This window comes from Hyaloscypha bicolor (assembly GCF_002865645.1).
Source record: "Hyaloscypha bicolor E unplaced genomic scaffold K444scaffold_100, whole genome shotgun sequence".
Classification (NCBI taxonomy): Eukaryota; Fungi; Ascomycota; class Leotiomycetes; order Helotiales; family Hyaloscyphaceae; genus Hyaloscypha; species Hyaloscypha bicolor.
The window spans coordinates 1-53,204 of NW_020194602.1; the positions used below are offsets into that span (position 1 = coordinate 1).

At 24.5% G+C, this 53,204-nt stretch overlaps 10 protein-coding genes across 10 annotated transcripts; 4 read left to right on the plus strand and 6 right to left on the minus strand.

The window, feature by feature from the left end:
• Positions 1-10,261: 10,261 nt before the first annotated feature.
• K444DRAFT_20191 (uncharacterized protein) lies at positions 10,262-11,785 on the minus strand. The gene has a single exon (XM_024871003.1). The coding sequence runs from the start codon at positions 11,705-11,707 to the stop codon at positions 10,400-10,402; it is 1,308 nt and encodes a 435-aa protein (XP_024734973.1). The 5' UTR covers positions 11,708-11,785; the 3' UTR covers positions 10,262-10,399.
• A 127-nt stretch (positions 11,786-11,912) lies between these two features.
• On the minus strand, positions 11,913-12,741 carry K444DRAFT_20194 (uncharacterized protein). The gene is made up of 2 exons (XM_024871004.1): positions 12,151-12,741; positions 11,913-12,098 (listed from the first exon to the last, which is right to left on the minus strand). The coding sequence occupies exons 1-2, from the start codon at positions 12,669-12,671 to the stop codon at positions 12,032-12,034; spliced, it is 588 nt and encodes a 195-aa protein (XP_024734974.1). The 5' UTR covers positions 12,672-12,741; the 3' UTR covers positions 11,913-12,031.
• Positions 12,742-12,970: 229 nt separating this feature from the next.
• Positions 12,971-14,204, plus strand: K444DRAFT_664787 (uncharacterized protein). Its single transcript, XM_024887004.1, has 4 exons — positions 12,971-13,093; positions 13,150-13,218; positions 13,287-13,578; positions 13,626-14,204. Exons 1-4 carry the CDS (start codon positions 13,018-13,020, stop codon positions 14,053-14,055), a joined length of 867 nt encoding a protein of 288 aa, XP_024734975.1. The 5' UTR covers positions 12,971-13,017; the 3' UTR covers positions 14,056-14,204.
• Positions 14,205-14,529: 325 nt separating this feature from the next.
• On the minus strand, positions 14,530-15,010 carry K444DRAFT_592297 (uncharacterized protein). The gene is made up of 2 exons (XM_024878234.1): positions 14,993-15,010; positions 14,530-14,905 (listed from the first exon to the last, which is right to left on the minus strand). Exon 2 carries the CDS (start codon positions 14,838-14,840, stop codon positions 14,565-14,567), a length of 276 nt encoding a protein of 91 aa, XP_024734976.1. The 5' UTR covers positions 14,841-14,905; positions 14,993-15,010; the 3' UTR covers positions 14,530-14,564.
• A 284-nt stretch (positions 15,011-15,294) lies between these two features.
• K444DRAFT_690684 (alpha/beta-hydrolase) lies at positions 15,295-16,729 on the minus strand (the record flags this gene model as incomplete). The annotated part of the gene is made up of 5 exons (XM_024887777.1): positions 15,295-15,392; positions 15,466-15,769; positions 15,836-16,047; positions 16,248-16,469; positions 16,585-16,729. 5 exons carry the CDS (start codon positions 16,727-16,729, stop codon positions 15,295-15,297), a joined length of 981 nt encoding a protein of 326 aa, XP_024734977.1.
• Positions 16,730-17,390: 661 nt separating this feature from the next.
• Positions 17,391-18,687, minus strand: K444DRAFT_614578 (amidohydrolase 2). The gene has a single exon (XM_024880556.1). The coding sequence runs from the start codon at positions 18,521-18,523 to the stop codon at positions 17,552-17,554; it is 972 nt and encodes a 323-aa protein (XP_024734978.1). The 5' UTR covers positions 18,524-18,687; the 3' UTR covers positions 17,391-17,551.
• Positions 18,688-18,893: 206 nt separating this feature from the next.
• Positions 18,894-20,633, plus strand: K444DRAFT_564348 (Glucooligosaccharide oxidase). The gene is made up of 2 exons (XM_024877058.1): positions 18,894-19,165; positions 19,211-20,633. The coding sequence occupies exons 1-2, from the start codon at positions 18,907-18,909 to the stop codon at positions 20,455-20,457; spliced, it is 1,506 nt and encodes a 501-aa protein (XP_024734979.1). The 5' UTR covers positions 18,894-18,906; the 3' UTR covers positions 20,458-20,633.
• A 2,246-nt stretch (positions 20,634-22,879) lies between these two features.
• Positions 22,880-23,682, minus strand: K444DRAFT_20235 (uncharacterized protein). The gene has a single exon (XM_024871008.1). The coding sequence runs from the start codon at positions 23,589-23,591 to the stop codon at positions 23,049-23,051; it is 543 nt and encodes a 180-aa protein (XP_024734980.1). The 5' UTR covers positions 23,592-23,682; the 3' UTR covers positions 22,880-23,048.
• Positions 23,683-24,565: 883 nt separating this feature from the next.
• K444DRAFT_532747 (kinase-like protein) lies at positions 24,566-25,764 on the plus strand (the record flags this gene model as incomplete). Its single annotated transcript, XM_024875100.1, has 2 exons — positions 24,566-24,970; positions 25,018-25,764. The coding sequence occupies 2 exons, from the start codon at positions 24,566-24,568 to the stop codon at positions 25,762-25,764; spliced, it is 1,152 nt and encodes a 383-aa protein (XP_024734981.1).
• A 195-nt stretch (positions 25,765-25,959) lies between these two features.
• K444DRAFT_20275 (uncharacterized protein) lies at positions 25,960-26,940 on the plus strand. Its single transcript, XM_024871012.1, has one exon. It carries the CDS (start codon positions 26,206-26,208, stop codon positions 26,755-26,757), a length of 552 nt encoding a protein of 183 aa, XP_024734982.1. The 5' UTR covers positions 25,960-26,205; the 3' UTR covers positions 26,758-26,940.
• Positions 26,941-53,204: the final 26,264 nt, after the last annotated feature.

Sequence of the window (53,204 nt, forward strand, 5' to 3'; positions counted from 1 at the left end):
CTCTAACTATTATATATTCTTACTAGTTTATTATTTATTCTAGATATAATAATTTACTATTTTATTTATTAAGACTATAATTTAAAAGAAAATTATAATATTATAGAAGTATAATATATTATTTAGTAAAATAAAAGAAATTTTATTTATTATTAGACTTGATATATTACTTATTTATATATTCTTAGAAATTAAATAAATAATAAGCTAGCTCCGAAATATAGTTAATTAGTAGCCTATTAGGTCTAGTAATCTCGGCTTATAATTAAGCTTCTAATTCCGCTTTATTTTTACTATTACCCTTACCCTTATTCTTAGTCTTAGTATTCTTATTATTAATAATTTAGTTATTCTCGGTATTATTATTATTCTTATTAATACTATTATTATTATCTAAATAAGGCATATTAGGGGTCTTTTTAGAAATAAAGTCGGGATTATTACTATTATTATTATTACTACCCGGAAATAGTTAGTTTAGGAAATACCCGAGATTAGGCTAGTTATTATTTATAAAAAAGAAAATATTTGCCTATAATTCACTATATAGCTCCTGGCTATTAGGCTCTGTTTTACTATTATATTCTGGGAAACTATTATCGAAATTATTAATACTATAATTACTATTATCTGGAATTATACTATATAATAAGAGATTATAACTCGGTAAGAGATTCCTATTCTAGTCTTATAAATTTAGAGATTCTAGATTAGTACCCTAGTAAATAGTTAGTATTTAGAGAATAGATTATTAATTTCCTTAAGATTAATTAATAGGTTCTAATTCCTTATTACTTATATATTATAAATACCTAATCCTATAGGCCTTATTAAATTCATAGCTTATTTATATAATAGGCTTTATAAAATATATATATATCTGCTTTTTATTTCTTAGTTATAAGTATTTAGGAAATTTATATTTATAATAAATTTATGAGAATATAGTTATTAATTTAGTAATAATTAGCTAGAAAGCTACTATATTTTCGGAAGAGTTATAAAATAGAGTAATACTTATAATATTTGGATTTAAATAAGAAGTTTTTTAGGTCTTACTAGAGATCTCTTAGATCTTTTTATAATATTTATTATTAGGTAATTATTATTTAATATTTTATTCTCGAATTCTCGTAAATAAGTAAATAGTAATTTCTTATTTAATTAGTAATAACTCGGTATTTTATTCTTGAATTCTAGTAGATTTATAAATAGCAGGCTCTTATATTATATAAAACAGGCCTATATTCTATAATAAAAGTTCTATAAAATCGGGTATAGATCTTTAATATCTAGTTAATAATTCTTATATATTTCGAGGTTAAATTAATAGTATTTAGAAGCCGAATAGCTTTATATTTAAAGTACTTATAGTATTTAAATATTCTTAAATATAGTAAGAAGGTAATATATATAAAGAGTTAGGCTACTATATAATTAGAGTTAAAGAAGTTAGTATATCTAAGGAAAGAGATTATAAAAAAGAAGGAGGTTATTAAGGAAGAGGTTATTAAAAAGGAGGTTATTAAGAAGGAGGTTATTAAGAAAAAGATTACTAAATAGTATTTAAAGAAGCTAAGAAAAGACATATATTAGTTATTAAATTTATAATAAATAGAAAAAGCTTAAGAGAATATAAGTAAATAAATAATAACCTATTAAATTAGAATCTGGAACTTATTAATACTTTTCCTATTAGTATATTTATCTAGTTATATTACTTTTATACCTTATTTCTTTCTTTTCTTTTTCGCTTTTCTTTAGGTAAGATATTTTTAGAGAATTAGATTCAGAAATAAAAGATTAAAATCCGGTAATAATTTACTAAGGGTTCGGGAATAAAAGGCTATTAAAGAATTAGCTTATTTAGAAGTAATATCTAAAAAAATTATTATTAATTATACTAAGAATAAAAGGGGTTTAGATTCAGGAAGCGCCTCTAGCCTTAATCTCTAAGTAAGTTCTAAACTTTTAGTAATAAATTTATTATATATATTATAATATATTAAATTCTAAAATATATACTTTTTATTATAATATATATAATTAATTTAGTACTTAATTTATAGCCTTTTAGGGCCTTAAACTAATATAAAGAAAGTTATTAATAATATAATATTAGTTTTATTAAAATATATATATTATATATATTATACTTTTTTGGCTCTTAATATATATATTCTTATTATAAAATTATAATTAATCTGCTATATAACTAATATATAATATATAGCTATAATCTTTTAAAAACCTAGTAATATATAATTATTTTAGTATCTAACTTATAGCTATTTGTCTATTATTTATTAAGTTATTACTAATATTATATATATTATACTTTTTCGACTCTTAATATATATACTCTTATTATAAAATTGTAATTAATCTACTATATAACTAATATATAATATATAGCTATAATCTTTTAAAAACCTAGTAATATATAATTATTTCGGTACCTAACTTATAGTTATTTGCCCGTTATTTAATATTGAGTTATTAACTATATGATTTTAGTAAAAGAGCTTCTTACTAATATGTGTTTTTTAAAACCGCCTTACTTATATATCCGCTTTTCAGGCATTTGATAGTATTATAAGAAGTATAATTAAAACTTTATATTACTTATAAGATATACCAAATACTAGATTTATAATAGATATTTATTTAAAGGCTACTAAATATTTAAGAATATTTAGAGAAGTAAAATTAATCTAATATTTAGTTAGTAATTTCTAAAAAAAGTTAGTAATTAGTAGTAATTAGCTAGTAATTTAAGCTCTAATTATTAGCTTCTTTTAAATAAGCTTTTAACTTATTAATAAAAGTAAAAGTAAAATAATACTTTTTATAGATACTAAAGAAATAATATATAATAAATATAAGTATATAAAATAGGTAAAAATGCCCTATAAAATAAATATTTTATATTTTTTTAAGAGTTTTTATAATATTCTTACTATATACCCGAATTATCTTATTAATATTTAGATTCCGGGCTAATTCCTCTAAGAACTTACTAATTAAAGGCTTATAATTTACTATATTATATATTTTCTTAAAGCTATTATATACTTATAAGTATATCTAGCCTTAGTAATACTTATAATAATATTAGGAGATTACTAGTATTATATTAGTAATATCTTGGAATATAGTAATTATATAAAAGATAGGCTTTATAGACTTTCTATATTTGCCTAAGTTAGCCTATTTAGTAAAGGCCTTAAGATAGTAGGTATAAAGAAAATATATAGTTAGGATATATCTATTAGTATTAAGTAGCTATTTAAGTAATATAAATTAGGTTAAAATAGTTTCTTTTATTAAATTAGTATAGATTCGGAACTAATCCAGTTTTGAAAAGTCAAGAACTAGAAATAATATAAAAATAAAAATATCTTATATCTCTAATAAAATATTAGTTTTAAAGTTAAGTTTAGTATTCTTATTTAAAAAGTAAATACAAGTATTATAATATAGCTTATTATTATAAAAAAGAAGTTACTAAATAATATTATATTAAATTACTTATAATATATAACCTTAAACCATATAATAAAGAAGTATTATCTTAGCTTAAATATTATTATTATATATAGAACTAATATTTTTTTATTAATATATCTTAGCTTTGAATTTAGTATACTTCTAATTAAAAGAGATATACTAGTAATTTATTAGTAAAATATTATAGAATATAGCTAGTAAAAGAATTTTATTAAACTAATATTAGAGAATAGAAAATGAAATACTATTATTATATCTAGGAAATATAGTTTTCTTTATAGAGTCCTATATAAAAGAAAAGAAAATATAAATATAAATATTCTTATAATTAATTATATAACTAAAATAATAGTAAGATACCTTATAAAAGGCTACTTTCTAGACCTTAGGCTAGTTAGAATTTATTATAGAATTAGAAATATTTTATTAAAAACAAGAATATAAGTTAACTTAAATTTCTTATTAGGTAAAAGAAAAGCAATTAGTATATTTATAAAAGCTATTAATATTATATTATCTTAAATCTTTATAGTAGTTTATCTAAGAGTAAAATATATATAAATATAAATAATAGTCTGGAATATTAGCTACTAGTTTAGTATTATTTTTATTATAATTTACTTATAATATATTAAAGTTAAGCTTATAAAAGATACTATTATTTAAATTATTATTATTATTATTTATAACCTAACTATTAGGTAAATAGTTATTATTATTATTTATAGTAAGACTAGTAAATATAGCTTACTAGTTAATATTTCTAATTACTATATATTCTTACTAGTTTATTATTTACTCTAGATATAATAGTTTACTATTTTATTTACTAAAACTATAATTTGAAAGGAAATTATAGTATTATAGAAATATAATATATTATTTAGTAAAATAAAAAAGATCTTATTTATTATTAGACTTAGTATATTATTTATTTATATATTCTTAGAAATTAAATAAATAATAAGCTAGCTCCGAAACGCAGTTAATTAGTAGCCTATTAGGTCTAGTAATCTTAGCTTATAATTGAGTTTCTAATTCTGCCTTATTTTTATTATTACTTTTACTCTTATTTTTAGTTTTAGTATTTTTATTATTAATAATTTAATTATTTTCGGTATTATTATTATTCTTATTAATACTATTATTATTATCTAGATAAGATATATTAGGGGTCTTTTTGGGAATAAAGTCGGGATTATTACTATTATTATTATTATTACCCTAAAGTAGTTAGTCTAGGAAATACCTGAAACTAGGCTAGTTACTATTTATAAAAAAGGAAATATTTGCCTATTATTTACTATATAGTTTCTGGCTATTAGGCTCCGTTTTACTATTATATTCTAGAGAACTATTATTAAAATTATTAATACTATAATTACTATTATTTGGGATTATATTATATAATAAGAGATTATAACTTAGTAAGGAATTTCTATTCTAATCTTATAAATTTAGAGATTCTAGATTAGTATCCTAGTAAATAATTAGTATTTAGAGAATAAATTATTAATTCCCTTAAGATTAACTAATAGATTCTAATTTCTTATTACTTATATATTATAAATACCTAATCCTATAGGCCTTACTAAATTCATAACTTATTTATATAATAGACTTTATAAAACATATATATATCTGCCTTTTATTTCTTGATTATAAGTATCTAGGAGATTCGTATTTATAATAAATTTGCGGGAATATAGTTATTAATTCAATAGTAATTAACTAGAAAGCTACTATATTTTTAGAAGAGTTATAAGATAGAATAGTATTTATAATACTTGGGCTTAAGTAAGAAGTTTTTTAGGTCTTACTAGGGATCTCTTAGGTCTCTCTATAATATTTATTATTAGGTAATTATTATTTAATATTTTATTCTCGGATTCTTATAAATAAGCAAATAGTAATTTCTTATTTAGTTAGTAATAACTCAGTATTTTATTCTTGAATTCTAGCAGATTTGCAAATAGTAAGCTTTTATATTATATAAAACCAGCCTATATTCTATAATAAAAGTTCTATAGAATCGGGTATAAATCTTTAATATCTAGTTAATAATTCTTATATATTTCGAGGTTAAATTAATAGTATTTAGAAGCTAAGTAATTCTATACTTAAAGTACTTATAGTATTTAAATATTCTTGGATATAATAAAAAGGTAATATATATAAAGAGTTAGGCTATTATATAATTAGAGTTAAAGAGATTAGTATATCTAAGAAAAGAGGTTATAAAGAAGAAGGAGGTTATTAAGGAAAAGGTTATTAAGGAAAAGATTACTAAATAGTATTTAAAGAAGCTAGGAAAAGATATATATTAGTTATTAAATCTATAGTAAATAGAAGAAACTTAAGGGAATATAAATAAGCGAATAATAACCTATTAAATTAGAATTTGGAACTTATTAATACTTTTTCTACTAATATACTTATCTAGTTATATTACTTTTATATCTTATTTCTTTCTTTTTTTCTTTGTTTTTCTTTAGATAAGATATTCTTAGAGAATTAGATTTAGAAATAAAAGATTAAAATCCGGTAATAATTTACTAAGGGTTCGGAAGTAAAAGGCTATTAAAGAATTAGCTTATTTAGGAGTAATATCTAAAAAAAATTATTATTAATTATACTAAGAGTAAAAGGAGTTTAGATTTAGGAAATACCTCTAGTCTTAATCTCTAAGCGAGTTCTAAACTCTCGGTAATAAATTTATTATATATATTATAATATATATAATTAATTTAGTACTTAATTCATAGCCTTTTAGGGCCTTAAACTAATATAAAGAAAGTTATTAATAATATAATATTAGTTTTATTAAAATATATATATTATATATATTATACTTTTTTGGCTTTTAATATATATACTCTTATTATAAAATCGCAATTAATCTATTATATAACTAATATATAATATATAGCTATAACCTTTTAAAAACCTAGTAATATATAATTATTTTAGTATCTAACTTATAGCTATTTACTTATTATTTAATATTAAGTTATTAATTATATGATTTTAGTAAGGGAACTTCTTATTAATATATATTTTTTAAAACCGCTTTACTTATATACCTGCTTTTTAGGTATTTAATTCTCTTATATTTTTCTTAAGATTAAAATTCGCCTATTTCTTAATAGAAAACTTCTTTTTTATAATTAATATTATAAATTATTACTAGTTTAATATATATAAATATAGTATTTTAATATAAGTATATACTTTTATTAGATAGACTAAAAGTATTCTATTAGCTTATATTATTTTATCTAGCTTAGCCTAGAGATATAAAGAAATAAAAGTATCTAAAGTCTATTATTAGAAGAATAGTTATCTTAAAAATAGAATATATATAATATATAAAAATAATAGATTCCTAATTACTTTTAATAAGAATTAAATATTATTCTTATATATATTAGACTATTACTAATTTTTATAATACTAGATATAGATTATAACTAGCTTTTTCTATATTAATAAATAATATTATTAAGTATTATTATATTATATTATTAATAGTAATTTAAATACTTATAATAATAGGCTATTAGGAATATAAAATAATACTAATATTTATTCTAGGAATTCCTAAATATATGTTTTATAAATAGTTATAGCCTTTAGATATAAAACTATATTTTTATTCTTATTATTAGTTAAGAATATAGCCCGAAGCTTAGTATTATTCTAGATTTACTAAATAATAATAAGCTTAATACTTTCTAGAAATTTAGTATTATTAGAATAAGAGAGCTATAAGCTACTAAAATCTTCTAGATCTAGGTTATTTTTTAGCCTTTATAATTCTATTAGAATAAGGTTCTTAGCTTGAAATAGGAGCTTATTATAAAATAGAATATAGGCTTATTAATATTCGGAAATTACTAAATTAAAAATCTATAATATCTATAATTTTATTTTATAATATTTTACTATTTGCCTATCTAAGAACTATTAAGCTTAGTATTTTATAATAGTAGCTTTTCTAATTTTAAATAAATATAGTCTCTATTATAGAATATACCTAAATAGGATCTTAGCTAGCTATTAGAAGAACTTTTTATAGATCTTAATAAGAAAAACAGGAATTTAATCTTTATTTTTTTATTTAATATAATATAAAAACTTAAGATAAGGAACTTAAATAATATATTACTAATAGTATAATAAATTAGAGTTAAGTAAAGTCGCCGAATAATATACTTAAGAGCTAGCTTAGCCTTTTCTATATTTTTAATAGCTAAGGCTTTTATAATCTTATTTATAGCTTGGATTTATAAAGTAGTTAGCTAGATAATATTCCCGGATAATATTTACTCTAGCTTAGCCCAGATAAAATAGCCGCCTTTATAATATATTATATAATAATAATATACTAATAACTATTTTATAGTAATAAAATAAGTAACTAGAATTAATATATTCTTAAAATACCGGAACTTATTTACTTTACCTAAAGCCCTAATATAGAATTTGTTTAGGATATTAGCCTATTACTATATTATTTTCCGGTCTAGTAAGATATTACTATATAACTAGTATATATTTCTTAAAATAGCCTTGGTTATAACTAAAATTCGAATAAGATTAGAATTCTTAGTATTCTTATTATTTATATTAAGCTCTTTCTTTAGTAATAGCTTATATAAGCTTTAGATCTTCTTATTTTTTAGTATAGTTAGATAATATAGAAAACCTATTATATTATATAGCTATAATACTTTTTCTAATCTTAAGTTTCTAATATCCTAAACTATAATTACTTGTTTCTTAAGATTATATTTTATATTCTTATAATTCTTCTCTAATTACTTAAATAGTTTCTTTTCTGGCTTAGTTAATAATATAGAGCCTCTAGCTATTTCTTTGCCTTTTTCCTTATTTATTATTATAAAATAATTAATCTGGCTCTTTATAATAAAGTATATCTATAGCTTATACTCTTTCTATAACTAATTACTCTTATAAGACCTTGCTTTAGTCTTATAGTAAGTAGCCTAGTACTTCTTTATTTTAGGGAAATAGCAGATACTATAGCTATACTATAGCTATAGATAATAGATACTATTATAGCTAACTAGGTATTTAATTATCTAGTACTTATTTTTAGGCCAGGGCTTATACTTTCTAAGCTTAGCTATACTTCTTAGGTTATAGCTACTAAGGAGCTATATAATTACCTTGAGCTCGTCTTTTAAAAGTTAGTATAGCTATACTTATAGATACCGCTCTTAACTATATATCCCTGAAATAATATAGGACTTATAAATATAGTAAATAGTAATTCTATAAATCGGATTATACGAGAATATAATAAGTATATATTTTAAGATAAGGAAATACTTATTTAAAGAAGAATAAGGAGTAATAGGAAAGATACTTTTTTACTAAAATTCCTTTTACTAGAAAGTATATTAGTTAGTAGTATATATACTAATTAGTATATTAGTATTTTTACCTTTTACTAAAAAAGGGGCCTTATATAAGAGATAGGCCTAATATAAAAAAATAGACCTGTATATTATTTAGGTCTCTAAATTATACAAGTAGCCATATTTATAGTCTGTATAAGAATTAGTATATGGGTTATATACTAGTAAAAATTTATTTGAAATATTTATTAGAGTTTTATAAGAATATTATTTTCTTTATATTACTTATTATAAAATATATAAAACAAAAACTTATATAAAGTATACTAGAATATAAATAATATATAATATATAAAAGCTTAATTAATTAAATATTTTTAAAGAATTATTTTCTAAAACTATAAACAAACCAGCTTTTTTATATAATTTCTATAAGTTATATATAAAAGGCTATAGCTTTTATTATATAACCTAAATCTTAAAACTACTAAAATAATATAATTTTTAAAAAATATAGCCTGTTATATTATAATATTTTATTTAATTTATATTATATTATAAATATATAATTCTAGCTTTATTTAGCTAGTTTAATAAATCGAGAATATTTAATTAGATATATAACCCGTTATCTAATTCTTTATTATAATATATTATTTAAATTTTAGAAATCGACTTTTTAATATATTTTTATTATAATTTTACTAAAATTTATTTCTATTTTAATACTATATAACTTTATAATATTTTAACTAAATTTTAAAGAAATAGAATTTAAAGCCTTTATTATTTTTCTATTAATTTCCTTTACTAATTTTTTTAATAAAAGCCTAATATAAAAAAACAAACTTATATATTATTCGGATTTCTAAATTATACTAGTAGTTATATTTATAGCTTATATGAGAATTAGTATATAAGTTATATACTAATAAAAATTTTTTTTTAATATTTATTAAGAATTATATAGATTATTTTTTTAATAGAATTCTTATTAATTCTAGTAAATACTTTAATTAGAATAATTTTATATATTTAAATAAAGCTTATATTACTAGATTTATTTCTCTTATAATATTATATATTATTTTAAATATAAATAAAATAAATTCCTTAAAATTTAAGTTATTAAAAATTAAGATTATTACTATTAGGGGTTTTTTTTAAAAGACTTAATAAAGAAGTAATATATAATATACTAAGCTATTATATTAATATTTTAGTATTATAATAATAATAATATTACCTGATAAATATAGTATTTATAGGATATAATCTTGGTCTTTATTAGAGTTCTATAAAGAATTTGATTTAAATAAGCCTATTAAAATATTAAATAGAAGATTAGAGAGGAAATTTAACTTTCTCTAGATTATAAATTCATAGTTAAAATCTCTATAAGGCCTACTTATCTCAATTTTGAGAAGTCTATATCTATTTATTAAAGATTTCTGATTCAAATAACCTGTACTTGCTTTAACGGACTTAGTAATAATATAGTATACCTAAGCAGAAGTATTTATTCTGGTGCCTTGGCCAGGTTTCCACCCTCCAAAAAGCCCCTCAATAACTTTACTAGCAGGTTCTTGGTCCATACCACTTTCTTCTTCTGAATCCTCGAGCTCAAGATGCATGCTTGTATCCTCCTGCTTTTCCGACTGGCTATCAACAGCGTCCAACTTTCTCTGTTCCAGATTATCTTTGTTCTCTCCTTCCGCTCCTGCATCATCACGACCAGCCCCTTCCACACGGGAGCTTTCACCAGGCACAGCATTAGATGCCTCTCCAAGTTTTGTAGAGCGCAGAGGTCGATCCTCCCTCTTACTGCTCATCCTTCCTCCTACAACACCTCCATACGCAGCTGGATCCACAGTTCTGTATCCGCTCTCGTGTCTTTCTTCTCTCACCCTCTTACTTTTCAATCGTCTTGGTGGACTATGCTCCTCAATAACAACCACCTCATCGCTGCCCCAGGTCTCCCTCGGCGGCGGGGGCGGCGGGGGCGGCGGGGGTCTTGTCTCTCCCCTTTTATCGGCAATCACCATCTCCACAGCCCGCTCCCTCGCAATCCTAATCTGACTCCTCTCTCTCCTCTCCACAGGCCCGGCTCTCCACCTCCGAGTTCGTCCATTCCCATGGGTGCTTTTCCTCCCCTCTCTCACTCGCCTTCCCAAGGGCGGCGAAAGCTCTGCGGAACTATCTGAATCATCATAAAAATCGAGATCCTGTGGCTCCGTAGGAAGCGGTTGGCTGCCATCCAAAGGTGTGTTTAGCACAATGATCAATAAAGCTCTCTCGACCTCTTGAGAATCGTCTCCCGTCTCCTTATGATCCAATATGCCTAAACTGAGTACCTTCAAGGCAATCCGAAGCCACTTCATCGAACTCGAACCTCCAGAGTGGTCGAGCACTTGCAGGGAAGAAAGAGTACGAGAATATCCAGGTCGGCGCTTCCGAAGGGCAAGCTTCACAGCTGTATGTTCTTCGGGCATCAATGAGGTGAATACTTTCCAAAAGTCACGCTTCTTTTGTTTCGAATTCTTCTCGCTTGCCGTAGCCTGTGATAGCGGAATGCCACTCGTTGTACCGGAATCAGGGTCATGTATGTAAGTGTCAAAGAATGGGACAGCTTTTTTTGAGTCAGAGGCGAGAGATGAAGTGTTGTGTAAAATAGTCAAACATGGTTCTTGTTCTTCTGGCTGGTTTGTAGGCGTTGAAGTGCTGTCGTCTGTATCTGAGGACTTCGATTCGTTATTCTGTGGAAGCGTTGTAGTAGCCTGTTCAACCTCTTTAGAGACGAAAGCGGATATCATGTTATCTTTCGTGGCTGAAGGCTGCAGTTCTGGCTCGATACCTTTAGCTTTTGAATCGGATTTGTTATCGAGTGAACCTTGAATGCGATAAAATCAGTCACCATATTTTCTATCTTGTGAAGGATTTGGGTACAAGGATTGTTCTAGAGGAATAGTTACTTACCAGCATTTATGGGCTCCTTAGGTAAGGGATTTTTCGAAGGCTGCTTTCCTCGAAGAAGTTCTTCATAGATCTGATCCCACTTGCGATTGGCTTGTTTCAGTTGCACTTGGAGTTCGTGAATGTCGTTCTCGTCTATCACTTGTTCGGTATAGACCGTATTATTATCGGACCTGATGATTACGGATGTCAATCAGTATTGTGCTCTCGTTCGTAAGGTTGTGATCCATTCTGATTGATTCAACGAGCCATCATTTTCAAGAAGGAAGTCTGATGTACTCACAGTTCCGAATACTTCATTTCAAACGTGGTGACCGAAAATATAAGGTTCAGAGAAACCTTGAAGCTCAGCAGGCGAGACGTATAGACGGTAATTTCTTTATCCACTAAAGCCCATCGGATGCTTTGCATTTTAGACACAACAGCCTCTCGATCAAGTTGCGGGACCTGAATGCTCTGCTTCTTTGTTGCCCTGCTGACCTTCAGCTTTCCTCCCGTCTCAATAAAGGAAATAATATCCTGGAAGACAACAAAACATTCATTAGCTGCATCCTGTGTTGCTGACAGCACTGCATCGTCGAAGAGCCTCCGTCCTTTATCTGAATGTTTGGCTTCTTCATCCTTGAGAAGCAGCTTTTGTATTCTCGTGAGAGTGACATTCGTTAGGTTGATGTCCGTTTTGAGAGTGATGATGCACTGATGCGCTCCCGTGGCTTTTGAGATAAAGTCATCCAGAGTTTGGTAAACCTGTAGCCCAAAGCCCGCAATACCCAAAACAGCAGACGCTGCTCCTAAAGCTTCCATGGGGTTTGCATAATTGTTGGAGGCAAGCTGTTTAACTAATGTTGGCGTGATCACGAATGCTTTATGTCACGATTGAATGACGGCTGGAGCTGCAGGTGACAGCGCATCACTGATCAGCCTCAATATTACCAATTGGTACTAATATTTCCGAAGCCGATTCCAATTGGGGGAGCTCTGCTAGGATGTGACGGATAGGGAAAATATTGGCGGGTCGTATACTAGTACGGCCGATGTGTGGCTGCAGCTGAAGTTCAGCTCCGAGTCCCCACTTCTGGAAAGTCGCATCTATCAAGAATTTGTTGCAATCCTTGAAACTCCATTCTCAATCATCTATGAAGTAAACGAGATGGCACAAGTAAGAAGATATCGCTTGAACATCACATTTTCTGCGCCGGTCAAATGGATAGGCACGAGACTATGGGGTCAGTATGAGATTTTCATCGGAAGCTGAAATGTGAGACTGATCACTAAAATCTAGATTTACAAACGCCTCGTAACCGCTGCTACATCATGATTACGCTCCTTCTAGCAGCCATTATACAGCTGTGTAAGTGAATATCTTTGCGATTCAGCTGTTCGAGACACTCGTAGCGATATCTTACTGAAACAAAACAGCGGTAATCCTAGCGGGTTGTTCATCTCCCTCACTCAAAGATATATACCTTCTATCATTAATATACACCAAGACTTCTTCTCCTAATCCCGTGGTTGCTAATGCCAGCGAAACTACTTTGGTGGAAGTCCGCGCTAGCTACTTCAATCTCTGTATTAGAGAAGTATCGGATGAATGGCTATGTAGTAGTAGTGTTTCCGCTCTGGCCCGACAGCTGAGCAGTATTGATGACCCTGAGGATCTCTTCGGGCTTGGTGCGAAATTTATGAAGAGAGATATCTCCTGTGGGCCGATGTAAGCAAACTTGCTCTTCTGATATCTCGGTACTCATCGGAATACAGGATGGCTGTTATATTTCTCAACGCCATTGTGGCAGCCTTTCTTGGTCTTCTAGCTTGCCTTAGCAATTCAAAGACCGCCGATGATGAAGATGATAACTCCTCCATCTTAGCGCTTGGGCGAAACTCCCTTCTTTTAATCTTCGCCCTCGCAGCAGCGTCTTCCCTACTCCTCACTCTAGCTGCTATGGTGTGGCAGCAAGTAGCAACAGGATCAGTAGTGAGTGTGCTCCAGAATGCTCCCTATAAAAATGTGCTGTTCAGGACCGGGAAAGTTGTTATGATATTAGGATGGTGTGCTGTTGCTTGGATCGTAATCGTGGTATTAGGAATAATAGTGAGGAGTTTTGCTGTTCTGCCATTATCTAGACTCGTGGACAAAAGCTCAGAGTCTGGCTCAGAGTCTGGCTCAGGAAGCCTGATCGATGATTGATTGAGGCGCTTACCATTTATGAAAGCCAAGATGACAGGGAAGAGGGCGATTGGCCTAGCTTTGTTAGCATTATATGTTCCTTAGCTCGGCACGCAACTTGGGTAAATTTTTAAATGGGTCCTCCTGATTCTATATTTAAATGAATTCTTACATAGGGTACCGATTTACAGCTTTGTTCCCTTCCTCTGCCTTGCTCTACTTCCTTCCCACTTGCACTCGGGAAACGGCTTTCCCATCAGCTCAGCTTGAATCTGGAGCGCAATAAACCTTGAGTTCCAACGCGCTTGGGGCACATGATATTTGGGTCCAGCCATATCCTAGGCCCGTGTCCTGAGTGTGGTAGGTCTGCCTTATCCCGTTTCTTGTAGCTCGTCTGACGCATATTTGAAGGCTAGATAATCAAACGTAGGATGCAAGAGCAAGCTGCCGGGGTTTCTCGCGGATCAAATGTTTGGACGGTTAAGTGGAAGGATTGATAACGTTAATACTGCTCTTGCTACCTCTCCTTACTATGTTGGCTTGTCGCATTTGCCATGAGATATAACATGAAGATCCACAAGTCTCTCTCTTAAAACCCTCTCTACATCCGCTGCTGTCTCGTATTTCTCGTCCCAGTATGTGTGAATAACGTCGCCCAATAGTAACTGGTCCGTCTTGGGGAACTGTTCGTTATTATATCTTTCCAGAACCTCTTCTTCCGTCAAGTCTGGGAACGGGGCCTTCCACGCCATAATCTCGTAAATGCCGCAACCCAAAGCAAATATCTCCCTTTTCGTATCATCCATATCTTCCCACTCTCTCCCGCGAAGGGGTAGTTGATATCGCGTCTCTTCTCCAATAAGCGGTAACCCTAAGCACCACTTGGGTGTAAGTTTATTCTGTCTATGCACCTTAAAGATCTATATGGAGAAGTTTTAGATAGTGAGGAAACACTTACTGATTGTCTTTTACCGAACAGTGATGCCAACTGCAAAGGCACCGGCTTTAGCTTCAACGCCAGCTCTGGAAGCAAGCAATTCCCTAACTGGATCGATAACAAGTCCAGCAGCCGGAAGTGTGTTGTTGACAACTGAGGGATCTCTGGATCAAATTCGGCATTTGGAAATTACGTGGCATTACTGCACGTGGCTTAGCCGGTAGCCGGTGCTTCTCGTCAGACAGCCTTTAGATCAATGCAAGCTCTTTACCACTACTGCAAGTCTCATCTTATGGTGACAATTACTAGATTTTGTTTGCAATTTATGCTTGCAATTCCCTACATTGCTTCAGGAAATCCCCCGCCTGCTGGGCCGCAACAGCAGCTTCTTTTTCAAACCCGACGATCTTCCCGACCAAAACTTTATGAAAACGGTTAGCAATAATTCTGTAATCAAGGAACTTGCAAGAAAGAGGAAAGTAAAGTTCACATACTAATATCATGAACTGCCTGCGCCGCAATCTGCAACTCAGTCCTGTTTCCTTTGACAGCAGTAAATTCCTCGTAAACTTTTGCATCGTCATGACACAGGGCTTCACATTCCCCCGTGTGGAAGAACAAGGGAGTTGGTGTTGCAAATGCGGTACCGATGAAGCAGATGTTGGGATCGTTGAGCTTGATGCCTGTTGATGGAGATGGGGAGAGAGCGCGAGCACCCCAAGTGCCAAATTCACCAACGAGGTAGTCGGTTGGCGCGTTGGGCGACTTGTCCAGATGCCCTGCATCGAGAGATCCCGCCTAGAGGCCTGATTAGCAAGATTGGTTATTTGTAAATTTTGAAGGAAAGAAGACGGAGGGACAGACTGGATCAACCCAAGGCGACCATAGAAATGCGCAACCCGGGGAAGGTACCGCTGCATTTGGATTGTCTGCAATGTATCGCAGCAACGCAAGACAAAGATTGCCTCCTGCACTGTCTCCTGAGATAGTGATCTTCCTGGCGGGAACTTGCATCTCATCGGTCAAGTGTAAAAGCGAAGTAATGGCATCCTGTAACTGGGCTGGAAATCGACCGCCTGGATTTGAAGCAAGGCGGTACTATAGGCAGAAAACATACGCCGCTGAGGTCTGCTGCAGAAGAGTCTTTGCCGCGAAACCACAGTCGTCTTGACGTCCATCTCCAATTACATAAGCCCCTGGGAAATGCAGTTAGCTAATTGCTTGATGACTTGTCTGACATATAGCCATCTAGCTCTTCTGCAGCGAAGAAACTCACCACCATGAAAGTGGAGAATAACATCTGTTACCGTGCCTGGCGATAGCCGTTTGGGATACCAAGTCCCGCCAATGGTTACAGGGTTGATCTCTTTGTCCTTGGAAGCAATGCCAATGTAATGACTGTTTTTCGCAGGCTGCATCTTTACAAAGCGATCCCCTTCTTTACCAGGCTTCAGGCTTCCTGGGGTCTTCATCTCGACGTCTGACATATTCTTGAGAACTGCTTACAGGATGCGAACCCCGAGAGCTTGTCCTGTAGCAGAGTAAGCACTTCCCGTCGAAGGATACTTGATAAACCTAAAGTCGCGATCCCTTGCAGATAGACAAATATATACGGAGACTCCATTTCGAGCTTTGACGGGTGAAAGACGGCAGGAAATAGACCAGCCAAAGTGGGAGGCGTAAGGCATTGAACAAAATAGCTGTAAGTGTCCAAAACCCTTTGCCTGGGTGGATCTTGATCCAGGAGGCGGCAGCCATCGTGTTACAATCTTACTTTTTCGGAAATGGAAGGCGAAAAGTGGCCAGCGCGATTGTTTCCGACCCTCTCCTACAATACGAGGACAGGAACAGAGATCAGTACAAACAAAAACTATGTATCAATAGAAAATAGAGACATGAAAGTGAGGTTGACCGGCGACGTATGAAAAGGTTGATGCTTGCGATCGTCCCGAGCTACCATGCTTCGTACTTAACTTGTGGCTGGGGCTCCCCAGGTGGGGAGACCACAACCAGTCAAAGTTCTTGCGAGGTTTGAAATGCTGGTGCAAATGTACAAATAGAGTTAGTGGACCGAATTGGAAGATTGGACGAAACTCAGCACGGTGCACTCGCAAACGCTACCCCCCACCATTGCACTAAAATAGAGATCGGTTGAATACTGCCTCGGTAGCTAGGAGCAGGAACAAAAACGCTGCGAGACGCCCTTGGGACCCAGGCAGACAAATGAAGCAGATGCCGGGCCAGCAGGCTTCAATGCCTTTGGCTAAATCGAGTCGAAAAGACGTTTAGGGAAGATATCTTCATCCGAGAGCAGATCCAGGCAATCCCGCCAGCCGAGGAATAACTTGCCAACGCTTCAGGGCATAAATGAAAATGGGTTTCAAGAAAACAGATCAGAGATTCAGAGAAACGATATTAAGGGGCCTTCGAGACTTAGCTATGAGAGAGTGCAGACAACATTTTCAGAATGCGACTACAAGAGACGCCCCGGAAATTACGAAAGGCCAAAAAGAAAAATTGAAATTTCATAACTAAAACACCTCATATACCGATCATTCCTCCTCTGACCCTCATTCCCACTCAAAACGCCGTCTCCGTCACCTTAAGCTTTAACAACGACTCTGCATTCTTGAATGCAATCCGCTCAAGGTCATCCTTCCCTACCAACCCACTCCTCTCTAACTCTTCCATCCAGCTCAACCCCTTCTCGTTCGTTGCAAACGGATAGTCCACACTGTAGAGTATTCGCTCGATATTTGTATTCCTCAAAATGCAAGCCATCGGATCAATTGACCACACTCCACTCGTCGTGATCCAAATATTCTCATCCCAGATTTGCTTGAACTGCCGCTCAAACTTTCCCCATCTCACGGATAAATCGCACACTCGCTGGAGCATGAACGGAAGCATTTCTCCAAAATGTCCCACGACGATTTTGACCCTCGGAAATTTATCAAAGACACCTGCTGCAAATAGGCGCAGGACATGCAGCGCCGTCTCCGAATGCCAGCCAAACCCGGACGCGCCGAGACTGGCAGCCGCGCCATCACTGAAGTTCCCCGAATATTGAGGTGCCATATCTTCCGAGGGCCAGGTTGGATGCAAATAGATGGGAACATCGAGATCCTGTGCGGCCTGAAAAACAGGATGATATTCCTTGCCATCGTAATATCTCCCATCGACATGGTTGTCAATCAAGGCTCCGACGAACCCTAACTCGCGAACGCATCGAATCAACTCATTCGCGGCAGCACCAGGCTCCTTCATGGGAAGGACAGCAAAGCCCGCGAATCGAGACTTGTTCTGGGTGACAGCCGTGGCCAATTGATCGTTCGCGGCTCGACATTGCGACGTGGACAACGTTCCGGGTACGTGTGAGATGACTTGGATTGAGATCCGCCCAGCGTCCATGTCTTGGAGCCGCAGGTCGCCGAGCCGGAGCCTGCTGGCCAGGCCGGGAAGATGCTTCAGCTGCTCTGAGAACTTGGCCTCGAAGCTGCTGTCTGTGGAGAAGAGGAAATGCTCCTCGAGGGAGATCAGTGGTGGAACCATGGCGCCAGATGGTGCTCTTCTCTGCCGTGTGTTAGGGCTTGGTCCTGCAGCGTGTCGCCGTGTTGGATGAGATCCGAGGGAGTGGCTGGCTACTCAGTCTGGCTACTCAGTGCTGCCCACTGTAATATCGCTTGCGGCCGTGGTGTTCCCCGCCAATTCGCCGCTCTTGAAACTGAGGCTTGGGAAGCTTCGGGCGTTTTTGTTGGCATTGCATAATTCTAAGCGCTAAACACGTGGCAAGCTCACCGCAAGTTTCACAGAGATCAAAGCAATACCAGATTTGTATTTTCCGCAGGCACGGTTCACGCTGTTCCCACTTATAGTCTGACGCCCGCCATGTCGTCTTCGTCGTCCGTTAGTTTGGGCCCGGTGGGAATGTCAGGATGGGATCTTCACAGAGCTCCCCCCTGGTTAACGGCATCAAGGCAGCCCTGGGCTGGGACGAGAAATTATTCGCCTTCCCCAGCAAATTCGCCTACCAGCTCGAAGATGTCCGGCCATACAACCTCACCATTCCAGTGAAGCCAGCTGCAGTCACTTATCCAAAAACTGCGGCTCAAGTTGCAGCAATTGTGAAGGTTGCTGTAGACGCTGGTTTGAAGGTGCAGCCGCGGTCTGGGGGCCATAGCTACGCGAACTACTGTAAGCACCTTCCCCAGATCTCCAAGATATATACTAATCATCCAGGCATTGGCGGGGTTGATGGGGCTGTGGTTATCGACCTGAGGCACTTCCAGCATTTTCAAATGGATCGGACCACTTGGAGAGCCAAAGTTGGAGGTGGGACCCTCCTCGGAGATCTCACGAAGCGGATGCATGACGCCGGAAACCGAGCAATGGCTCATGGGACATGCCCCCAAGTAGGAATTGGAGGACACGCCACCATTGGTGGTCTAGGACCAAGCTCTCGACTTTGGGGTACCGCTCTGGATCATGTCGAGGAGGTCGAGGTCGTTCTCGCCGACTCAAGAATCGTCCGAGCATCAGAGACGGAAAACCCTGATATCTTCTGGGCGGTCAAAGGTGCCGGTGCAAGCTTTGGCATCGTCACCGAGTTTGTCGTCCGAACTGAGCCTGAACCGGGAGAGTGTGTCAATTACTCATATTCATTCACCGTCGGCTCATATACGACCCTAGCCGCGACTTTCAAAACTTGGCAGAAATTCGTCTCGGACCCAGATCTGACGCGGAAGTTTGCAAGTGAGGTCATAATTTCGGAACTTGGAATGATCATTTCGGGGACGTTCTTTGGGAGCCAGGCCGAATTCAACAAGCTGGAAATGAACAAGAAATTTCCAGGATACAAAGACCACCACACCCTTGTATTCAAAGACTGGCTTGGACTTGCTGCACACTGGGGAGAAACAGTAGCACTTCGGCTTGCCGGTGGGCTTGCTGCACCTCTGGTTTCCAAATCATTGACCTTCAACGGCGCCGACCTGATACCAGACAAGGCCGTCGACAGACTGTTCGCTTACCTCGATCGAGTAGACAAAGGAACCTTGGTCTGGTTCATCATCTTCGACCTGGCCGGTGGAGCCGTGAATGACGTTGCGCAAGATGCAACATCTTATGCTCATCGGGATGCCTTGTTTTACTTGCAGTCGTATGCCGTTGGCATTGGTAAAGTCAAGTCCAAGACTAAGAACTTTCTTACCGGCGTCAACACCACAATCCGCAACGGGATGCCCGGTGGACAGGACTTCGGTGCGTACCCGGGATATGTGGATCCAACACTAGTAAATGGACCTCTGTCATACTGGAGGACGAACCTCCCAAGACTGCAGCAAATCAAAAGTCTGGTCGACCCCAGAGATGTCTTTCACAACCCGCAAAGTGTGCCGCTGGCTGGAACGCCAGCTCCCACGTCTGCGCCTAAGATGGCGATAGCCCGGGTGAGAGTGAGAAAAGTGCTTGCGAAGTTGTGTTTTTAACGAAGAATTTGCTGTACTTCATAGATTGGGTCTTGCCACACGGAACGATATAACGATTTAACGATGGTTTGAGAGATGAGGAAATAATATGATTGATGACAAGTTGAACGGATATGGACTAGATTGGTGGCAATGTAGACCACGCTTAATGACTTCAGGACGAAATGAAAACTTATCATGTCTACCGCTCTTCTTGAAAACTCGTGGACTCATATCTACAATGCATTCAGGGAGCCCATCGTTAAACTTCCGAGCTCTCTGCATTTCGCTTTTCATTTCTCTGGACAGAATGTGAGAAAGTCAGGAAATTAGGAAGTGTTCGGCGGCCGACGTTGTGATTGTTTATGACTTGGCTTGCTGTATGGGATATACTCAGTTTTATTCCCACACGCTGGTGATGTACTAATGATCTCAAGATTATTGCGTAGTTGGGCATGTTCCTGCCAACAATTATATCTTCTCAAGCGGAGGCTACTCTGCCAGCGCAAATCTTAATCTTCAATACTTCCCGTTCGGGTGTCGAACGGGCGTGAACAGAACAGGCTACCCAATTAAGCCCTTTGGTCCCGACAAATAGGGACCACCTCCGGATCGCTCGAGGGGGACCGGTTCTGGACATGAGATGATCTCTATCCACACGAGCCGGCCGACAGTCTAGAAATTGGGTAGTTGACCTAAGCTCGAATTTTCCTACAGCCACATTTGATACCTTTGATGTTACCACGAATTTCACCCATCGAACGGAGTGGTTGCCATCAAATGTGAACTTCCGCCACGTGAACGTATTTAAGCTTGTCTCAGAGGAATTCACCCAGAAATATAACATAGTTCATATCAGGTTCTTCTCTCCAGTTGTGAGCAAAACCGGCCCAGGTCCGGTACTTAAGACAGTGTTGCAAATGCTCAAAGAGTAATCCGGAAGAAACACACAGAACTACCCATTAACTATATCGCCAGAGCTAAGCGGTATTCTTTAGTGGGACGAGCGTGACCTTAGCTTTAACGTTGCTAAAGATGGAGTAGTTAGGATAGAGGCAATGCACACACTTAAGCATACAATGCATGCAATGTTTAAATTCCAAGAAGGTAGGGATGATATCGGGCATGAGATACTTTTCACTTGAACCGCTATAACAATGGCTAACGTTTGACAGCTAGGTTGGACAAGGACTTGAAGGCCTATGGGCTCGTGGACGTTAAAATGGAGCTGTACCTAATTCTCAAAGTAATGCATGGTTATCAAATGGGTTTAGGGTTTCAGTCAATAGAAGAGGCAACCCTTTGCTTGGGATGGACAGAATGTTGGGCAAGGGTGCTGGTGACGGTGTGAGGGCAAAGCGGCAGCAGCATACGAAGTGCATAGACTACGTGAAAGCTCCGTGAAAGATGATATGATTGTTTGTGTTGGAAGAAAGGTGGTGTAAGAGTTGGAGGAATGGAGGCTTCGTCTCCATGGCGGAAATACAGGTGGGTAGTATAGTAATCATTCATTTTCAATTCAGTACAATACAGAAAATTCGTAAACTACGATTCAAGCCATGCGACTGCGGTATGTGTCTTTCTCATCTGTGCAAGGAGTGCGGGGAGGGGAGGGGAGGGGAGGCGCTCGCTTCAAAAGTTCAGCCATTATTTGGCAGGATTGTGTCGCTTTTGTAGCGGGAATGGAGCACGGAAATGGGTATGAATATTTTTATACCGAGGAATGCGGTTTATGCAATCTTCGGAGCTTCTCTGCCAGACCTCAAGGCCAAAGGTGTTCTCCTAACCCCCTCCTTGGTTCGGCGGCAGCGAGTGACAAATACCATACACTGAGTTTGGCAATCTATGGTTCGTTAGCTTCAAGCCCGATAGAAATAATTTGGATGAGTGACTGACCTGATGAACTTCTTGTAATAAAAATATATATCCCCAAGGTTCGTTTGGGATCCAGCTCTCCTCCACCATCAATGCAACGTGCTCCTGGAGAGCATGCGAGATAGATGGACCTGCGTAAACGACGACCCGCCCAATGCCTTTCTTGGCGCACTTAATCTAGCCACTGTAGTAATAGGAGTTGGAGAGAGTGGTATCAAAGGCGTACGTCATTTCAGGTGCCGGAGTAGAAAAGGAGCAAAGCCGGTACCATTATGAAGACCAATGCGAACGGGGTGAGGATCCATACGTTGTCACGGCCCAGTATGCATGTGTCTTGGTCGATCCGTCTCCGAGTATTTATTCGCACCTTCGCATTGTCCCAAGCGCACAGGAGAATGAATGGATTGAGGGGTGTCGTAGTCTACCAAGGTCGAAGTCGTGCTTGGCATGTGTGGTCGAGAAAGCTGTAGAGGCAGGATTTCAATTGAATTGGCTGGGCATAAGTGAGGAAGAAGACGCACTCAATCCAAGATCCATCACTCCTAAAAGTATCGTGTTGTGGAGCTTCAAATGAGGGCTTGCGTTCTTTTCTCCCTTCTTCCTTTCAATGCTGCCGTTGTTTCTGCGAACATCTTGGCGGTGACCTCTCATCCACGACCTCTACTCGACTCGGTGGCGGATGCATGCTAGGTCTAAGTATACTGGTATTGTTGTGAAATTCCCCTTTCGTGGTGGTGCTATCGGACATCGCAATGTGTTCGCGAAGCCTGTACAGAATGCACACAACTCTTGTGCCACAGGCAATTCCCTCTACATCGCGATCGAGTGATCATCGAGTGCTTCGAAGCAGCACGCTTTGTGATTCGGTTCGGTTTCGAGATTGAGATGGATGATTTCGAACTTTTGCGGCTTTGTGTGCGACTGTGGATGGGGAAGTTCCCACGATCCTTTGTTTGGCGTGCGAAGGCGAAGGGTGGCGGTGACAACGACTCTGGAGTGTCGTATCGTTTGTCGATGGAGAACATGTACGGAGTGGCAGCGGGAGATGGTGTGCCAGAGGGGGTAGGTGTACAGGGAGTCATCCTCATGCCTGCCTTCCAGTTTGCCTCTTCGTACAGTTCGTCTTGGGATTTCCATCGCGGAGGAGAGAGCCTGTCCAGCCGACTGAACAACCGGTCGGCGTGGAACTGCATTGCAAGTGAGGCAAAATGAGGATTATCTTCGGCGATGAAAGAAGTAGTTCGTATGCGATTTCGATTATGATGTGTTGGAGGGTCCATCTCGCACGCTCGCAGCTGGTACCGTGAAGGTGAAGGGTGAAAGTGGTGAAGGAAGTGTGGCGATGGGCTCCGGTGAAAGAGAACAAGATCGTGGCAATGTATTTCGGATGGTTGGCTGGGCACGGCCCTCGGGAGAGTACGGTGGGCGACTGATGCATCAACGCAGTTCTGATATCCCCACACCTGCTTACATCCAGAGTGCCACGGATCTTGGTGTTCAGGCTGTGCAAACCCCCATGCAGGAGTTCTTCAGTGGAAGGCAGTCGTATCACGGGGGCAGCCAGAAGGACACCCTCTGCTTTGAGACATGGCGTCAAAATCGGCCACCGTAGCCATCAACACTGCCTCGTCTCTGCCTTGCCTTGCTCTGACAACATCTTCGACTTCTGTCTCATGGCAGTATATACAATATATACAGTATATATCAAAACAACTCCATTATGTCTATTTCGCAAAATGCTCAGTCCTTCAAGTCCATCGCGACTGAGCCCAATACACCCGAACCTCCCCCAGCACCCGAAGAGTCAGAAGAGGAGTCATCTGGTGATTTTGCTAGGCTGATCCCCTCCTCAATTTCATCCCGACTCGCCTTTCACAACCTTGTATCGTCCTTTCAAGATGAGGACAATTCGGAAACATACTCTTGGCACCAGAGATATATCCATGCTCGAAAGAGTCTTGAAACCCTGGAAGATGACGAGGAAGAGTCCACCGGTGGGGAAGGTGTCCAGATGGGGCCTCCGACTCACATTCAAAGCGGTTACTGGAGGCTGAATATGGAGCTACGTCCAGCGCGACCTCAGTTCGGTTGGTTCATTGGCAGGGGTAGGTGGCAAGCAAATTCCCGTGATCCTCACGGCGCTGTTGACATCCTCCTGACCCCAAATGCTACCGAACCGTCAGTTCGTGGTAGACATGCCCGCTTCATCCATAATCTCGACTCTAATAGACTGTTGATCCAGGCCGAGGGTACTATGAGATTTAACGGGGAAGTTCTCTACAAGGGCGAACGCCGAGAGTTGCCGAAAGAGTCATCCATCTTGACCTTTGGCATCTTTGAGTACAAGTTCTCCTGGGTGACGATTGCCCAAGATTTGTACCGACGACAGCTAGATGATCTCGCCGAGGAAGTGAATCACGATAATCGACCACCTCTGTTCATGACGCCTACTCCGCAGTCGTCGGAGTACTTGCTAGACAAGTACAGAATCAAGGGAACATTTGCCACTGGGTCTTCTTGCATAGTGTGTGCTGCTACAGACATGTCCGGAAATCCATACGCCGTGAAGAAGATCATTGCAAAAAATAGGAGGTCCAGACTAAATGTCGACGAAGAGGTCGGAAACCTACGAAAGCTGACTGAAAATTGTAATTCGCCAGTGAGTCTCGATTCCCTCTTTTAGTTCTCACGCTCATCGACGGAAAGGAAAGCATAAGCCGCCTGGTCGAGCTACTTACTATTGAGCCCAGTGGCCCTGCTGGAGTATACGAGTGTTATATCGTCACGAAGCCGCTCATCGCCACAACACTTTCAGGCATACTCAAGTCCGAGTTGGACAATCGTTCAAGGCTCACCCTGGTAGCCCAGATGTTACAGGGTCTCGACTTTATACATGCAAGTGGGTGTATGCACCGAGATATCAAGCTTGACAATGTTCTAGGATCAGTTCAGCCCTTGCAAGCTGTCATAATCGATTTCGGTCAGGCCACATGGGACAGAGCCTCATCCGACCATATGAAAGGAACAATTCGATACCTGGCTCCCGAGATTATGGCTTTAAAGCATATGACCGCCCCTGCTGATGCAACTTACAGCCAAAGTGCCGACGTTTGGAGTATGGGGTTGACAATTTTCGAATTTATATGCCGATTCAAGTTGAATCAGAACTTTATCACCTCTTCAGCACATCGAAATATCATGCGCCAAGACCACTGGAACAAGCAGCACGCATCGGACCAAGAAGTGCAGAATCTTTTTGACCTTCTTAAGCAGATGCTGGCTTGGGAACCTGCCGAGCGGATTTCAGCTAAAGAAGCACTCGACTGGACAAACAGACATGGCATCTTTGTACCTACTCCAACTTCGTCGGCTGGAACGAAAAACAAACTCGTATCTCCCATAATAGCACCAGAAGTTGACTTTGGCAAACGAAGAAGGAAAAGTGTTCGATGATGACTTTACTCTTGAGGCCATCTCCTGATCAACTGAGCTTTCTCTCCTCCAAGGAAATAGAAGCTGACAATACCAATTTACACATCCAAGCCACTGCTCGGATGAGATTTGTGTATTTTCTCCTTCCCAAGTTCCCAGGGCGGAACTGGGGTCTCAAAAGGAGAATCACGCACTTCAGGCTTCATTTATGACGGGGTATCAGGGGACGACTGTCTCGGACGCTCCGAGCTTTGCGGCATAAGTATACCCGTATACCCGTGCCGTGAGAGCGTCCGCAATTCGCTCCGCCGCCCGATCGTGTGAGGGGCGCCTCAATCTCAAATATACCTCGGGAAAATCTGTCGGACTCCACTGCAATTCACTTGATGCCCCAGCACTAGCTCCACGTGGAGTTTGCTCTCGCGCTGGCTAGCTACAATCTCACCAACCATTGAACCGTCGATGAGCCATCTCGACTTTCGCGTCGATCACTGCTATTCACGTGGGGGCTGCCCCAGTTCCCCCAGGATGCCGGTATCTCCGCACATGACGCCTTTAAACTTCCTCAGATCACACAGCCATAAGGCTCGTCCTCCCCGATGCAAGCCATTTCTGTTTTACAACCAAGTAGGCGTTTCAAAACTGCTTTCAAAAATGTCAACCGCAACGATGGCACAAACTGGCACCTTCACCGATCTTGAGAGAAATGGCAATAGTGCTCGGATACAGGCTGTCGACGGCTTGAGCATGGATCCTGCAGTTTTCGAGAAGCTACTTCTAAATCCCCAGATCGCGGTAAAATATGATCTTAGGAAAGACATTCGCTATTCCCACTCCATTGTGAGTTTTCTGCCTCAGGTCTCGTCTATCGGTAAAAGGCCGATAGGTTTCAGGGTACTGGTCGGATTCGGTATCGCTCTCAGACCTCTGTTCTGCTATTTGATAGGATGGAGAGGATCGAATCAGCAGAAGATGGGGAGTGCTATTACGTACTGCGCACAGGCATATATATAGCTTCTTCACCGCCATTAGGGCACCATTATTCTTATATATTTATACCAATATATACCACGTTTCCACCCCTACAGCTTGTCCAGGCCGTAACATGGTAGCAATGCCCTAAGATTTCGACCTCCATATCGATATCTTATTGCGAGCTCTTAATTAAGTCCTCGACCCATATATATACCATCCTCCAGAATGGCTCCCAACCCCCAAAAACCCCCAGTCAAAAGGCAGAGCCCTTACCAGGCAAGCCTCTGATGAAGACGAAGACGAAGACAAAGAATAACCCTCTGCTTCTCTTTTAACGCAGACCCCTTAGCGATTTAACCAAAAGGATAGCTTTAATAATACCGAATTATAATAGATTATACAGCTCCTTTAACGAATGAACTTGCGAGAGACCCCGGCTCCTGCTACCTCTCCTGCTCGTCCATTTCCAATATCGAACCCTCTTTTCTCTTACTTGCACGCCGCAGATATTAGTTATTTTAATCCAGAAGATACGGATATAACGGGAAAGAATATAATTTATATAGATATTTTCGCATTTACGGATATGTTTTTGTATTTGGCAAAGACTCAATATAACGATATTCATACGGCCTTCCCTCTTTGCCTTTATAGTACCGCTCTCGTTTAGTACTTAATAGAGCTTATAGCCCTGGAATATCGTCTTCTCTTATCTGCTCCGGTCTCTAAGCTTTATACTTCTCTTATTTTATAATTTAAGAAATATTCTAGTATTATCTTATATATTCTAATCTCCTTTTAATTTACTTTTTATAATATTCGCTCTAGTAAAACTATCCGTATATTTATATAAGAAATACTTTACTTTACTTGTTTTTCTGGTTTTAAGTCTGAGTTTAATACTCTTCTCTTAATATATAATTCCCTTAATACTTCTTTATATAATTATATTAATAAACTAACGGAAATAACTACCCTTAGCTAGTTCTTAACTATAATTAATGCAAAATAGAGCCTCTGGCTAGATATAGCCTATTAAGCCTCTTAGCCAAAACAGAATCTCCTCTTTAATTTTTCTAAATCTCTTACTATAATAAAGTTTTTTTTCTCTTATCCTATAACTACTATTATATATCTTATTTCTCAGATATACTAGTACTAGTTTAAAGAATTATATAAGCCTTTTATTTATATATATAATTAGCCTTTCTAATATATTAATCTTTAGAGTTCTTTATTTTTAACTATTTATATTATTTTATTACTAGTATTAAAAATCTTAAAATTATTATTTTTATTTATTTAGTTTCTTATTTTTTTTCTTCTTTATTTATATATCTAATATTTATATATAATCCGAAATTTATATAATAATTAAATTTCTATTATATTAGTAATTCAGGAAAGATTCAAATTATAATAGCTAATATCTTTAAATTATATAAGTATTTTCTAAATTTTAAAAATATAGTTATTTTTAATTATATTTATATATTTTAGCTTTAATTATATAAGTTTTCCAAAATTAAAATACCGGCTAATTAGCTATTAATTCTATTTATTTATAATTATAAAAACACGTTTCTTTATATTAATCTTATAAATAAAATAGCTTATAAAACTATTTTCTTAATTATATCTTTTTAATTACTAATTCCCTTATTATATTTATTTATAATATATATATAATTATTAGAAAATATAGAGATTTCTTTATATTAGTCTATTCTAAAGAAATTAATATAAAGTTAGCCTATATTAAGGTTATAGCTTCGGGAATTTATAATAAAAAACCTCGTATTTAATAACTCTTTATATAAATAGCTAAATAATCTATATTTTATATATTTTATATAAAAAGCTTTTTTATTAAAGCTTTAGAACCAGTTCTTAGAATTAAGATAATTATTTATATATTATAATCTTTTCAGAAAATTAAATAATTATTATAAAATTAAAACTTACTATTTCTTTTTATAATATTATTAATTTTAATTATTTAAGCTATCGAGATTATCTTACTTTTAATTATAGAACTATATTTATTACTATTATTACTTATTTTCTTTATTATATAGAGTTTTATTTATAATTTAAACTCTATTATAACTAATTTCTCTAGCTTTATTTCTAATATTAAAATAGATATTACTACTTGCTTCTAAAATAATAGTAATTCGGCCTTCTTTATAATATTAGTAAATCTTTTTATTAATAAAACTTAAACTATATATCTTATATAAATAATACTATTTATTATTACTTCTAAAATATTTTACTTTTAAGAACCTAATATTACTAAGTTTCTAGACTAATATAAAAGCTAGTATTAAGACTATTATATTATTAGTTCGGCTATAATTTCCTATCTTTTCTAATATTATTATATAACTATTATATAATATATTTATATAATACCGAAATAGGTTTTAAATAATTAAACTATTTTTAGAATTATTTTATATTAGATATATTAAATAAAGAATATTTATTAAATAATAAAAACCCGAGAGTTTATAAAGGCTTTAAAGAAATAGAGCTATACTAATAGAATTAATTTATAGAAGTTCTATTAATAATATATTTCCTTTTTTTAGTATCTAATAAATAAATAATTATTTAAAAGCTATATTTAAATACTTTAATTCTTTAAAGAAATTCCCTTATTTCTTTATAAAAAAAATTATTTAAAAGTATAATATAAAGCTTAATATATCTTATATAATAAATTTCAAGGCTTTTATTTTAATAGCTATAAAGTATTATAAGTTAGATTAAGCTAATAAAGAAATAACCTATTATTAAAACTATTCTTATTCTTATAATATTTTTATTAATAGTCTCTAAGCTCAAATAATTATAAAAATAGATTTTATTTACTTTATTTCTATTTATATAAAGCCAAAGTATTACTAATTATTTATTAATATATAGTTTATAAATATTAAAGTTCTTATATTAAATATAACTAAATTTATTTAAATTATATAAATATTAGTACTATTTCTTAATAATATTTAGGGCTTTTCTCTAAATAATAATATATTTAACTCGGATATATAAATAATATTTACCGGATTTACTTTTCTAAATATAGCTTAATTTCTTTAATTTTATTTATTTATTTATTAGTAAAAACTATTAATATTTATTAGAACTAATATTAGATATTATTTCTTATATTTCTTTTTTTTCTATTAATATATTTAATACCCGGAAATACTAGTTTATTATATAATAAAAATTATATATTTTAATTAAATAAATTAAATCTATATTAGTTCTATAAATTTAAGAAATATAATATTTTAATTTATTTCCGGAATTAATAGAATATAATAATTCAAGCTATATTCTTAATATATAAATTAGAATATTTATTCTAGTTCAAAAACTAAAATCTTTTTTCTTTTTTTAGTTATAAAAGAATATAATCTATATATAGATTTTAATAATAAAATAAGAAACTTTATCTAAACTAATAATAAAAACAAATAAGTTATAATTAGTATTTCTAAAATAGAAAAAAAAAATAAGCTATATAAAGAATTAAAAGATAATTATAATTAATATTAGATATTAAAGAATTATTAAAAGAAAAAAACCGGTATTATTATAATATAATATTTTAGAAATAAGAAATAGATATTTATTATAGTTATAAATAAGAAAAAAGAAATAATTTAACTAAATAGTTTTATATTAAACTAGCTATAATTTATTTTTATATATTTAATTTCTTTAAAGAATTTTACTATTAAATCTATAGCTTTATTTATAGCTCTTATTTGCTTTATATCTAATTCTTATTCGAAAATCTAATATCTAATAAATAAATTTCGAAATAAAACTAAGCCAGAATTATTATTAAATAAAATCTTTAATTAAAAAAGAGAAATATTATAACTTAAAAGCTTTTATTAAATTCTTTAGCTTTTTTAAAGCTAGTTTTCTAGAGCCCTTAATATAATTTATTAAAACCCGGCTCTAGTATTATTATTACTTTTTATAATCTAGAAGAAAATAAAAAGAATCTATATTATATAATATTTATATTTAAACTTAATATATATTTTAATAAAGCTATTTAAATTAAGGCTATAATTAATACTAGTACTAAAATTAATATTATAATTATAGTTTTATAATTATAGGAAATTCTTATTTAATCTTAATTTTTTATAATAAAAAATATTATTTTTTTAAAAAACTTTATAAAAATATTTAAATTAAAATTAGAGATATATTATTATATATTTAGATCTTTTTTATTAAAAAAGCTAATTATTAACTTATTTTCGAATAATTCTTTATTCTATAAACTAATCTTATTATTAAATATATCTAATTAAAAGCTATTTATATAATTGTTTTTAATACTAGAAAAAATAGATTTTTTATAAGTCAAGTTATAAAAGTATTCGATTTATAAAACTGAATTTAAGAAAATATCTTTTTTTTAAATAATTAAAGAATTCTAAAAAAAATATTAAAATTAAAAAAAAAGAGCTTTTAGGAAATATTTTTATTTCTTTTTTAAAAATTCGAGAAAGAATTATATATATATTTAATTCGGGGCCTTTAGTAAATACCTTTTATAATATTTCTTTATATATAAATATAAACTATAATATTTCTTTATAATTTAATATTTATTCTTTTATATAATAATAAAGTCTTTTTCTAATAATATTAATTAATAGGCTATATAAATCTATTATAAATTTTTTTTTTAGCTAATAAACTCAAATAAAAGTACTAGTTTAGTTTTTAGAGAACTAGATAATTAAAAGAAAATATTAGAAAAAAAAAATATTAATATATTAGAAATTAAATACTTTTTTTTAGTAATTAATTCCGAAATTTCCTTATATTATTTCAGGTTTATATTTAATAGAAAAAAGAAAAAAGGCCTTAAAAATTAGCTCGAAATTATTATATAAAAAGAGAGATTTATTATTTATAATATTAGATAATAAAAAAGAAATTCTAGTTTGGGATTTTAATTATTTAGAGTTATTAAAACCAGAAGTATTTCTATTATTAGAAATTTATATTATTTTATATAAAGCTTAATAAAAACCCAGCTTTTTAATATTAAGAATATAAGTTCTAGTAATTAATAAGCTTATATAGAAATAACTAGATATAGAAATCTTTAAATACTATAATAAACTCTATTAGAATTCTTATTTTCTATAAAAAAAGATTTTTAAATATTATATAATATAAATTATTTTATAAGTAAATAAAGTTATTATTAAAAATATTAACTTATTTTGAAATATAAATAAGTTCTTAAAATATTTTACTAGCTATATAATTATAAGTTTAATAAATTATTTCTCGAGTTATAATTAATTTTCTTTAATTAAAAAATATAAAAATATAATAAAATTTATAACTTTATATAGGCTTTTTTATTAAAGTAGAATTCTCTAAAGAAATACGAATTTAATTATTTAGTTTATTTAAATTATATATTATATTTTCCGAGATTTAATATTATTAATTTATATAACTTATTTTAATAATATTAAAGTTCGGAATTCTATTACTATTTATAATAATACTAAAAACTTATCTAGTATTCGAAAGTTTATATAAGAATATATTTAGAACTTAAATTAGATTCTTATATTACTAGAATATACTAAATTAATTATATTTGGCCTAAAATTATAATAATATATAAATAGTATCTAAATTATTAGTTATATTTATTCTTTTAAAAAAGAATTATTAGAAATTCTAAAAATTATTAAAATTCTAAAATAGTTAATTTCTTAAAATATTATATAAGCCTATAATTTCATTAGTATTTATATTTATTATTAAATTAGAATTATTAGCTTTATTAAAATTATAGCTTCTATTTATATACTTTTTCGGAAAAATTAAATATTTATCTAAATATATAAATATTAGTTTATAATAAATATTATTAAAACTCTTTTAATTTCTTTTCTTATATTAGTTATATTATATTTCTTATTAAATATTAAATTAATTATTTTTATAATAAATACTAGTTTTATTAAATAAAATATAGTTTTAATATAAAATAGCAAATATAATAGAAAGTTTTATTTTATATAATATAAAAATAATTATTAGAATTAAATTAAAGTATTTTATAATATTATAAAATATAAATATAAAGGAATTTTAAATATATTTAAAAAAATATTATAGCTAATTATATAAAATAAAGTTCTTTTTAGAAACTAATATAAATATTCTAATTATATAATTTAATAATACTATTTCGAATCTATTTAAATTATTATTTATAAGATAAATTATTTAGATCCGGCTATTTAATTTTAATATTAAATATATATTAAAAAATATATATATAATAGCTAATAATTTATTATATTAATTATATATAATTCTAGAAATAAAAAAAATAAAAATAAAAAGAATATTAAAAACTTTATAAATATCTAATTATTATTTTTAAGAATTATATTTATTTATATTTTTAATTTAATATTACTTATTTAGAATTTTTATTTTTATTTAATTATTATTATAAAGAAATAATTCGAAATAGATTTCTATTTAAAAAACTTCTATTTTATATATTATTAATAATATATTTATTTAGCTAATAAAATAAAGTATTATATAATATTAGCTATTTAAAAATAATACTATTAAGTTTCTTATATAAAATAAAATACTTTTTTAATAAAATCGAAATATATTTAAAAAGATTATTAATTTTTCGGAAAAGCAAAAAAATATTAAAATAATAATTTATAAAATTATAAACTATTTTTAGTAAAATAAATAATATAAAAATATTATAATATATATTAAAAATTATAAATAATATTAATTTATAACTTATATAAAAATAAAAAATAAACTATATTTTATTTAAATATAAATATTATAATATAAAATAGCTTTAAATATAATTTATATATTTTTATATTTAAGTAAAAATAAACTAATATTAGTTAGAAAAAAAGGCTTAAAATAAATTAAAAAAAGAATATTAAAGAATATTAATATTTAATTAATTATCTAATTTATTTTTAAAAATATTATTTATAGATATAAAGTTTTTCTAAAACTAGTTATAAATAGAAAACTAGAAAATAATAATATTATTATAAAAGAATTTATAATAATATATAAAATCTCTTATATTATTATTTCTATTTTTAATTTTTTAGCTAATAAAATAATTAAAAAAAAAATAAGTTTATAATTACTATTCTAATTAAAGCTATTAAAAATAATATTAATAATTAGGTTTTCTATTTTCTAGCTATATTTTAAGCTAATTAAATAATAACTAAAGTAATTACTAGTTATATATTCTTTTATTTTAAAAAGAATTAAAAAAGTTTTTTATTAATAAATCTAAATTATCTAATTTAAAATATATTATTATAATATAAAGTTTTTTCTATATTTAATTTATTTATTATATATATATAATAGTTTAAATAAAAAAATATAAACCTAAATAAAATACTTTTAATAATATATTATTATTAGAAATATAAAAAAAAAGTATTTAATAATATATATATTTTAAAACTATTCGAATATTTCTTTATTAGAAATATTATTTTTCTTTATAATATTAGACTAGAAAACAATTATTTATAAAAGCTTTATTATTACTAAAAAAAAACTATTTAGAATTTTTAGAACTAGTTAAATAATTAATACTTTTATAATTATAAAATTAAATAGTATTTTCTAAATAAAAACTTTAATTATAAACTATTTTAAGAAATATATTTTTTATAATATTATTTTAGGAACCTTATATAATTTATATTACTAGAATAAAGAAATCTTATTTCTAAATATAAAGATTAATATTTTAGAAAAAAAGAATATTAATTTAAATTAAAAGAACTAGATTATAATTTAGTAAAAATAATAAAGAAAAAAGAAAAAAATTATAAAAAAAGAAAATTAAATTTATATTCTAGTTAGAGCTAGTTTTATAATAATTATTAGGCCTTAAAAGAAAAAATAGAAAAAGTAAAAAAAAAATTTATTAAGAAAAGTAATTATATATAAATTAAGTATTTCTTTTATATAAAAGAATATTTCTTATATTTATTATAATTAGAAAGTTTTAAAAATAAAAGAATTATTAGAAAAGAAAAAAAGATATTATATTATTAATTAATTAAAATTAGAAAAAAGAAAGAAAAAAAAATTTAGAATTAATATATAAGTATTTTATAAAAGAAAATTAATAAAGAATACTAGTAAATAAAAGATTAATATATTTAATTACTAGAAAATATTATAAGTTTCTTAATTTATAGTTCTAAATTCTTAAGAATAATAAAATAAAAAATAATTAGAAATAATATTCTTATTTAGCTCTATTCTATTAGCTATATTTAAAATTCTTATATTTTTATAATAGCCAGAATTTAATAAAAAAATAAGTTATTTTTATTAAATATTAATATATAAAAATTAAAAATTAGAATTTATTATTATTAGAACTTGAATTTAAATAGAATTTAAAAAAGGAAAATTATATAAAAAAAAATTTTTTTATAATATATTCGGAAATAATTAATATAAATACTAGTATAAAAAGATATTAGTAATAAACTTTAAAGTATTAGAACTTAATAATATTTTAATATTTTATATAGGTTTTATTATTAAATTAATTAATTTTAAGGCTTTATATAATTATTATACTAAATTCTTAAATATTAATAAAGTTATAATTACTATTTATAAAAAAGTACTTATTATTATAATTATAAAAAATATAATTAGCTTTAAAATAAATATTAGAAACTAGAATAAAATCTATTAAAAAAGAAAAATTATAAAAAAAAATATATTATTTATTTATTTAATATTATAATACTATTATTTATTTTTATAAGCGGCTTATAAATTAGTAAAATAAAAAAAAAAGTATTATTAAAATTAGTTATAATAAATGAAATATTAGAAAAAAAGCTTAAATAATAAAGAAATAATAGAAATAATTAATAAATATAGAGGCTAGATATAAATAAAAATATTTAGAAAAAGAAATTATTATAAAAAAAAGAATAAAATAAAAAAATATAAGAATTAGATTATAAAAGAAATAGTTTAAATAAATTAAAAAATAATATAAAAATAATAAAAAATAGGAAATAATATAAAGAAATTATATAAAAAAAACGAGTTATTTTAAAAAGAAAGAAATAAAAATATTAGAAAAAGCTAAAAATATTTTTTTTTAATATATTATAAAAAGAATAAATAGTTTTTTAAGAAAGAAAAAAGAATTAAAAATATATAAAAAATTAGAAAATAAGAAAATAATATTTAATAATTTATTTTTAAATATTAGAAAAGAAATAATAAAATACTTTTTATTTAAGAATTTTTTATAATTTTATAAATACTATAGTTTTATATTTATTATTTAATATATATAAAAAAGAGTTTAATTTTATAAAAATTATTATAAAAAAAGAAATTAAATAAAATATATTATATTTTATTATTTTATTAATAAATTTAGTATTATATAACTATAATAATATATATAACTAGCTAGTATTTAGAATATTAAAGCTTTTATATTTATAAGTTTCTTTTTTTAATTTAAAATTTTTAAATTAAAAGCTATTTATTTATTTTCTAAATTTAAAAACCGGGTTTTATAATATTATTTTAAATTCTTTTTTAATTTTATAAAAAAAATAAAACTACTTTTATATTCTTATATTTTATATATAAGTATAATTTTATAATAATTTAATAATAGTATTATTAATATATATAATTACGGAATTATATATTTATTAAAGAAATTAAAAGCTTATTAAACTTTTTTTTATTTTAAGATTATAATAAAATAATTTTTATAAATCCAGATTACTATTATAATTATTAAGCTTTAAATAAAGGTTTAATATTAAGCTAAAATTATTTAATAATAAAATAGTTAGTTTTTTTAATAAAATAATAAGCTTCTTTTTTTATAAATTTCTTTTTTCTTTTTTTCTATAAATATAAAGCTAAAATCCTGTTTTTTATATTTCGAAAAATTTAATAATTAAATCTATAAGTTTAATATCTGGCTTCCTTTAATTAAGGCCAAGCTATAAATTAATTATAAGTCTATTAATAATATTATTATTTAATTCTATTATTTTTATTTTAATATTAAATTATATATTTAAACTATAATTTTTTCTTAGTTTTTCTAAGCTAAAAATAATTAAACCTAGATTATTTCTCGATTTTTAACTAATTTTCTTATATTTATTTAAATCTAAATAAAATATAAAAAACAGAAAATAAGTTATATTTATTTAAATAAAATACTAATTTACTTTATATTTTTATTACTAAATTTAAATAAATTCTATATAAGATATATAAATAAAACTAGAATAATATTAATAAAACTATAATTTTTTATTAAGAATTTAATATTATAATTAAAAACAAACTAGCTTAATAATTAAATCTCTTTTAAACCTATATTAAATTTATTAAAATAATATAATAGCTAATTAAATATATTAATATATATAAATATTATAATTCTAAAAAGAAGTTTTATAAATATATTAATTATTAATATTATTAATATAATTATTAAGCCTCTATAATTCTTTTTTTCTTTTTATATAAATAATTAAATATAACTTATAAATCTAGTAAAATACTAGGTATTTTATATATAAAACAAATATATATATTATAGAAATAATAAATATTAAATAAAAAACTATAATATTTAATTATATAAGAAAAAGATATATTTATTAGAATTAAAGATTATAATAAATAAAAATAATAATAAAGTCAGAATTTATATAATTAATAATTCTAATATTTTAATTAGATTTTATAATTCTAATTCTAATTTAGATTTAGATTTAGAAAAACTAATATATTAAAAATTAATAAAATATATAAATAAGAAATACTAGAAATAAAATATATAAAAATATATAAAATTATATAATTTATAGAAATTATAAAGATCTTATTTTTAATATTTAAAATAAGCTTTTTTAAAAAAATATATATTATATTTTATTATTTTATTAATAAATTTAGTATTATATAATTATAATAATATATATAATTAATTAGTATTTAAAATACTAAAACTTTTATATTTATAAATTTCTTTTTTTAGTTTAGAATTTTCGAATTAAAAACTATTTTATTTATTTTCTAATTCTAGAAACCTAATTTTATAATAAAATAAGAATTAGAAAAAAAAGAAAAATATTATATTATTAATTAAAGGAAATTAGAGAAAAATAAAAGAGAAAAGAAAATTATAAAATATTTATTTATATATATAATAGCTATATTCGGGATTTTATAAAAAGAAATTAATAAAGCTAGAAAAAAAAATATAGAATTAATAAATATTATTATTTTAAAGCTTAATACTAATTATTAATTTTTATTATTAAAATATTAGTTTTTTTTAAAATTAATAAATAAAAGAATATTTAAATATATTTTTCTTATATAAAATAATATTATTTATAATATTTATTATTTTAATATTTTTATAATAATTAAAACTTAATAAATAAAAAAGCTTAAAAAACTAAAAAACTAAAGATTTATTTTTCTAATTAGAATTTATTATTATTAGTATTTAAATCTAAACAAGATTAGAAAAAAGTAAATTATATAAAAAAAATATTTATAAGAATTATATTTTTAGAAATATTTATTAAAATAAAATTTATTTTCTTAATAGTTTATATAGATTTAAATATTAATATATATAATTCTAAAGTTTATAATAATTATAATTTTAAGTTCTTAAATATAAAAATAAATATAATTATTATTTTAAATATTAAAAAAATAAAACTTTTTAAAATAATTAATAATAATAATAAATATAATAAAATAATTAAAATAAAAATTTAAGATTTATTTAAAGAAAAATATTATAAATAGAAAATTATATAAAAATAAAGAAAAATATATTTATTATATATTTAGCTAAATAATAATATTAAAAGAAATATTTAATAGCCTTTAGTAATATTAATCTAATTATATTAAAAATAGAAATTATTTATTAATTTTATAAAAAAGTATTTAGTAATCTAGAAAAGAAAACTTTAATTTTTATTAATTTCTATTATTTTTTAAATCTAATTTCTTTTAATTTTAAAACTACTTTCTTAAAAATTATCTTTTTTATTTATATAATACTATATTTATAAAACTTTTTTTCTAAAATATATATCTTATATATATTTTTAAAACTCTTTAATTATAACTTTAATTTTATTATTAAATCGAGCCTTTTAAGCTTTAAATTTTTCTAAAATTATAATATTTTATTTCTTAAATTTATTATTATAAACGAAATTTTTAAAAGTAAAATATTTAAATATCTAAATATTTTTTATAAATTTATTATAAACTATTTTTTCTTTAAATCTCTTTTATTTTAAACTATATATATATATTAGAAAAAGCTTAATTCTAAAGATTTAAAATAATAAATTTATAAAATAAATATAAATAAATAAAAAAATAAAAAAATAATATTAATCTAATTAGTTCTAATTATAAAAAAAATCTGAATTATTTTAATATTAGAATATTCTAATATAAGATAAAGAAATTAACTAATAAGAATTTCTAGAAATTATTTAAAAGAAATTTTAATAATTTTAATCTCGAAATATTTAATTAACTAGATTAATATAAACTATACTAATTATAAGCTATTTTATAATATAGTAATATTTATATTAAATATAATTATAATTATTTTACTATTATATAATTCTTAATTAATATTATTTAGAAAAAAGAATAATATATTTAAATTATTAATAATAATATTATTATTAGATAAAACCTTAAAATAGGCTCTATTATCTTATTATATATATTTCTAAATAATAGTATTATAATAAATTAATATATTAAATTAATTATTATTTATATTTCTTTATTATTTATAATTATTTTTACTAGTATTAAATTATAGAAAGCTAAAACTAATAATCTTTTACTATTCCTATTATTTTTAAATAGCTTTTTAAATAATTTTTTTATTATAAAACTAATTAGAAAAATAATAAAAATATATATAAAAATATAAAAATATAATAAAATTAATAATAGTTTTAATTAAAAACTTATTATTTTTCTTAATATTTATTAATATATAAAGCTTTTTCTATTATATTAAAGAAACTAATATAGAATTACTTTTATAATAACTAATTCTTTTAATATATATATAAAGAAACTTATAGAAATATTTATAGCTTTTTTAAAAGTTTTAATTTCTAATATTAAAATTTAAATAAATAAAATACTATTATAATAATAATTATAATAGCTTAATATTTTAAAAAAAAAAATTTAAGCTTATTTAGTTACTAATTAATAATTTATATAAATTATAATATAAACTAGTATTTATTTTATAAAATACCGAATTTCTATATAATAAAATTATTTATTTCTTATTAAAATATACTAGTATACTAATATATAATATTAAATTCTCTTTTTAATCTTAGCTAATTTATTAATAAACTCTAATTATTTATTACTATTTATAAAAAGAAATAATAAATTAATACTAAGAATTTTTTTTTAATTAATAATACTATTTAAAAAAATAATTAAATAATTATAAGTTCTATAATTATAATAATTATTTAAATAAATTATATTTTATATATAGAAAACCCGAATACTATTTCTAAAAATATATATTAAAAAAATAAAAAGTTAAAAAAGCTTAATTTAGAACTTAAAACTTTTATTAATTTAAAGCTTTAAACTTCTATTAATTTAATAAAGAGTTTAATAATAACTATTTATAACTAATAGCTAAAATTAAAAGATAATAATAAAAATAACTATTTAAATAATACTTTTAAGGCTTTTTTAATATTAATAAATAAAGTAAAAAAATAGTATTTAGATTTCTATTTTATTTTAATTAAAAGCTTTTTAGTTATTTTTATTATAGTAATAATTATAACTACTATTTTTATAAATAACTTTAATTTTTTTTCTTTTATATACTAATTAATAAATAAAAATTATATTTTAGAATCTAATAAACTATTAATAAAACTAGTTATAAAAAATATTTAAATCTTTATAATAAATAATATTAATTATTTTTATAGAATTATAGTTAATATTAAAGCTTTTAAATTTTTAATTACTAGTTCTAATTAATTCTAAGCTTTATAATAAACTAATAATAATATTAAACTTAATAAAATTATTAAAAATTAAATTAATATCTAGTTTAATATTAAATTTATATTTTTTATTAAATTTATAATAATAGAAATACTAATTAAATAAGTATAATTTTATATTATATTTATAAAAACTTTATTTTTTTAGTTTAGCTAATATAAATAAGCTAAAAATCTATTTTAATAATCTTATTAGTTATTTTATTATTTTTATTAGATATTATATATTTATAATATAATATTTCGAATATTTTTTCTTATTTTAAAATATTATATTATAAAGCTTTATTTTCGAATTCTTTATTTATAATTCTAGTTTTTTTATAAATATTAAATTATAATATTTATATTATTACTTTAATTATTTATTAATTAATAAACTCCGAAATATACTAGAATAAATAAGTTATAATATTAATATAAAAGCTTTTAAGTATCTTATAAAATACTATAAATAATATTAGAAATTCGAATAATTATTAGAATAATTTAAATTTAATTTAAAAATTAATATTAGCTTTAATTATTTTATTATTATTAATAAAAATATCTAATATTAAGCTAGCTAATAGCTATAGAATATTAATATCTTATATATTTAAAATATTCTAAAATAATATTAGATTAATATTTATTTAAGCTTTTTTAATTAAATTATAATAAATACTAAAAAGTAATTTACTAATAAAAAGTTTATTTAATTTTTAAATATTATAAATACTAAAATTAAAATTATTTTTATAAAAGCTTATAATTCTATTAGAATTATAAAATATTATTATAACTAAATTTAATATTTTTATTTTATTATTATAGCTAAAATTAATAAAATTAATAAAGATATTATATTTTAAATAGCTTTTAAGGCTATTAATAATTTTATAGAACCTAATAATATTATTTTAATTCTTTTAGTTTATAGTATTTTATCTTAAATAATTAAATATAATATTTTATTATTAATTATATTATAATAATTAGTAATATTTAAAAAAAAAATTAATAGAAATTTAAAAGCTTTAAGCTAAATATTAAATTATAAATATTCTAAATACCTAAAATAGTTCTAGTATTACTAATATTTATAAACCTTTTTTAAATTCGAATATTTTTATATAATATAAAGGAAATACTAATTAATTTAATAATTAAAATAAGTTATATAAGCTTATAATAATAAACGAGAAATCTTATATACTAGCTTTATTATATAATAATATTACTTTTTATTTAATTTCTATAAAGTCTTTTTATAAAAAAAATATTAAAATTAATATTAATAATTCCGAATCTAAATTTATTTCCGAATTTTATAATAAAGCTAAAAGTAATATAAATATAATTTCTTTTATTATTTCTATTATATTACTAAAATATAATAAAGAATACTTTTATAAAAACTTTAATATTATAATATTTCTATAAAATAATAACTTATATAAGAACTATTATTAAATTAAAATTATTAGTTTTCTAGAAAAAAATATATTTAAAATTATTTCTAGATCTTAAATATTAAAAGAAATATATATTTTCAATTTTTAATTTATTAATAAAATTAAGAATAAAAATTTAAAAAAAGAATTTAAAAAGTCGAAACTAATTATCTAAACTTATAATAATAATAAGAAATATATAATATTAATATAATTATTAATTATTTAATATATTAATTAGAAAATTATTTTTTATATTATTATTATAAAATTATATTTATAAAATATATTATAAGTTTATATCTAATTAATAACTTTATTTAATTATAATTTCTATATTAATTTATTTTATAAACTTATTAAATAATTAAATTTAAATAATAATTTAGATTTAAAAATTATAAAATTATTATATAATATATTAAAAGCTAAAAATTATTAATTTAAAACTTATTATTTCTATTATATTAATAAGTTTATTATAAAATAATTAATTTATAACTTTTATTTTTTTTATAATAAAAAATTATTTAGAATTATTAGTTTTTAAATTAATAATATTTTATTAATTAAAAATAATATAATAAAAGCTTTATAAAACTAAATTTTTAGTTAAGAAATATAAAAATTTTATTTTTAATTATAATTTTAAATTTAATAAAAATATTATTTATATAGAAACTATTATAATAAAGTAATATTATAATAGTAATAAAAAGCTTAAATTAAACTAAAGGCTATATATTAGACTAAAAATACTAGTTATATTTTAAGTTATATATAGTAATATTATATAACTAATATTATATAATAAGTCTTTTTTTTTAGATTTAAAAGATAATATTTTTATTATAATATAATTATTTTAGATTATTTATAAGAAGTTTATTAGTATAAAATATTCTTTTTTTCTAAAAGCTTATATTTTACTTTTAAGGGCTTTATAAAATAAGCTATAATAATATATATTTTAAAATATATTTTTTATTTATATATTATTTTTCTTTTTATTATATTTCTATTTTATATTATATTTTATTTAATAATTTATTAAATTATAACTATTATATATATTTTATATTCTAATATAAAAAGATATTAGTTTAAGAAAAAATAAAAATATATATAATAAAAAGCGTTTTTTATAAAAATAAAAGAAATATTACTTTATTATTATAGTAATTTATATTATATAATAAGATTAATTTCGATTATAATTATTATATTATTATTATATATTATAATAAAATAATATTATAATAGTAATAAAGAACTTAAATTAAGCTAAAAATTATATATTAGACTAAAAGTACTAGCTATATACTAAGTTATATATAATAATATTATATAATAAAAATTATTAGAATTACTTTTATATAGAAATATTAATATAAAAATCTTTAAATTATATTAATTAAAAATATTACTATTATAAATAATAGAAATATTATATATTAAAATCTTTTTATTAAAAATTAATATATTATCTAATATATTAGAAAAATATATATTATATTAGTTTATTAATTAAAAGCTTTATATAATTTATTAAATTTTCGGAAATTAATATTAAAGTATTTAATAAATATATTTAATAATAAATTAAGAATATTATTAAAGAACTAATATTTATAAAACTAATAAAAAAGTTCTTATATTTAATTATTTTTATAAATAATTAAAATCTTTTTTTTTAAATTAGATATATTTTAATTCTAATAAATAGAATTAAATATATTAATATTATTTATTAGTTTTTTATTAAATATAAAAGATTTATTAGAAATATTTTAGTTTTAGAACTTTATAATATAATTTATAATTTTAATATAAGTATTTTTATTAAATTAATAATTAATAAAATATTAGAAATAAAACTTTAATTAATTATTTATATAAATTCGAAGTTATTATATAAATATTTTATTAAATTAGATATTATTTAAAAGAAATATCTAATAATTAATATAATATATTTTTATTAAATATATAAATAATAAAAAATTATAGAAATTAAATAAATTAAAGAAAAATCTAATTTTATTAATTTTATAATAAAATTAAAGTTATTAAATACTTTTAAATATCTAATTAATATAAATATAATATATAAAAATATATAAAAATAAGTTAAATATAAATATAATAGAAAAAAAATATATAAAATAAAAAGAAATAAATATATAAAATAAAAAAATATTATTAAAAGAAAAGTTATATATAAAAGATTATAGTTTTTAATATATAATTAAAACTTTTAAAAGTAATATAAATATATAAAATATTTAAAAAATCTAATATTAGATTAAATTAGGAAATTTATATATAATTAGAAAAAAAAATTATTTTTTATATTTTTTAAAAGAATTCTAGTATTAATATAATTATTTTTTCGAGAATTATATATATAATTATAGAATTCGAAATATAAAATAGAAATAATAAAATAAAAATAATAGAATATAAAATATAAAATATAATTATATATTAATATTATAATATTATAATTTTTATTTTTAAATAATAATAATTTTACTAATTTTAATATATTTATATTTTATATATATTATATATTATTAATAAACTAATAATATTATATTATAAGAAATATAACTAGAAATAAGTTTATTAATTTTTTTAGTTTTCGGAAATTTAATAATATTAAAATAAATAAATATAAAATTAAAACTATTATTAAAAAAAAAGAAATTATTAGAAATAAAAAAAAGGCCTTTTTATAATAAAGAAATTTATCTAATATTTATTATAGAATTTTTCTTTTTTAAAAATAGTTATATAAAAATAATATTATTATAAAAAAAAAAATTTAAAATAAAATATTAAATAAAATAAAAATAAAACTAAAAAATAAAATATTTAGCTTTATTATATTAGAAATAATAATATTTTTAGAAAAAGAAAAATATATTATTAGTATAGCTATTTCTTTAGAAATTATATATATAATTATAAAATATAAAATATAAGATATAAATAATAAAATATAAGTAATAAAGTATAGAATATAAAATATAATTATATAACCTTATATTTTATTAGTAACTTAACTAGTAAACTAGATTTCTTTAGACTTAGTAAATTTAGGAATTATATATTAATATTATAATATTATAATTTCTATTTCTAAATAATAATAACTTTATTAACTAATATAACTAGTATTTCTATATTTATATAATAGTATTATATATTACTAGTAAATTAATATTAATTAGTTAGTACTTATAAATTAGAGAAAGATTTAGCTAGTTAGAAAAATATTTAGTAGCCTAAAATAAATAGTTTATTTCTAGTTAAAGAAGGAAATTATTATTAATTTTAAGAAAGTATTTAATAGCCTAAAAAGAAAATACTAGCTTTTATTAATTAATAAGTAATTAGCTATTTATTTATTTATTTATTTATTTATTTATTTAATTTCTATTATTTTTTAAAACTAATTTTTTTTAGCTCTAAAATTATTTTCTTAGAAACTATTTTTTCTATTTATATAATATCCAAATTTATAAGATTCTTTTTCTAAAATATATATATTTATATACTTTTAAAGCTCTTTAATTATAACTTCGATTTTTCTATTAAATCGAATCTTTCGAGTTTTAGATTTTTCCGGAATTATAATATTTTATTTTCTAAATTTCTTATTATAAATAAAATATTTAAAAACGAAATATTTATTTTAATATTTTTAATATATTTACTATTAAGCTCTTTTTATAAATCTATTATAAATTACCTTATTTTTAAATATTTCTTACTATAAACTATATATATATACTAGAAAAAAACTAAACTTAATTTAGTATAAATAATAAAAAGAAGAAAAAGCTAATTAAGAAATAGAAAAATAAAATTAATATTATAAATATTATAAAAGCAGATTTTCGGGAATATCTAAATACTAAGCTATATTAGTATATTTTATATAGAACTTCTAATAAAAACCTATAGAATTTATTTAAGAATAATTTTAAGAACTTTAATAATATAACTTTTAGCTAATATAATTATATTAAACTATAAAGTCTTTAAAAATACCTTTAGTATAATAGTATTTATATTTAATAAAACTACTTATACTTTATTATAATATAGTTTTTATTTAATATTATTTAGAAAAAAATAATATATATTTAAAATAAAGCTAATATTATTAAAAATAACCTAATTAAAATAAATTTTCTAAAGAAATCTATTATATTAGTTTATTTTACTCTAGAAAAAACTAGATAAAAAGAAACTAAGAGTTTTTAATTAACTAATTAATTAAATTAAGGCATTTATTTATTTTCTCTAAATTAAAACTATTTATTACTTTTATTTTTATTATTATTACTAGATTTACTAAACTTAAAGATTTTTTAGTTAATATTTATTATTTTAGCCGAGAAGCTTATTAAGGAAATAATAAAAATATATTTTAAAATATAGAAATATAATAGAATTAATAATAGTTTTAATTATAAACTTATTATCTTTCTTAATATTTACTAATATATAAAGCTTTTATAAAAGGTACTAATAAGAGCTTTTTCTATTATATTAAAGAAACTAATATAAAACTACTTTTATAATAACTAGCTCTCTTAATATATATATATAAAGGCTTATATAAATATTTATAGTTTTTTTAAAGGCTCTAATTTCTAATATTAAAATTTAGATAAATAAAATACTATTATTTTAGTAACTATAATAGCTAAATACTCTAAAAAAAAAATATTTAAGCTTATTTAAGTACTAATTAATAACTTATATTAACTATAATATAGCTTTATTTTTGCTTTATAAAATACTAAATTCCTATATAATAAAATTATTATTTCTTATTAAAGCTTACTAGTATACTAATATATAGTTTCGAATCTTTCTAATAATTTTAGCTAACTTATTAATAAGCTCTAATTATTAATTACTACTTATAAGAAAAAGTAATAGATTAATACTAAAACTTACTTTATTAATTAATAATATTATTCTTAAAATCCTTTAAGCTATTATTCGTTCGAAAATTATTAATATAGATCTAGCTATAACTTTAGAATTTATAATAATTACTTTAAATTCTATAATTATAATAATTATACTTTAAAGTTATATTTTATATATAAAAAATCTAAATACTACTTATAGAAATATATATTAGAGAAATAAGAGGCTAAAAAGACTTAATTTAAGAATAGAAATATTTACTAATTTAGATTCCGAAATACTTATAACTTTAATAAATACTTTAGTAATACTTATATATAGTATATTACTAAATTTAAAGAAGAAAAAAATAATAAGAATAATAAAAACAAACTAGTAAGTAATACTTTTAAAGCTTTATTAGTAGAAATAAATAAAGAAAAGAAATATTATTTTAATTTCTATTTTATTTCTATTAAAAGCTTTCTAGTTACTTTTATAGCTTTTATTTCTATTATTTCTATAACTAATATTTTTATAAATAACCTTATTTCTCTTTTTCTTATATATTAGATAATAGGCGAAAACTATATTTTAAAGCCTACTAAATAAATAAAAAATATCTAAATATTTATAATTAATAATATATTAAAATATAATATATATTACTTTTATAAAGTTATAATTAATACTAGAGTTTCTAGATTCTTAATTACTAGTTCTAACTAATTCTAAGCTTTATAGCAAACTAATAATAATATTAAACTTAATAAAATTACTAAGAATTAAGTTAATATCTAGTTTAGTATTAGATTTATATTCTTTATTAGATTTATAATAATAAGAATATTAATTAAATAAGTATAATTCTATATTATATTTATAAAGACTCTATTTCTATTTAGCTTAGCTAATATAAATAAACTAGAAGTTTATTTTAATAATCTTACTAATTATTTTATTACTTTTACTAGATACTTTATATTTATAATATAATGTTTTAAATACTTTTTCTTATTTTAAAATATTATTCTATAAAATTTTATTTCCGAATTCTTTATTTATAATTTCTATTTTCTTATAAAAATTAAATTATAATAACTATATTACTATTTTAGTTATTTATCTATTAGTAAGCTCCAAAATATACTAGAATAAATAGGCTATAATATTAATATAAAAGCCTTTAAATATCTTATAAAATACTATAAATAATACTAGAAATTCGGATAATTACTAAAATAATTTAAGTTTAATCTAAAAGATAATATTAGCTTTAATTACTTTATTATTATTAATATTTTCTATATTTCTAGTAAGCTTATATTTTATATTATTAATAAAAGTATTTAATATTAAAGTAGCTAATAGCTTTAAAATATTAGTATATTATATATTTGAAATACTCTAAAATAATATTAAATTAATATTTATTTAGGCTTTTCTAATTAGATTATAGTAAATATTAGAAAGTAATTTATTAATAAGAAATTTACTTAACTTATAAATACTATAGAAACTAAGATTAAAATTATTTCTATAAAAGCTTATAATTCTATTAAAATTATAGAATATTATTATAGCTCGATTTAATATATTTATTTTATTATTATAGCCAAAATTATTAGAATTAATAAGAATACTATACTTTAAATAGCTTTTAAAGCTATTAATAATTCTATTAGATCTAATAATATTATTCTAATTCTTTTAGTTTATAGTATTTTATCTTAAATAACTAAATATAATATTTTATTATTAATTATATTATAATAATTAGTAATATTTAAGAAAGTAATAGTAGAAATTTAGAAGCTTTAAACTAGATATTAAATTATAAATATCCTAAATACCCGAAATAGTTCTAATACTACTAATATTTATAAACTTTTTTTAAATTTAGATATTTTTATATAATATAAAAGAAATACTAGTTAATCTAGTAATTAAAATAAACTATATAAGCTAGTAGCTATTAATAGAAAGAACTATATACTAGCTTTATTATATAATAATACTATCTTTTACTTAATTTCTATAAAGCTCTTTTATATAAGAAATATTAAGGTTATTACTAATAGCCCTAAATCTAAACTTATTTCCGAATTTTATAATAAGACTAAAAATAATATAAATATAATTTCTTTTATTATTCCTGCTATTTTACTAAAGTATAATAGAAAATACTTTTATAAAAACCCGAATTTTATAATATTTCTATAAAATAATAATTTATATAAAAACTCCCGTTAAATTAAAATTATTAGCTTTTTAAAAAAAAGTATATTTAAGGTTATTTTTAAATTTTAGATATTAAAGAAAATATATATCTTTAATTTCTAATTTATTAATAAAATTAAAAATAAGAATATAAAAAAAGAGTTTAAAAAGTTAAGACTAGTTATTTAAGTTTATAATAATAGTAAAAAATATATAATATTAATATAATTACTTATTATTTAATATATTAGCTAGAGAATTATTTTTAGTATTATTATTATAATAATAATAAATACTATAGAACTATATTTATATAATATCTTATAAGCTTATATCTAATTAATAACTTTACTTAATTATAATTTTTATATTAATTTATTTTATAAGCTTATTAGAGAGCTAAATCTAAATAATAATTTAGTTTTAAAAATTATAAAACTATTATATAATATACTAGAAACTAGAAATTACTAGTTTAAGACTTACTATTTCTATTATATTAATAAGCTTTCTATAAAATAATTAATTTATAATTCTTATTTTCTTTATAATAAGTAATTTTTCGAAATTATTAGTTTTTAAACTAATAATATTCTATTTATTAGAACTAATAATTTTATAAAAATAAAGTAACTAAAGCTTTATAAAGCTAAGTTTTTAGCTAAAAAGTATAAATACCTTATTATTAACTATAATTTTAAGTTTAATAAAGATATTATTTATATAAATATTACTAGAATTACTTTTATATAAAAATATTAATATAAAAACCTTTAAACTATTTCTATAAAAAATACTATTATTATAAATAGTAAAGGCATTATTTATTAAGATCTTTTTATTAAGAATTAATATATTACCTAATATACTAAAGAAATATATATTATATTAGTCTATTAACTAGAAGCTTTATATAATTTATTAATTATTACTTAAATTATTAAATTTTCGAAAACTAATATAAAAGTACTTAATAAATATATTTAATAGTAAATTAAGAATATTACTAGAGAACTAAGATTTATAAAGCTAATAAAGAAATTCTTATATTTAATTATTTTTATAAATGCTTTATTTATAAATAATAAAGATTTCTTTTCCTAAATTAGATATATTCTAGTTCTAGTAAATAGAACTAGATATACTAATATTATTTACTAGTTCTTTATTAAATATAAGAAAGTTATTAGAAATATTCTAGCTTTAGAACTTTATAATATAGCTTATAATTTTAATATAAGTGCTTTAGTTAAATCTATAATTAATAAAATACTAGAAATAGAACTATTACTAGTAGTTTATATAAATTCGAAGTTATTATATAAATACTTTATTAAATTAGAAATTACTTAAGAAAAGTATTTAATAATTAATATAATATATTTTTATTAGATATATAAATAATAAGAAATTATAAAAGTTAAATAAATTAAGAAAGAATTAAATTCTACTAATTCTATAATAAAATTAAAGCTAATAAATACTTTAAGTATCTAATTAATATAAATATTATATAATTAGATATAAAAAAATAGATTAAATATAAATAAAGTAAAAAATAGATATATAAAATAGAAAAATATTATAAAAAAAGAAGTTATATATAAAAGGCTATAGTCTTTAATATATAACTAAAAACCTTAGAAATAATATAAATATATAAAATATTTAGGAAATTTAGTACTAGGCTAAGTTAAAGAACTTATATATAATTAAAAAAAGATTTTATTTTTTATTTTTTTAGAGAGTTTCTAATATTAATATAACTATTTCTTTAGAAATTATATATATAATTATAGAATATAAAATATAGAATATAAATAATAAAATATAAATAATAAAATATAAAATATAAAATATAGTTATATAATCTTATATTTTATTAATAACTTAATTAGTAAACTAGATTTCTTTAAGCTTAGTAAATTTAGGAATTATATATTAATATTATAATACTATAATTTCTATTTCTAAATAATAATAACTTTACTAACTAATATAATTAGTATTTCTATATTTATATAATAATATTATATATTACTAGTAAACTAATATATATAAAAAACTAGAAAAAAAAGAAAAAAAAAATTAAAGATCTTAAATATAAAAGAAAATAAAACTAATATTATTTTTTTATAATTATTAAAATATAGCTTTTTTTTTTATTATAAGCTTTTATTAATTATAAAAAATATATATAATTTTATTATAATTATTATTATTATATTTATTTTTTTTTTTAAAAAAAAATAAAAAAAAATAAAAAAAATAAAAAAAATATTAAATATAAGCTATAAGTTTTTTAGAAATTATTTAAATTTCTAGATTTTAATAAGTTTTATATTTATATAAACTTAATATTTTCTTTATTATAATTAGAAAATAATTATAAATAATAATAAAAAGCTATATAATAAAATTTTTATTTTTTTATTTTATAATTATTATTATATATTTTATTTTTTAAATATACTAATATTAGTTTAAAGAATTATATAAAACTTTTATTTATATATATAATTAGCTTTTTTAATATATTAATTTTTAAAGTTTTTTATTTTTAATTATTTATATTATTTTATTATTAATATTAAAAGTTTTAAAATAATTTCTAAATTACTAAAATATAAATTAATAAATTTAAAAATAATATTTATATATAATTTAGTAAATTAATAGTTATATAAACTAAATATATTATTTTTATAATAACTTTTAATATAATAATAAAAAATTTTACTTTAGTAAAATATATAATCTATTATATAAATTAAATTATAGAAATTATTATAATTAATTTTTTATTATTATTAATACTTTTATTTTTAATAATTATATTAAAATAGTAAAAGAAATATTTATAAATATAATTAAAGCTTATTTTTAAATTATATAAAAATATTTAAAAAAAGAATATTATATTATATTATTATTTATATTTACTAGAGAAATAGAAATATCTTATATTTATTAATTTAAAAAATATAAAAAATATAAATTAATAAATATATATATATTATTTAAAATAGAATTATTAATTTAGAATTAGAATATATTAAAATTATTAAAGAAATATATTATATTAGTTTTAAGTTTTAAGTTTTTTTTAAAATCTTTAAAACTATTATTATATATTTTCTAATAAATAAATATAAATTATTTTATATAAAAATACTTTTATAATATTTTTTATTTTTATTTCTAAATTTAAATAATTATTATTTTAGTTTTAATAATAAATAAATAAACTTAAACTAAAAATAAATATTTCTAAATATAATTTAAATAAATATTAAATATAATTAAATATATATTTAAAAGCTATTTTAGTATTTAAAGAATTCGGAAATAAAATAGTTTATTTTAGTTTTTTTAATATTTAATTATATTTTTCTTATTTTATTTTTAAAAATAAAAACCGATTTTAGTTTTAATATAAATTTTTCTAGAATTTTATTTTTTTTAAATTTATTAAAATTAGAAATTTAAAGTTTTTAATAAATTTAATAAATTCTAAAATAAAATATTATAAAATTAAATATTAGCTTAATATTTTATTTAGCTAAAATATTTTATATAATTAAAATATTTTATATAATTAAAATATTTTATATAATTAAAATATTTTATATAATTAAAATATTTTATATAATTAAAA

Excerpts from the sequence above, each read along its gene's own strand:
- K444DRAFT_20191 (XM_024871003.1), bottom strand. The coding sequence starts at position 11,707 with ATGATATCCGCTTTCGTCTCTAAAGAGGTTGAACAGGCTACTACAACG.
- K444DRAFT_20194 (XM_024871004.1), bottom strand. The coding sequence starts at position 12,671 with ATGGAAGCTTTAGGAGCAGCGTCTGCTGTTTTGGGTATTGCGGGCTTT. Across the intron at positions 12,099-12,150 it reads GAAATGAAGTATTCGGAACT|AATGGATCACAACCTTACGA; the intron begins GTGAGTACATCA and ends TGAATCAATCAG.
- K444DRAFT_664787 (XM_024887004.1), top strand. The coding sequence starts at position 13,018 with ATGGCACAAGTAAGAAGATATCGCTTGAACATCACATTTTCTGCGCCG. Across the intron at positions 13,094-13,149 it reads GATAGGCACGAGACTATGGG|ATTTACAAACGCCTCGTAAC; the intron begins GTCAGTATGAGA and ends ACTAAAATCTAG. Across the intron at positions 13,219-13,286 it reads AGCAGCCATTATACAGCTGT|CGGTAATCCTAGCGGGTTGT; the intron begins GTAAGTGAATAT and ends GAAACAAAACAG.
- K444DRAFT_592297 (XM_024878234.1), bottom strand. The coding sequence starts at position 14,840 with ATGGATGATACGAAAAGGGAGATATTTGCTTTGGGTTGCGGCATTTAC.
- K444DRAFT_614578 (XM_024880556.1), bottom strand. The coding sequence starts at position 18,523 with ATGGTTCCACCACTGATCTCCCTCGAGGAGCATTTCCTCTTCTCCACA.
- K444DRAFT_564348 (XM_024877058.1), top strand. The coding sequence starts at position 18,907 with ATGGGATCTTCACAGAGCTCCCCCCTGGTTAACGGCATCAAGGCAGCC. Across the intron at positions 19,166-19,210 it reads CCATAGCTACGCGAACTACT|GCATTGGCGGGGTTGATGGG; the intron begins GTAAGCACCTTC and ends CTAATCATCCAG.
- K444DRAFT_20235 (XM_024871008.1), bottom strand. The coding sequence starts at position 23,591 with ATGGACCCTCCAACACATCATAATCGAAATCGCATACGAACTACTTCT.
- K444DRAFT_20275 (XM_024871012.1), top strand. The coding sequence starts at position 26,206 with ATGAGCCATCTCGACTTTCGCGTCGATCACTGCTATTCACGTGGGGGC.